The sequence below is a fragment of the Natator depressus genome, chromosome 27 (genome assembly GCF_965152275.1).
Source record: "Natator depressus isolate rNatDep1 chromosome 27, rNatDep2.hap1, whole genome shotgun sequence".
Taxonomy (NCBI): Eukaryota; Metazoa; Chordata; order Testudines; family Cheloniidae; genus Natator; species Natator depressus.
The window spans coordinates 2,915,079-2,987,167 of NC_134260.1; the positions used below are offsets into that span (position 1 = coordinate 2,915,079).

Consider the following 72,089-nt stretch of genomic DNA (forward strand, 5'->3'; position numbering starts at 1 on the left):
ATTCCACTCCTCTGGAGTTATAACCAGTGGCATCCAGTGACCAGACAGCCTTTCTAATGCGAATTATTGTTTTAGAACCACAGCATTTCAGAGAAAAAGATCTTAAATCAATAAACAGACAATATGCATGTCTAGCTTACCAGGTGTCGGTCCACCTTGCACATGGACATCCAGATAGGACTCAGATTCCTACAGACACCCCAAGGCATCTAGAGCTAGGTAGGCAGTCTGTTCCCTTAACTCACAAACCAGTTCACTCCCTCTGCTTGAGTGTTTGTCTTTAAATTCTGCTCAATCTTTAACTTAAACCCCTGCCCCCAAACTTTCCCCCACCCCGTAAGACCAAGTCACTTGTCAACTGTTTATACCCCTTTGATCTGTTAGCTCCCAACACCGGTAACACTACTTCATTGGAGATAAGATGTAGGATCCTTGACACTAATAGCTTTCCCACTGGTTTTCAAGTGTTTGCTGGGGATGTTCTTATCTGGGGGTATTGTCTTTCTCCTGGCAACAGCCCTTGTTGAATTAAAGCAGTTTAGGGTTATAATAAACATTCCACTAACCCAATATAGTTATAGTTTCTCAATAACTAGGTCACATACAACATTCATAAAATTAATCCACACTAAACATTTATGTTGCCACAGCACAATATTAGAACATAACCGTAAGTTGTGGTAACTGATTGTTAAACAGTGGAGACATCAGGCACCGATATGTTTACTGTCAAGGCAGCTGACTGAGGTTGACCTTGGAGTGAGCACAACTGTAGATGTTAAACAGGGCTGTGCCTTTCTACACTGAGTGCTAACACTGAGCCCTGGCCTACACTATGAGTTTAGGTTGAATTTAGCAGGTTAGATTGATTTAACCCTGCACCCATCCACACAACGAAGCCATTTTTGTCAACTTAAAGGGTTCTTAAAATCTATTTCTGTACTCCTCCCCAACGAGGGGATTAGCACTGAAATCAACATCGCCGGGTTGAATTTGGGGTAGCGTGGATGCAATTCAACGGTATTGGCCTCTGGGAGCTATCCCAGAGTGCTCCATTGTGACCGCTCTGGACAGCACTTTCAACTCAGATGCACTAGCCAGGTACACTGGAAAAGCACTGGGAACTTTTGAATTTCATTTCCTGTTTGGCCAGCGAGGCGAGCTCATCAGCACAGGAGACCATGCAGTTCCAGAATCGCAAAAGAGTTCCAGCATGGACCAAATGGGAGGTACTAGATCTGATTGCTCTATGGGGAGACAAATCAGTGCTATCAGAACTCCGTTCCAAAAGACGAAATGCCAATATATTTGAAAAAATCTCCAAGGACATGAAGGACAGAGGCTGTAACAGGGACCCACAGCAGTGCCACGTGAAAATTAAGGAGCTCAGGCAAGCCTGCCAAAAAACCAAAGAGGCAAACGGCCGCTCCGGGTCAGAGCCCGAGACATGCCGCTTCTATGATGAGCTGCACGCAATTCTAGGGGGTGCCCCTACCACTACCCCACCCCTGTTCGTGGACACCTGCAAGGGCGGGGGGAGTCTCATGCAACAGGGAGGAGGAGGAGAGCACAGTACACAACAGGCAAGCGGAGAAACTGTTCTCCCCGACAGCCAGGAACTGTTTATCACTCTGGAGCCAATACCCTCCCAACCCAGGCTCACGGACCATGAAGCCGGAGAAGGCACCTCTGGTGAGTGTACCTTTGTAAATATAATACATGGTTTAAAAGCAAGCATGTTTAATGATTAATTTGCCCTGAAGACTTGGGATGCATTCACGGCCAGTACAGCTACTGGAAAAGTCTGTTAACGTGTCTGGGGATGGAGCAGAAATCCTCTAGGGACATTATTAAGGGGACATTCAGAGGTGGCTGTTCCTGCTGAGCTGTTTCCCTGCAGCTGAAAAGAAATCATCCCTGCTTTTAGCCACGCGGTGGGGTGGGGGCGGGGGGGGCATTCAAGCTGAGCTGTTCACAGTTGGCTGGCAGGGATCTTCCCCGATACTAGTCAGGCGATGGGAGGAGGGGTGAAGTGATCATCCCGAGGAGTGGGGGGGTTAGTTGGATTTGTGCTGCATGTTAACCCGAAAACAGCAGCCCCTCCTGTTAAATGGCCATCCCAACAGATGCTTGGTATGGGAAAGGAGGGCGCTGCTGTTTGAAACCATTCCCACACGTAATGAAGACTGAAGAAGCCGAAAGACTGTGGCTTACTATGGCTGCCTGCAAACCGAATTCTGTTGCCCGGCCCTGCGTGTGTGATCTCTCACACCAAACGGGCAGGCCCTCAATATAAGAGGCAAAATGCAACCTTGTACCGAAAGCACATGTGCTATGTAATGTTAACAGCTTGGTTCACTGTGAAAGTCTACCCATTGTTCTCTAAAATGTGTCTTTTTAAATACTACTCTCCCCTTTTTTTCCTCCCGCAGCTGCAAATGTTTCAACGCTCCCCCTATCATCTCCATCCCCGAGGCTAGCGCAGATAAGAAGGTGAAAAAACCCACACTTGAGATGAAATGTTTTATGAGCTCATGCAGTCCTCCTGCACTGAAAGAGCTCAGCAGAATGCATGGAGGCAAACAATGGCAGAGTCCAGGAAAGCAGAAAATGAACGCAAGGAGAGGAGGAACGAGCAAGATGAGAGGTTGCGAGAGCAAGAGGAGAGGTGGTGGCATGCAATGCTGAGGCTACTGGGGGATCAAACCGATATGCTCTGGCGTCTGGTGGAGCTGCAGGAAAGGCAGCAGGAGCACAGACCACCGCTGAAGCCCCTGTGTAACCACCCGCCCTCCTCCCCAAGTTCCATAGCTTCCTCACCCAGATGCCCAAGCAACAGAAGGCTGGCATTCAATAAGTTTTGAAGTGCAGTGTGGCCTTGTCCCTCCCTCCTCCCCTCATCCACCACCCCACTTGGTGCTTCCCTCCTCCCCCACCCCTCCCAGGCTACCTTGGCAGTTATCCCTCTATTTGTGTGATGAATTAATAAAGAATGCATGATTTTGAAACTATAATGACTTTATTGCCTCTGCAAGTGGTGATTGACTTACAAGGAAGTAGAGTGAACCAAGGGCGCGGGTTTTCAACAAGGAGAAACAAACAGAACTGTCACGCTGTCGCCTGGCCAGTCATGAAACTGGTTTTCAAAGTTTCTCTGATGCACAGTGCACCTTGCTGTGCTCTTCTAATTGCCCTGGTGTCTGGCTGCGCATAATCAGTGGCTAGGCAATTTGCCTCAACCTCCCACCCTGCCATAAACATCTCCCCCTTACTCTCACAGATATTGTGCAGCACAAAGCAAGCAGCAATAACAATGGGAATATTGGCTTTGCTGAGGTCTAACCAAGTCAGTAAACTGTGTCAGTGTGCTTTTAAATATCCAAATGCACATTCTACCACCATTCTGCACTTCCTCAGCCTATAGTTGAACAGCTCCTTACTACTGTCCAGGGTGCCTGTGCATGGCTTCATGAGCGAGGCCATTAAGGGATAAGCTGGGTCCCCAAAGGACAACTATAGGCATTTCAACATTCCCAACGGTTATTTTCTTGTCTGGGAAGTAAATCCCTTCCTGAAGCTGTTCAAACAGACTAGAGTTCCTGAAGATGCGAGCATAATGTACCTTTCCCGGCCATCCCATGTTGAGGTTAGTGAAATGTCCCTTGTGATCCACCAGTGCTTGCAGCACCATTGAAAAGTACCCCTTGCGGTTTACATACTGGCTGCCAAGGTGCTCCGGTGCCACGATAGGGATATGTGTTCTGTCTATCGCCCCACCACAGTTAGGGAATCCCATTGCAGCAAAGCCATCCACAATGACCTGCACAGTTCCCAGAGTCACTACCCTGGATAGCAGCAGCTCAGTGATTGCGTTGGCTACTTGGATCACAGCAGCCCACACAGTAGATCTACCCACTCCAAATTGATTCCCGACTGACCGGTAGAAGTCTGGCATTGCAAGCTTCCACAGGGCTATCACCACTCGCTTGTGAACTGTGAGGGCTGCTCTCATCCTGGTATTCTTGAGCTTTAGGGCAGGGGAAAGCGAGTCACAGAGTTCCAAGAAAGTGCCCTTACGCATGCGAAAGTTTCGCAGCCACTGGGAATCATCCCAGACCTGCAACACTATGTGGTCCCACCAGTCTATGCTTGTTTCCCAGGCCCAGAATCGGCATTCCACGGCATAAGCCTGCCCCTATTGCCACCAGGATGTCCAAATTGCCGGGGCCCATACATTGAGAGAAGTCTGTGCCCATGACCCTCATCATTCTCGTCACTGTGCTGCTGTCGCCTCCTCACCTGCTTTTGCAGATTCTGCACCTACTGCAGGATAATGCGCAAGGTGTTTACAATGCTCATAACTCCCGCGGTGATCTGAGTGGGCTCCATGCTTGCTGTGGTATGGCGTCTGCAGGAGAGCAGGGTTGCAGTGGAAGCGGTGGCTGATGACACTTAGCACCGTGCATATTTCCCGAGGAAGAACACACGTACCCAGGAGCCCATGACAGACAACATGGAGAAATTCACTATTGAGACAACAGCAGCAGAGCAGAGTTGCAGCAGAAGCGCTAGATGACAACGATTAGCAGTCCTACTGCACCGTCTGCTGAAAGCAGTATGACGCCCGCACGGAAAAAAGGCGCAAAATGATTGTCTGCCGTTGCTTTCATGAAGGGAGGGGCAACTGACGACATGTACCCAAAACCACCCGCGACAATGTTTTTGCCCCATCAGGCATTGGGAGCTTATCCCAGAATTCCAATGGGCGGTGGAGACTGCGGGAACTGTGGGATAGCTACCCACAGTGCACTGTTCCATAAGTCGATGCTGGCCACAGTAGTGAGGGTGCACTCTGCTGACTTAATGCACTTAGTGTGGACATATGCAATCGACTGTATAAAAATCGATTTCTAAAAATTGACTTCTATAATATCGACCTAATTTCATAGTGTAGACATACCCTGAGTTTCAATACGCAGAAGAATTGAAAGAACATTCTGCAAGGGACAGGCAGACAACAGGATAGCATGCTGCTTTCCTGGAGAAAAAGACCCAGGACTTCACTCTAAGATTGGGTAGCCTGCTGAAGTTGACAGGCAAGGATCCACTGGTGATGGTTCATATGACACTGCATCACAGGATCTCTCACAGACAGAAGATAATTTCAGGGAATAGAGAAGCTTGCTGAAGAAGAATGTCCAAGCAAACTTCTGAGTTTCTTCCTGTCCAAAGGAAGACAGAAAAGAAGGCAGAAGATTCTGGAAGTAAAATGCTGGCTAAGTAAGTAGTGTAGAGGGGAGGGTTTGGGTTTCGTGGAACATTAGCCCACCTTATATGGCGAGAGGGGGCTGAATAGTTTGGATGACCTCCACCTCAGTAGAAGGGGGACCAATCTTCTCCTGGACAGGCTGGCTAGAGTAGTAAACTAATAGCAAAAGGGAAGGATAAAATGAGGGAAGATATATGAGTATGCAGCAAAAAAATTGAAATGTTGAGAACAAAATCAAGGAACCAAAGGACATAAAAAAGAAATTCTTGAATTGCCTATACACCAGTGCTAGGAGCATGGGTAGGGTTACCAGACATGACCTCTTTTTTGGTAGTCTGCTCTCCGTCTGGGTGGATTTTTAAAATAGGAGTTAAAGTCTAGGGGTTTTGCAGAGCTGACAGTGCAGCTCAGAGAGGGCCCGACTGGTCTACTTTCCAATTGGTCCCACCCCTGCATCCACAGCAGATTGGTCCATTCCCGCACAGCCCCGGTTCCCAGCCCTGGGAGGGGGTCTCACAGGAGGCGCTGACTGATGGCTGGTGCTGGGTCCTGGGTTTGCACCAGTTGCCCAGCCACCATGACAGGGAGCGACACTGCCCCCTTACTACCTCCAGTGAGTACCCCTGCTGCAGGTACCCCTTCTATTACACACACACAGAGATGTTATATAGTCATTATGGTTAGGAAGGGCTGCATTGCCAGTGCCAGCACTGCTCATCTCCTCCACCTGTGCCTGTATCTAGACAGACAACCTTAGAATCACAGAATATCAGGGTTGAAAGGAACCTCAGGAGGTCATCTAGTCCAACCCCCTGCTCAAAGCAGGACCAATCCCCAATTAAATCATCCCAGCCAGGGCTTTGTCAAGCCTGACCTTAAAAATATCTAAAGGAGATTCCACCACCTCCCTAGGTAACGCATTCCAGTGTTTCACCACCCTCCTAGTGAAAAAGTTTTTCCTAATATCCAACCTAAACCTCCCCCACTGCAACTTGAGACCATTACTCCTTGTTCTGTCACCAGCTACCACTGAGAACAGTCTAGATCCATCCTCTTTGGAACCCCCTTTCAGGTAGTTGAAAGCAGCTATCAAATCCCCGCTCATTCTTCTCTTCTGCAGACTAAACAATCCCAGTTCCCTCAGCCTCTCCTCATAAGTCATGTGTTCCAGTCCCCTAATCATTTTTGTTGCCCTCCGCTGGACTCTTTCCAATTTTTCTACATCCTTACCATGGATGCCTCTACCCAGATCCCGGTGTGGATTTGCGGAGACTGTGGCCTGCATATTCCACTCACAGAAAGCCAGGCTGGGGGGACCATTCAGTGTGAAAGGTGCCTGCTAGTAGAATCTCTCAGGAAGCAGGTGGGAGAACTACAGGAGGAAGTGGCTAGGCTGAGGAGCATCTGTGCCCAGAAGGAATTCCTCGAGAGTATTCATATGAAGACATCCAAGACTGAGGAAGCTATCCAGCTACAGAGGACAGAGGTAGTCACAAAGCCACTCTGTCACACTACCAGGGAAGGAGGATATGACTGTCACAGGGAGGACACTGGCTGCTAGTTACTTCTGGCAACGAGCAGTGCTCCACCCCTACTCCCACCATGGTGATGGAAAACCGTTATGTTGCCCTAGCAACGAGCTAGGAGGATTCACTTCCAAAGGTGGAAGAGGAAAAGCCATGTACCCCCAAGGCTAGGAAGATCGCAACCACCACTCCCAGGAGGAAACGTAGGGTAGTGGTGTTTGGTGACTCTCTTCTGAAGGGGACAGAGGCACCCATCTGTTGCCTGGACATGCCATGGGCCCATATGCGAGACGTTATGGAGGGATTGTTGAGGATCATCTGCCCTTTATTACCCTATGCTACTCATCCATGTGGGCACTAATTATACTACGAGGCATGACCCTCAGCAGATAAAAAGGGACTACAGAGCTCTGGGAGTAAGGGTGAATCAATGACACCTAAAGCCCCGGTCCTCAAAAGGTATTCACGGAGTAACCAGCCTCCTTTACACACCTAAATTCACCAGCTAGGCACCACTGACATTTTCAAAACTGACACTCACCTGCTACCCTTAACCACACAGACTCTAGGATGTCTACACTACAGCTGGGCAAGTGTCTCCCAGCCCGGGTAGACAGACTCACTCTAGCTCAACTCAAGCTAAGTGTGCTAGAAATATCAGTGTGAACATTGAGGCTCAGGCTAGCCACCTGATCTCAGACCCGAGGGGTTGGGAGCTTAGATCTACCTAAAGCTGTGGGTCCGAGCTCGGGTGGCTAGCCTGAGCCTCCATCAGAGCAACAATGTCCATCTTGCTATTTTTAGTGTGCTAGCACCAGCTGAGGTACCTCACGTCTGTCCATCCAGGCTGGGTACCATGCTCTCAGCTTCAGTGTACACATACTCCTAGGTTTCCACCAGATGGCAGTCAGAAAGCCACCTAAGCCCTGACACCCCCCTCCCCTCACAGCTAACAAGCAGTGCAAAGCCCCAGAGGTCCTGAAGTGGGATTTTCAAACTAGGTTGAAGAATGCCTATCTCACCAGTGGTCCCCGATCCTGTAGGTGTGCACCTCTCATACCTGATGTGTCAGACCCTGCAGCAGGAAGGCTGGATGCAGACTACTCACATGTGGATGGTGTTGTGCAGAGGCCTGAAGTCTAAGTTGGCTAAGGTAATCAAAGTCCAGCTCAGAGTGTTACATGAAAAAGGAGATAGAAAAAGGAGACAGAAAAACCATTAGTCCAACAAAAAAAGTCTACTTATACCACCAACGGATTATGTTGAGATCAAGGCAAGAATGGAATCAGAAAATAGACCAACATCAGAAATGCAGAAATTAGGCCTGATTGGTAGACAAAATAATGAGGGGATGGGCTATTCCTTAAGAGAGACTTAGAACATAGGGAGGATCAAAACACTAGGCTGGACTGAAAGAAGCAAGCTTTACCATCATGGCTGACACCCCCAGCATCTCCTGGGACCCCAGGATCCATTACACCCTTGGACCTTCACCGTCCTGATCCAGAGAAATCTCCTGACTAGACCACAGCAGGAAGAGGGGACTGATGACACCTCTACCAGTGTTAGCTAACTCCCCAACACCTTGAATGTGAGATTTTAGTTCCTGGTCCTATCCCCTCCCCCACATGTCATTTTCCTCCCCACCTTATTTCTCCTCTTTTCTCATCTCTGTTTACTTTCTGTTTAAGAGTCTGGCTCTGCAAGACTGTCCTTCACACTAGAACTGTGAGCCAGTAACCAGAAAGGCTCGTCTAAACAGCCTGATGCTGTTCCAAGTTTCCCAGGTCTCAGAGTGGCTAATGAGACCATATGCTGTGCCTAAGTTTCTTTAACAGTGAGGTTGCAAGTAACAGTCAGCTCCACAGGCAGAAGCTGTGTTTTCTTTCTTTGCTGTTCTTTTCCTTTCCGCTTTTGTCTTGTCTTCAAAGAAATGGGACGGGACTTTATCAACAGCTCCAAACCCCAGCTGAGGATCATACATGTAGGGAGGCACCTGTCTGTCCTGTCAGCCAGGTGCACAAGATCAGCCACTTAGGCATCTAAGCCCCTCTCCTTGCCATTTCACTCCTGGCTACCTTAAGCCATCTCCCTGCTCTGCTTGCTGGTTTCTAAGGATTCCTTCCTTAGGCATCTAACTCTCCTCATACAGTGCATGGAGAACCTGGGCACCTAGCTCAGGGCAGAGGATTCTTCAGTGGCAGGCCACCTAGGATTAGGTATTGCAACACTGAGCAGAGCAATGACCAAGTATCTTTGAGGAACTAGGCCTTAGTCTTCCCCTCAGCTGTCTGAGCCCACTCCACCAGGACTCACCACATCCTGGAATGAAAATACGCCTTCCATCAAACTGCAGGGCAGCTACAAGAGTGTGCTTCAACCTCAACGCTTTTTCTTGTTACAGACTCAATAGCCAGAAAGACATTGCCTTTGTATGGCAGATCTTATGCAGCAGCAACATTCAGGGTTTGTTCAGCATCCACCCTATAGCTCCCTCTTTTGTACACTAATTGTGGAATTCCCAGCATCTAAACTGAGTTAAGGTAAGCAGGAGAAAAGGAATCTTATTTCTTGCTTAATTTTACCTTGCCCCAAAGAGTCTGTGTCTATGCTAATGAATTCTCCCCCCACCCCCTAAAAACAAAACAAAAACAAAACAAAAAAAACCCAACAACCCACCAGTAGCACTACCAGAATTTCAGATGGATCTGTTGGATTCCTCAAGTAGGCAACCTGTGCCAGCTTCTGCCTTTTATTAACCATAGTTAATGTGCAAACCAATTAAAAAACCGTTATGATCCATTGCAAAAATGTTTAGTTCTCTATGGTATATTTAATCTGATTACAATGCTGGCATTCTTTTACCGTCAACATCCCTTTCAACGAAATTCAGTAATCTCATTTCCTGATGAGAATATAAAATTATCCTTCATTATATCAACATGCACATAAAGAGTCTAATTTGCTAAAACATATTCAAATATGCACATGCAGAGTAAAACAACACTTTTCAACTAAAGCTACTTTATTTCTTACCAGACTAAATTCAGTACAATATTTGTTTTCATAACATCCAACATGTCTTACGTCAAACTTAACCAGTCTTTGTGCAGTGACTACTGTGGTATGATGTTGTATTTTATTTTGCTGCCCCTATGCAATTAATTTTGGCAGTACTGTAAGTCATATCAATGATCAAAATAGTTCTAGTACAGTCTATCCTGCGTTCTCAATCAGTTTCTCTCTCACGTCATCCAAAGACAATTTATGTGGTGTGATTACACTTTTTGCATACGAGGATTTCTAAAACTAAGAAGAACACCGATATTTAAAATATCGGTGTATCTAGCCAAGGATAGCTCAATAAATTTAATCCACACATTATAGTTTAACTCCATGCTAGAATTGTTAAAACCCAAGATCTCCTGAGCCACATAATATCAACATTTCATATTAATGAATAAATTATTCACATTCAATACAAAGATATTAAGAGATAAGAAACACAGAAAAAGCCAAGCATTCAATAGCTTTCAAAAATACAGAAGCAAACTAATAAATTTAACAAAATATATGCTAACCAATCTCAAACCAAACTAGCTAAAGAGTAACTTTAAAAAAAAAAAAAAAACATTTCAGAACCTCGTGATACCCTCTTTAAAACTATTAAGCCAAGGGTATAAGAACAATACTCATTATTTCAGCTACTTTGCAGCTTTTTAAGATTCAGATTGTGTAAATGTAATGTTTTGATTACACTTAAATATTTTAAAACAGAGATATAATTTTTTTTAAAGAATATGCACAAATGATTTGAACAAGTTTTACCTTCACTACATTGCATGGTTTCACAATGGCAGTTTTATAATATCACTAATTTAGGAGAATCTGGTGCATTTCCTTTCATAAATTTAGATTCTAAAATTTCAAATTCATAAATATGTCAATATTTTAAATATTTAATTTTTACATTAATACTGGGTATGTTTAGCATTGCTTTCCTCCTGTTTCCAGGTATTAGTTTGATAAGGAAAACCTTTTTACATCACAATCAAAACTTGTCTGTTACTAGACTGCAGCCTATGGTGGGTTACAGTCACTGAGATTCATTATTTGAAAACATGTTTACTAAGGCAAACCTAAATGAAACTTATCACTTAGAAGAATTTCACACTGGTGCTTACCTGCACTGCAGAGTGGCAGTTAAAAATAATCATATTACTTAAAGGAACAAATCTGACTAGATAATGTATTGCTGAAGCTGCTAGTATAACCTGTTAGTTCAGTGGGTTTGTCTCCAATTAGTTAGAAATTGGACCTTTTTTTTTTTTTTTGGGGGGAGAAGCTGAACTTGCTTCATTCAGGTATTAACTTTAAATTTGGAAGAAAATCAATTAATTTCTCAAGCTTTAAGAGTTCGTTTAAAATAGTCACAGTATACTGTGTCTTGCCAAACCCACACTGCAAATTTTACTCTTGCATGGGTTAACATTTAATTAGTGTTTGTTTGTTTCACCTCTCTGGTTCAAGAGGTTGCTGCTGTTCATATTTTCACATGCTTTATCTTCAGACTGTACCATCTCCTGAAAAGCTTTCTCCACATCTACTTGTCCAGCTATAGTGGTAGTTTTTGGCAAGGTCATCTGAAGTGCACACCAAAGGGTAGTACGTGCTTTGCGTGTTGCTACACTCATCTCTTTAATTGCCAAAGCGAGAGCAAAAACATCTGTGGGGAAGAAAAAGGTATTACACGTCCACTAAATATGGTTAATATTAGACACCATGAGAAATTTTTTTCACTGAGATTAGATGAACTCCTGAAGAACACTCAGAACCCTGTATTACTGCCCTATGAGGATGGGTTGAAACTCCCTTTTGAGTCTATCAATATAGCGCCTTAAATCAGGAAGTGGGAGTGGCACAAATGATTTTAGGCACTTAGACCCAGATCCCCAAAGGCACTTTGGCACCTAACTCCTGATGCCTAAATACCTTTGAAACTGGGCCTCTGGTACTAGAGTGATAAGTTCAATATAGAAACCTCTTGCTTAGCTGCATGAAATTGCTACTTATATCTACCTCCTGCTGACCTCTTATAAATTGATTACATTTACCTACTGTTCAAAAAATTTTACTCTACATTCCTAGCTAAAAGGAATCCGTTTAAACCATTGAAAAAAATTCTGCCATATTTCCTGAGTCAAAAATTCAAATCAAAGTCTCTCAATAAAAAATAAAATAATTCCATAATAGGAATAATAATAATTATTATTAATATAATAATTATAGGAATTATGAATATAATAATTATTAATAATAGGAATAATAATAATAATTCCATAATAGGAAGTAGTGCTTTATGATAGATTTAGGCTTATTCTGCTACAACAGGAGACTGTAGAAGGACATTTATACCTCTGTCATCTTGGCATCTCGGAGCTCCTTGCCTTTGCCGATTTGAAGCATTTACAATTTCATCCTTCCTACGTGACTGCACTATATGAATTACCTCCAGATGTTTATCAAGAGCAGTGGAGATATTAGCATGAAGGGGAGAACTGCGAAGACGTTCCATTTTTCCAAGTAAAGTCACGACCTAATGAACATTTTATATCTGTTATAGATCATGTTGTCTTCATCTAGACTTAAGTGAAAATTAAACTGAAGTAGAAGAGAGATGAATATCATCCTGCTACAAAATGGTATGCTCTCGAAATAGGTAAAATCCTTACCTGTAATTTTATCTTCTCCAAACAAGAAGCCAAACAGTGCTTGGTTTGGGGATAGTAAAAAAAACAATACTCATGGGCTTTTCTGCCAAGATTTTCAAAATTAACTAGTGATTTTGGGTGCCTCAATGTTTGTGTACTCAACTTGGAATACCTTTAAAAAGGGAGTGATTTTCAGACAGTGTCTCAATCAGGCACCCAAAATTACCAGTCATTTTTGAAAATCTTAGTCTTTGCCTTCATTCCACACTTTGGAGCGGACACAAGGTTGGATTTCCCCCCACCCCTCAAGCTGAATGCCAGCTCCTCCTGTTAAGCACACTTGTGGCCCTACAGCTTCCCTGAGAACTTACTGCTCTAGCTGAGAAGACATACTTTAAGACTAAGAACCATGTTAGTAAAGCGTCAAGGCTGAAATTTGTTTAAAAACAATTGAAATGCTTTGCTAAATGCAATGGTTGAGATTTTCAGGTCAGTGTGGACTATTTAGCAATTCTTCTTCCATTAGTAATTGAAGAGATAAGCGTTCTAAAACCATACAGTTTTTGAAAATCTCAAATATTTTCTCTCCGAGGTCCACCTTTGAAATGTGGAACAAAGCTGGAAAAATCCCTCAGCTGTGGAAGAAGCTCCTTACCACACTTCGGTTTATAGAGTTTTACAAAACTATCAATTATGTGTTTTCCTATCACCAATGAGCAAGACTGAGTGTAAATAGCATTCTCCTTTTAAAAAAATATAAATAAAATAAAATTAAAATAAAAAAAGCCAGTACCCTTCCTTTATTATTTCAATTTTGGTAGCATCTATTATATGTTAAGTGTTTTCCAAATACAGGAGTTATGGTCCCTACCCCAAGAAAGCTCAATCTAAAAAAAGACAACACCACATAATGGTAAGGGAGTGGGGGAAGCATACATCTTAATTTAAAAAACAAAAACAAACAAAAACCTACAGAAACCATCGCCAGCAGTCCCTTCCAGCCAGTCACTATCAATTCTCTGCATTTTATTTTTAAAATTATAAACTGCTTGCCCTCAATTCTCAGCTATGTTCAATCCAGAGGCATCAGAACAGCGAGGGCCAGGGGGCCATGGTCCCCCCACTTTTTACTGGCCATAAGGACGAGCCATGGGGGGGAGGAGGTGGGATCTTTGGGGAAGGGGCAGTGTGAGGGCTCAGGGAGAAGGTGCAGGGCCTCGAAGCAGCACAAGGGCAGGGCCTCGGGGGGAAAAGGACGGTGCTGGGGGGTGGGGCTACAGTTGGGCACTGGTGGCCCCCCATTGTTAGGAAGCTTCCGATGCCCCTGCTTCAATCCATCCACTCACCAGCCACAGAACACCTGCCTATCCATTCAGCATCTATTATTCTTATTCAATTCAATGATTTTTCAGCCCCCCAACTCTCTAAAAAATGTTCTTATCCCTTATTCCATCACAACCACTATATTTTTAATCATTGTGTACACATATATAAAACCTGTAAGCATCAAGCAGTGTGTTATTTTAAGTATTTGAGCTTATTTTCTAATGACTTTTTGCAGTTCAAAACAAGAAGCGATCCTACTAAACGAAACATAAGCAACCCAACCAGACTGTAGGATGGCTGACTTCTACTTATTGATCCTGGTGTTCTAGCAAAATCCTAAACTGGGCGTTTACATGCGGTCCACCTATGTTTCTCCTCTACTTAATTCCCTTCATATCCCAAATTGTTGGGCAGTTGGGCTGTAAATCGGTCTATAAATGGATACATCATGTTCCACCCCACTGGAAACTACAGTGTTATGTCAGGTGAATTGAGTTGTACTACTCTAAAACATTCTGGGGTATGAAACTGTAAAATGGTGATAGTACATTTTAAAATCAGTTTTACTTCTTGAAATGAAGAAAAGGAGATCATTTGACTATGACAGTATCTATTCCATTAACATTTTCTAATAATCCCATTACATAACAGCAGTAAAAATAGTAAACAATACTAAGTTTCATTAGCAGAATAAAGTATGAAAGAGACAGTACCATTCCAGTAGGATTCAGATTTAAATTGGAATGCTGTGTGCTACATTGGCTGTCTTTGGAAAAGGATATAGTACAGGACAATGATACCACCCTGAAGAATCACAGAATATCAGAGTTGGGAGGGACCTCAGGAGGTCATCTAGTCCAAACCCCTACTCAAAGCACGACCAATCGCCAACTAAACCATCCCAGCCAGGATAATCTAAATTATGCTAGATATTAAAAGATTTGGACTTTTTTGTAATGATGCATCTAAAGTGACCTAACATTACGAAAGGGATTCATACAGGTGACAGAACTTACAGTGGTAAACGGGTGGTGGGAGAGTCAAAAACTAGGACATAACATACCTGTGAGGCAGGTAGATGTAATGTAAGGAACTGAGGCAGAACACCTTCACACAAAGGGTAAAATAAAATCAGTTGCTAGGGACAGTGGGAACCATTCCACAGTAATAATTCAAAGGGATAGGAGAACAGACGTGCTGCTGCTTCTTAAGTTTATATATTTACGAGTTTTGTAGTTTATTTCAAGATATCCTAACTTTACTTAATTGTAAAGAATACATGTTTCATGAGGATTTCCACTTATGACAAGTATATAAGTAATCTAACATAATTTTATGCCATTACTACTAGTCAACTCACTCTGGCTTGTTCACGTAGCTGATCCACAATTAAGCGATCAACTCTTGATGGATTTGATGTCAACCTTGGAATTGGAGTGTTGTTAGTACTGGAAACCTTTTTCCCTGGGTAGTTCTTGGCAAGAGCAGATTCAGTCTGAGAAAAAATATGACTTAGTTGTCTTGTGATGTTAATGAAGTGTGTTGTCTAATTATTCTTGTAGGGAACAATAAAACTCTCTTCCCCCCAGGAAGCTTTTTTCCTAAAAATTCTTAAAAAAAAACAACAAAAAAGTAGGTGCTGAAATGGATATAGTTGGAGAAATCATGTGGCTTGAAAATTGCTAGTTTGGGCTCGCACAGTCTGCTCAATAAGCAGACACTTAACACCGGATCACTAGCACCCAAAGTGGATTTGGCAATCCTCTGTCATTTAAAGGGAATAAGCTACCCATTCACTTCAAAGGAGCTTTTAGAATGACTGTATTTAAACTAACTATTTAGGGCTAGCTCCACAAAGAGGACTCAGGATTGCAATCTCTAACATTTAGGTGCCCTGTTGCCTCGAGGAATCCACAGCTCTGAGTCAGACACCCGGACTCCCTGAATGATGCGTGGGGAGTTATATCCCTAAGAATGGGATTCACAGAAGCCAGCAAGCTGATTGGAGAGCTGCCTAAACTAGCCAGCAGGAAATGCCAAGGAGAGGGGTGGGGTCTAAGCCCTGCCCCTCAAGGGAGTTAGGTACGTAACTCTAGGGTAGTTACCTAATTATCTCTCGAGTTTGCTTTCTCCCAAAAAGAGTGAGGAAGAGAAGGGGATTGTTGTCATGCCCCCTCTTATAATCTAGTAGTTAGGGCACTCCTCCAGAATGTTGGAAACCCAGGTTCAAGTCCCCACTCTGTTTAATTCCAAAATTTGAACTTGAACCCAGGTCTTCCACCGCCTAAGTGAGAGTGCCCTGACCACCAAACTATAGGATATTCTGAGCCCTCTCAATCTCTCAAGTATTTTATACAATGAGAAACAGCTTTAAATATTCATAGGAGCAGGGACTGAAATCTGGGTCTCCCAGGTGACCGCCCTGAACACTGGGCTGTAGTCATTCTCTATCCCAATATTTAAGTGCCAGGGGGACTTTACTGGCAGAAACGTAGGCACCTACAGAGTTAGGCAGCAGCTGAGCTGGGTTTTGAGGATTTAAATTTTGGACTTAGATGTCAAAATCCCTTTGTGGATCTAGCCCTCACTGTAAAATCTGTATCCTCAAACTATGAGCACTGGACACTAGTTTTGCCAACAGTATGCATCGCAGTATCAAGAACCCATTTTCATAACTGCACTTCCTTTTGATAAAATGGATAGGGCTGATTCATGCATATTTTAATATTGATTAAATTAATTTCCAGACAAAATAACTACTTCAAGATAGAGCTATGGTTAGAGTACATATCAGTAATTTCAGATAAAATACATTACAGGGGTGTTGCAATGATCCCCAAATCAAGTGTTGTTAACAAAGAAATTCAAGAAGTAAGGTTAAACTTGTAAGAAACCTAAACTTAAGGTACAAAAGTGCAGAATTAGAGCACTTTCTTAACTCTTCCTTGTAGAGGCACCATGCAATAACTGTAGGATTAAGGCATGTTAATGTTTGTGGTCCCAGATTAAATTAATGGTGTCACAATAGGACAGAATAAAGATTACTGGGTGCCCTAACTGCATTTCCTGTTTGGATTTTTTCAAGTTTAAACTTTACCTCACATTTCCTGGGTTAACAATAGTTGGTTTTTGGATAACACCATCCCTGCAATGTACTTTATGTTGAATTAATTGTATGTATTTCAACCTTAATTCCATTTTAACAGTTTTTGTCTGGAATTTCCTTATTTTTTATTTCAAAATTTCATATATGAATATTAAAACAAAACACTCAGGGAGGACATTACCATGTGATTTTAATGATTTGAAAATATGAAATTTTTCAAACCAAGTTTTTTTTTGTTTTTTTTTTTAAAACTTTTAATGACCAGATTCACCAATATACTGTGGCCATTTTATGCCACTCTGGAGCAGCACAAAGCAGCCACAGCATACTGGCCAGATAAGCTAGGTTTACAATTGCTTTGTTTCACCAATGCAGCCTGAGCGTATACACCCCAATTTACCGCTTCTGCCTGTTCTCCAAATTCCCACCCCTCCCCGGAGCCTCTCTACACTGCTCTGCAGACACACAAAAACTTAGTTTCCCTCTTCCTCCTGCACTTTCAGCATTCCCTTACCACACATGCACAGACACACTGCTCCCTTTGTCTGTCTGTCTCTCTCTCACACACACACAAAACCACTAGTTCCTCCTCCCTCCTGCTCTTTAGCAAATCTGGTGCAACAATGAGATTTTGAAAATAAGTGTTTGGGATTAATGGTAATTTTTATCAATATTTTTCGTAAGTTCTTTTCTTTCAAGAGACTGGAGTTTCCTCACAAAAAACTCAGGAAGAACTGCTCTTTCAACATGGCCAGAGGCCCATTGTTTCCCATTAGCTAAACTTCCCTAATGGAAGATGGCAGCTCCCTATGGTGTCAGATGGTGAAGAGGAACAAGTTTAATTGAGAGGTTTCAGAGGGGTAGCCATGTTAGTCTGTATCAGCAAAAACAATGAGGAGTCCTTGTGGCACCTTAGAGACTAACAAATTTATTAGGCATAAACTTTTGTGGGCTAAAACCCTGTCTGAATAGTAACATTCAAAAACCAGTAGGAGAGCACTTCAATCTCCCTGGATACTCAACAACAGACTTAAAAGTGGCCATTCTTCAACAAAAAAACTTCAAAAACAGACTTCAACGAGAAACTGTAGAACTGGAATTAATTTGCAAACCTGACACCATCAAATTATGCCTGAATAAAGACTTGGAGTGGCTGGGTCACTACAAAAAGTAATTTTCCTCTGCTGATACTCACTCCTTCTTGTCAACTGTTGGGAATGGGCCACTTCCACCTTGACTGAACTGGCCTTGTTAGCACTGACCCCCGACTTGGTAAGGCAACTCCCATCCTTTTTATGTGCTGTAATACACACACACACCTGCCTACTGTATTTTTCACTCCATGCATCTGAAAAAGTGGGTTTAGCCGACGAAACCTTATCACACAAGTTTAACTGTTTTTTCTAGAGACAGCCTGTGGCTTTAATCCCACTGAGAACAACCGAAATGGCAGCCATTATGGGTATGTCTACACAGCGTTTTGGAGCACGCAAGAGTGAGCCTCCTAGCTCATGTCGGCAGGTTCAGGCTACAGGGGCTTGCATTAGCGCTCTAAAAACAGCTGTGCAGACAGCACTTTTAAGTTATGGCTCAGGCTGGAGCTCTGGCTCTGAAGCCCAGCCCCCTGCCTAGGCTGGACTTCAGAGCCCGAGCTCCAGCCTGAGCCATAACTTAAAAGTGCTGTCTGCACAGCTAAATGCTGTGTAAACATACCTTAGAAAGAAGGCAGATTTTTCTGGAATTCTCTGTAGAAGAACGTTATTCTTCAGCCTTTGTTAAAGGGCAAAATTTTATTTATGAAAAATGACAAAAAAAAGTTACTTCTAATCCTAAATAAGTCCTCAAATACAGCCTATGCCCAAGATTCCAGTGAGTTTAACTGTAAGAGAAGTTTGAAAAGTCTGCTATTCCATTATAAAGATTGTTAGGGAATTAAAAAAAAAGTCTGACACCAGTTGTTAAATTTCTTAAAGGATCCATTTTAAAATTAACTCCTAACCCAATTAATGGAAATACTTGTCAATTCTCTGGAAATTCATTGTACACTCAAAACAGTAAGATATATATGAAAAATATAATATAAGAGAAGTTGAACCCTGATTTAAGTGCAAAACTCAATTCAAGCTTAACTGTGGAGCTGCAGCCAACATACATAATCACAGATATCAAAATTTCACTTCTTATTTCCTGTTTTCAGGAAAAAGCTAAATTTACAGGAAAAGCTAATTTTCTCCCTAAATCCCCATTTTAGGACTTCATCACTTTCAAACCTTAACACATTAACTGTCTAGATTTAAACTTGCTATCTACAGAAGACAGAGATAGTCATGTCACAGTTATTATTACCTTTTTTCTTTCCTTTTCCAACGCTCTCCATTGTTCATAACATTCTTCCAGTCTAATATGAAGTTCACTGGCAGGCCCACTACGAGTTTTAATTGGTCTTTGAAAGCCAAATGTTGGTACAAAACCAGAGAAAGAACCATCACCATACATCATATCATTAAAATAAGGATATAAATGACTTAAATCATCATAAGAAAACAAATCATAGGAATCCATCAGTGGAACAACTGAATGGCCAAATGGATGTGTGGATCGCAATGGAAAGCCATTTGAACCAAGTTGTTGAAAGTTATGATTGTGTCTTAAATCGCCCATCATATAATTGTTTGAAAAGCAGGAAGCCTGTGTGCGATTTACACGGCTATTGACAATATTACTATCTCCACTTCCCTGTCTGTGGCTATTAAAGTGACCATGAGACTCCAACAGATCCTGGTATGCGTTCTGTGGCAATCCATCTAAATGTTTTTGTCCTTCCTCAGGATCATAATGTCCACTTTGTGGCTTAGCTTGGAAGTTGTGTTTGTTCAAATTTTCAGTGATCCCATATTGTTGAGCTGAATAGTTCTCACAGAATCCGTTTGACTGCTTAATTTTTTTATCAGTAATTGATTCAAAGAGACTCTCTTCTCCAACCTTAGTTAGTCCTTCCATACGATTAGCAGGCTGAATTCGTTCTGCAGTGTTATAACCAAAATCAAAACTAGAAAACGCTGAAGGATTTTCTTGGCAGAATTTCTGAAACAAGTTACTATTTAAAGTTAAATTTGAAGATGACAATTGAGAAAAATCATTAGAATTACTGGAACCTTTTGAAGTAGCAGACAGATGGTTACTCAACTTCATCAAGGTGCTTGGATTCTGGTACAGGACAGAAGTATTGTTTTTAGTTTGAATATTCATCCAAGTTGGCCTTGCACTAGTGCCTGCTGAAGTGGTTGCTGAGTTTGATAATAAAGTCAGTGATTTAAAATATTCAGAATTCTGGGGATCAGATTTGGGAAAGAGCTGTTTTTCCGTGGCATTTGCAAAATCACTAGTCCCTGGACAAGCTGCATGAGATTTTAGTCCATACTCAGATTTTAACCCGAAGTCAGTGGTAAATGAAGGTTCATTTGCAAATTGCTTTTCTGACAAGAGTCCTGAAGTTTTAGAAAATGTAAAGTTCTGCTGATCTGGAATTGTATCTTCAATTTTTTTCTGAATTGCTGGCTTAACTTGAAATAGTTTAGTGTAGGTATCTGTATCCACAGCTGGTGCTTCAGGTATTCCATTTGTTAATTTTTTACTATCTTGGACACTGAAGTTTGTACTCTTATTATGCTTTGCTTTACTGGGATGAGAATATTCTGGGTATCTACAATAATCTGCAGTTTCACTGTATCTGTTAATTTGTGGAAGAAACATTTCTGCCCGCTTTTGATGCAACTGTACTTCAGGTCCTTTGGAACACACTTTATCTCTTCCATACGAATAAGTATCTGCTCCTGATTCTTTTATTACTTCTGAAAAACCAGTTTGTGGTATAAAAGAGTTTTTGATATATGAATAGCTTTGTAATGGAGGTGTTTTAGCATTCTCATTGGTCTGCATGTTGTAACAGCTGCCATGATCATTCCTAGAAGGGTACAACCATTGCTCTTCAAGGTCCATGCTAGTAAACCCATGATAAAGTTCATCTATTTTCTGTTGTGATGCGAGATTGCCACTGTGCAAGCACGGTTTTTCAGCAGCAGATACGGATTCACCACTATAAAAAACCTGTTGAGAGATGGCTGCAACTACAGGCCTTTTTGATTCTGACAACAGGTCATGGTGGTCCGCAAATCTGGTTGTGTTCACAGGCCATACTGACTTTAAATTTGAGGAGCAGGTCCTAGAAGAAGTAAACATCATGTATTTACAATTCTGTCCTCTGTATTCCTCCCAAGGAGCAGGGGAAAGAGATAGAAGATCTCTCTTCTTCCCTTAGATCCCACCATTTCCCCCATATTTTATACATTCTATATCCCAATATACTATCATAACCACTATCATTCTTTTATCATCTACTCAACATTCCCTTTAAAGTGAAGGGCTGCTTCCAACGGGTGCACAATTCCCTCAAAGTGCTAGGCTGTGTCAATGCAGCAATATATACATATATCACACTGGAGAAAGATTTACCATCTGACACTGTTCAAACGGAAATATAGTACTAACAGATCCTGATACTCCATGACCATTGTATTTATTTTAACTTGCAAAACACCACCCAAACCACCACAATACCCCCAAATCCATCTCTCAGTACTCAGAACATAAGGCTTCTCTGTACCATCTTGATTATATCTTCAGGAGTGCTTGTACTTTACATTACCTCGCTATGTCCTATAGGCAAATCAAACCACTGAGCATAAATGAAGGAATCTGAATGTGCCAGCACACTAACTTTGGCTGCTTATGTGGAGTAACACATATAGAAAAAAAATGAAGACTTGAGGCGCAAGTGGTGTTCTCGTCCATCCTCCCCGTGGAAGGAAAAGGCCAGGGTAGGGACCGTCGAATCGTGGAAGTCAACAAATGGCTACGCAGGTGAGAGAAGGCTTTGGATTCTTTGACCATGGGATGGTGTTCCATGAAGGAGGAGTGCTGGGCAGAGACGGGCTCCACCTAACGAAGAGAGGGAAGAGCATCTTTGCGAGCAGGCTGGCTAACCTAGTGAGGAGGGCTTTAAACTAGGTTCACCAGGGGAAGGAGACCAAAGCCCTGAGGTAAGTGGGCAAGCGGGATACCGGGAGGAAGCACAGGCAGGAACGTCTGGGAGGGGAGGGCTCCCACCTCATACTGAGAACGAGGGGCTATCAGCAGGTTCTCTCAAGTGCCTATAAACAAATGCACAAAGCCTTGGAAACAAGCAGGGAGAACTGGAGGTCCTAGTGATGTCAAGGAATTATGATGTGATTGGAATAACAGAGACTTGGTGGGATAACTCACATGACTGGAGTACTGTCATGGATGATTACAGACTGTTCAGGAAGGACAGGCAGGGCAGAAAAGGTGGGGGAGTAGCACTGTATGTAAGGGAGCAGTATGACTGCTCAGAGCTCCGGTATGAAACTGCAGAAAAACCTGAGTGTCTCTGGATTAAGTTTAGAAGTGTGAGCAGCAAGAGTGATGTAGTGGTGGGAGTCTGCTATAGACCACCGGACCAGGGGGATGAGGTGGATGAGGCTTTCTTCCGGCAACTCGCAGAAGCTACTAGATCGCATGCCCTGGTTCTCATGGACGACTTTAATCATCCTGATGTCTGCTGGGAGAGCAATACAGCAGTGCACAGACAATCCAGGAAGTTTTTGGAAAATGCAGAGGACAATTTCCTGGTGCAAGTGCTGGAGGAGCCAACTAGGGGGAGACCTTTTCTTGACCTGCTGCTCACAAACCGGGAAGAATTAGTAGGGGAAGCAAAAGTGGATGGGAATCTGGGAGGCAGTGACCATGAGTTGGTCGAGTTCAGGATCCTGACACAGGGAAGAAAGGTAAGCAGCAGAATACGGACCCTGGACTTCAGGAAAGCAGACTTCGACTCCCTCAGGGAACTGATGGGCAGGATCCCCTGGGGGAATAACATGAGGGGGAAAGGAGTCCAGGAGAGCTGGCTGTATTTCAAGAAATCCCTATTGACGTTACAGGAACAAACCATCCCGATGTGTCGAAAGAATAGTAAATATGGCAGGCGACCAGCTTGGCTTAACGGTGAAATCCTTGCAGATCTTAAACATAAAAAAGAAGCTTACAAGAAGTGGAAGATTGGACAAATGACCAGGGAAGAGTATAAAAATATTGCTCGGGCATGTAGGAATGAAATCAGGAGGGCCAAATCACACCTGGAGCTGCAGCTAGCAAGAGATGTCAAGAGTAACAAGAAGGGTTTCTTCAGGTATGTTGGCAACAAGAAGAAAGCCAAGGAAAGTGTGGGCCCCTTACTGAATGAGGGAGGCAACCTAGTGACAGAGGATGTGGAAAAAGCTAATGTACTCAATGCTTTTTTTGCCTCTGTCTTCACGAACAAAGTCAGCTCCCAGACTGCTGCGCTGGGCAACACAGCATGGGGAGTAGGTGGCCAGCCCTCTGTGGAGAAAGAAGTAGTTAGGGACTATTTAGAAAAGCTGGACATGCACAAGTCCATGGGGGCGGATGCGCTGCATCCGAGAGTGCTAAAGGAGCTGGCGGCTGTGATTGCAGAGCCATTGGCCATTATCTTTGAAAACTCATGGCGATCAGGGGAGGTTCCGGACGACTGGAAAAAGGCTAATGTAGTGCCAATCTTTAAAAAAGGGAAGGAGGAGGATCCTGGGAACTACAGGCCAGTCAGCCTCACCTCAGTCCCCAGAAAAATCATGGAGCAGGTCCTCAAGGAATCAATCCCGAAGCACTTACACGAGAGGAAAGTGATCAGGAACAGTCAGCATGGATTCACCAAGGGAAGGTCATGCCTGACTAATCTAATCACCTTCTATGATGAGATTACTGGTTCTGTGGATGAAGGGAAAGCAGTGGATGTATTGTTTCTTGACTTTAGCAAAGCTTTTGACACGGTCTCCCACAGTATTCTTGTCAGCAAGTTAAGGAAGTATGGGCTGGATGAATGGACTATAAGGTGGGTAGAAAGTTGGCTAGATTGTCGGGCTCAACGGGTAGTGATCAATGGCTCCATGTCTAGTTGGCAGCCGGTATCAAGTGGAGTGCTCCAAGGGTCGGTCCTGGGGCCGGTTTTGTTCAATATCTTCATAAATGATCTGGAGGATGGTGTGGATTGCACTCTCAGCAAATTTGCGGATGATACTAAACTAGGAGGAGTGGTAGATACGGTGGCAGGTAGGGATAGGATACAGAGGGACCTAGATAAATTGGAGGATTGGGCCAAAAGAAATCTGATGAGGTTCAATAAGGATAAGTGCAGGGTCCTGCACTTAGGACGGAAGAACCCAATGCACCGCTACAGACGAGGAACCGAATGGCTAGGCAGCAGTTCTGCGGAAAAGGACCTAGGGGTGACAGTGGACGAGAAGCTGGATATGAGTCAACAGTGTGCCCTTGTTGCCAAGAAGGCCAATGGCATTTTGGGATGTATAAGTAGGGGCATAGCGAGCAGATCGAGGGACGTGATCGTTTCCCTCTATTCGACATTGGTGAGGCCTCATCTGGAGTACTGTGTCCAGTTTTGGGCCCCACACTCCAAGAAGGATGTGGATAAATTGGAGAGAGTCCAGCGAAGGGCAACAAAAATGATTAGGGGATTGGAACACATGACTTATGAGGAGAGGCTGAGGGAACTGGGATTGTTTAGTCTGCGGAAGAGAAGAATGAGGGGGGATTTGATTGCTGCTTTCAACTACATGAGAGGTGGTTCCAAAGAGGATGGTTCTAGACTATTCTCAATGGTAGAAGAGGACAGGACAAGGACTAATGGTCTCAAGTTGCAATGGGGGAGGTTTAGGTTGGATATTAACAAAAACTTTTTCACTAGGAGGGTGGTGAAACACTGGAATGTGTTACCTAGGGAGGTGGTAGAATCTCCTTCCTTAGAAGTTTTTAAGGTCAGGCTTGACAAAGCCCTGGCTGGGATGATTTAATTGGGGATTGGTCCTGCTTTGAGCAGGGGGTTGGACTAGATGACCTCCTGAGGTCCCTTCCAACCCTGATATTCTATGATTCTAAGTCTACTTATTACTTTACAGATTAAAGACTAGAATTACACCTAAAACTCATTAAACCATGTAGGAAGACCACAAAATTGACACTGAAAAAAGAGCTCCATTTCCAATTGTACTTTATGTAAATTCTTCTTTACTTGGAGGTCTTTCAATCAAGGGTGAATCTCATTCTAAGATATGCTTAGGTTTAACCAAACATCATTGGGCTAGATGCAGGAATCACTGGGTTAAATTCTTTGGCCTCTGTTATACAGATCAGAAAGGAAGTGCAGTGGTTCAGATGCTAGTCTAGGACTCTGGAGATCTGTGTTCAATTTCCTGCTCCACCACAGATGTCCTGTGTGCCCTTTGGCAAGTCATTTAATCTCACTGAGTCTCAGTTCACCCATCTGTAACATGGGAATAATATCTCCTTCACAGCATTGTTGCAAGGATAAATACTTTAAAGATTGTGAGGCGCTCAGATAGGGGCCTCAGACAGACTAGATCATCATAATGGTCTCTTCTTCTAACCTTATTCTATCAATGAAGCATTAATTGGAAAGCTAGGTAATAACCAAATTCTGCATAGGTAGTACTAAAAGGAATATTTTATGCTCTACAGTTTGCAGGTAGGATTTTTCTCCATCTTCTCAAATATTAATGAAAAATAATTTATTGAAAAAAAAAATATTATACCTGCTTGTTTTGAGCATTTCATTTAACTGAAAAAAATTATAAAATTCTAACCTGGAATTTAAATAAATTCTGGTGCAGAAAATGAGCACAAGGCTGTAGGATTCAATGGGATAAGTTTATAATATTTGCATAAGCCATTTCCAGAATGCCACGAAAAGGAATTGGTATTTACAGCACTTGCTACAAAGCAAGTGAAAAAATCTAAAAGGAGTATTTGAATAGCTGGTCAAAAACGCGTATCGCTTTTAGTAAGGTCACCCATCTTTTAGTAGGGTTTGAAATAGGTTGTAGAAGTTGCAAGCTTCCCCCCAGAACCAGTAGATGCAGAAACGGCTATTGAAACAAACAAGGAAAAAAGGAAAGAAAATGCTTCTGCAAAGGGGGGGGAGGAAGGGGGGGAGAGAGGGAGAAAGATTAGTAGTCCATGTACAGCAATATACTAACCCCTCAGCAAAATACGGCTGTGATTTATCTTGTTCTTCCAAGATGTTAGATACAAGTCCATATAAGTCTGTTTCACTACCATAATCATTTCTTTCCATTTGAATCCTGAAAAAAATCATATACATTAGGATAATTACCTCCTTTGAATTCGCTCTTTAAAAGGCTCAGTGAAAATCTCAAATATGGCCACTAGATACTACTCATTTTACAGTCTTTATGTTTCTTTATTCTAAAATTGGTGTGTAAACAAAATGAATCTATGTTGTGTAGAGCAAAAATAGGGTGTACTGACACAGGGTCTGCTCCCGAAACTTGTGAACACCTTCAACTCATAAAGACTTCAATGGAACTGAGTTTACTCAACACTTTACAATAACACTTACAACGCTGGGCTCAGCGTGCAAAAACAAACTGTCTTTACACAAAAAACCCCCCAAACTAACAGGTCTATCAATGTCCGTCTTTGTTGTATGTGTAATTGCCAATACAGTGTCTCACAGCCCGGATCTAGGTGTTCAGGCACCCCATGCACTGTATTGTATTAATTTAGGTACGTAAAGGAAAGGCTCCTCAGAAGCCAGCAAACTAAGCAGGGAGACACGTAAGATAGTCAGGAGTGAAATGCTAAGGAGAGGGACAGGGAGCGAAGAGGGGCTTAGGCACTGATCTAGTGCGCATAGCTGATAAGCCAAAGGTTGATGCCTCAATCCACTTGAGATCCTCAGCTATGAACAGTCTTCTGGATTTAGGTAGCTAAGCAAGTTCAGCTGCTTAAGTAGTCCATGCCCTAGCAGTTGTGGGTGGAGCCCTCCTTCGGGGAGGGTAGCTCCCGACTCTGCCCCCTCCCCCCATCCCTGCTGCAGCCGGAGCCCCATGACACCCCTCTTTGGCCAGAGGAGCCCCGGGCCAGCTGGAGCCCTGAGCCCGCCTACCCCCTACAGCCAGAGGAGCCCCCTGCCTCCCAGCCACACCGTGCCTCCCCAGACCCCAAACCACCTTATGGGAAAAGCTCTTCTTTCGTCTCTCTTCCGGAAGAAGAACCTGAGTGTTTGATATGCACTATGCAGGTTCCAGGGTGGCTGAGGAGGTGGTATGCTTCCAGGGTTCATCAATAATCTCCCTAGAGTCCAAGGAGATTACTTATGAACCCAGGACACTGAACAGCAGATACTGCCTCCTCAGCTTCCCCGGAACCTGCATGGAGCATAATAAGCAGCAAAAACTTCCCCCATCCAACCTGCAACCGGCATCCTGCCCTGGCCTATTATACCCACCGCCTATGCTAGCAGTTGAAACATCATCTCTCCCTTCACCTCCTGCTCACACCTGATACCACTTACACTTGCCCTATGCGTCCTCCAGCTGTCTTTTGTGCAGGTACCGTGCTGCTCACCCACCTAATGGCGACCTGCCCTCTTGCTATGTCTGACAGGTATCAGATCTTAGAACTATTCAAAGTAGAGCCCTGCAACCTGATGGCACTGCAGATAGGCACCTGGTGGGATGTTCAAAAGCATCTAAGCAGGTCAGGTGCTAATTCCCTTTAAAATCAAGGGAGTCAGACACCTAACATGCTTAGTTGCTTTTGAATGACCCACTAGTGCCTATCAGCATCTTTAGGCACCTAAGACCTTTGAAAAGCAATACAGGCCAATTCACTTGTGGGTGAATATCAAAGTGTTAAGTGTATTAGTATGTATTCAAACTAATTCACTTGAATCAAAAGAGATGCTAATGTTTTGTATTCACTTATCTGTAACCGGTTGTCTGCCATTACATTACATTTACATTGCATACACCCTGTAATTACATTTACATTTTGTATACCCCTATAATTATATAACCCTAGATTAAAGTGAATGTTAGTATGAGAATGTATTCAGCTGTTCAATTCATGAAAACTAGTGAAATACTCCATTGTTTGCTATTACAAACAATTGCATTTGTGTATAACGCTGTAACCAAACTATTCAAAGAAATCTTGTAAAATGCTAATGAAGCACTGTAACTGGAAATGCTAATTATAAAGCAAGTGGCCATTGTGTGAGTAAAAACACTTATCAGATTGTTGTCTGGAGAAGAAGCTATAAGTACCGATTCAAAAGAAGATCCTCCATTTCTGGACTGTTTGGATTCTACGAGGGCAGAATAACTTAACATGAAGGTGGAGATCCCCAGAGTTATTTTGGGTAGCCCTGAAAAGATTTTGGGGAAACTGGCAGATTACTACATCTATGCTATCATTTTGGATTTACAAACTTTGACTCACCTGTTACTAAATTACTAAATTTTATCTGCTTTAACTTCTCAATAACTCATTCTTTTTTCTTAGCTAATAAACCTATAGTTAGTTTACTATAGAATTGGCTGCCAGTGTAAGATCTAGAGTATCAATTGATCTGGGGGTGACTGGTCCTTTGGGACTGGGAGAAGCCTGATGTGGTGTGATTTTTGGTTTATGTGACCATAGGCGCCAACTTCTCCTGGCGCCGGTGGGTGCTCATGCCCCCCCACCCCGACTCCACCCCAGCCCTGCCCCCATTCCAATCCCTTCCCCAAAGTCCCTGCCCCTACTGGACTCCTTCCCCAGCCCCACCTCTTCTCCCCTCCCTCCCACAGCTTGTTATGCTGCAAAATGATGTGATGGCCCGCTCAGGGGAGGAGGCGGAGGTGAGCTGGGGCGGGGAGCTTGGCTGCCGGTAGATGCAGAGCACCCACCAATTTTTTCCCATGGGTACTCCGCGGAGTCAGCACCTATGTATGTGACCATTATCACTAAATTCAGTTTGTCTGGATGACAGGAAAGGCTGGAGAGTCTAAGGGGACTGTCGGTGACTCTATGGTAAGACTAGTCTAGTGATCCAGTTCACATTTGTTACTATCTTGGTGAAATCTAATAGAATATACCACCAGTTTGGGGTGTCTGCTCTTGTTTTCTGAAAGTCTGCCCTAAGATAGGCACTCACAGTGGTGAGCCACTCAAGACAGCATGACAAGGTCCCTTTGAAAGTTTTACCCTAAATCAAACAAAAAAAATATTCCCTTTAAGAAGTAGATGCTCATTCTGCCAGGATGACTTATTAAAATAACATACCTGTTTTTTACACTAATCTGAGAAACAGCAGATTGTTTAATATCATCTCCATACGTAGACCATGGTGCATATAAGAGAGAAGAGTCAACAGAAGTTGAATATTCTGATGATGTAGAAAGTGAAGAACTGTATGTTTGATGTAGGTCTACACTGTCTTCATTCTATATTTTAAATGCAATAAAATAACGGATTAATATAATATAAACTTGTAATTTATTTCACTGTACAATGCTGTAACTGGGTTCATGCTGGGGGGGGGCGCAAGGGTGAGGTTGTGAACAGTTCAATTAGTTTAAAAACTGACACTAACAACAGAAAATTATTCTAGAACAATTAAATGACATTGACCGTAGCTCAGGACATTTTCACACAGCAGAGTGAAATTCACTCTTTGCCAGCCCAAAGACTATGTACTACCTTCTATCAGTCTTATTATTATTGGGATTCAATAGATAAGTTCTTTACCTGTTTTGCTAATAAATTGTTAAACCCGAGAATTTTACAGGTATAACTAATTCCACATTGTGCTGGACAATGGAAACAGACTGTGTTACACTCTCGTTCCTAGTCAGTTTCAGTTTAATGGTTCTCCTACAACAGCAGGATGCTTCAATGTTCTGGTTGTAAACACTGCAGACAAGTGTTTACATTTAAAAAAAACAACAACACACATTTTCACAGAATTTTCTTAATATATGAAAACACAAACATTTTGTAAAATTTATTTTGATAAACACACTACTTTTGGGGCCCAAAATACCTGCACATTCCTTTACACTACATATGTTTATAGGCACTACACTAGCTGATCTCACACCTTATCCAATGGCTGAAAGTTGAAGCTAGACAAATTCAGACTGGAAAAAGGCATAAATTTTTAACAGGGAGTATTGAGATTCTGTACCAATTTACCAAGGGGTGTGACAGGTTCTTCATCACTGAATTTTAAAATCAAGATTAGATGTTTTTCTAAAAGATATACTCGAGGAATTATTTTGGAAAAGTTCTATGGCCCATGTTATGCAGGAAATAAGACTACAATGATTACAATGGTCCCTTCTGGCCTTGGAATCTATGACTTAAATCTTGAACCTAAGACTCTTTTAGACAAAATTCTTAAGGGGGGCATGGAACTAACTGAAAGACAAAAGACAGCTGGTGTAAATATTTCCAAAGAATGCAGAGAACTATCTAGAAAAGAAATAGAACTTCTATTTGAAAAGATTAAGCTACAATAAATCCCCCAACTTTGAAATCACCTGTTTTTCCAACCACACTATCTTGCTTCACAGCTAAATAAAGAGTAACTTATAATGTCTACCTCAAGTTCCTCTCTTCCACCACTGTTGGAACCACAATCTGGTTCCCCTAGGTCTGGATTTTATCCTCTCTCATTCACCAAAACTGCCCTCATCAATGTTTCTATCTTTTTCTGGTCAAATATCAAGGGCTATACTCTAACTTCACCCTTCTTGACTTGCTTACTGCTTTTGATCACACCTTCCTCCTTGAGCTCTTTGTTTCCTTTTTTGACTGTCCTCTCTTGTTCTCCTACTTCTCAAATTGTTTCTTTGGTAGGTCCTCCAACACCTAAATCACTCTTTGTGACGCTCTCAGTCTTTGGCACCCCAGCCTCTTTTCCCTTTACACTTACTATCTAGGTGAAATCAGTACTCAAAAATAACGAGCCATCCTTGTGGCACCTTAGAGACAAAAAAATTTATTTTGTCATAAGCTTTCATGGGTTAGAACCCACTTCATCAGATGCATGGGGTGAAAATACAGGAGCAGATATAAATACATGAAAGGATGGGGGTTGCTTAACCAAGTGTGAGGTCAGTCTAAGAAGATAAATCAATTAACAGCAGGATACCAAGGGAGGAAAAATAACTTTTGAAGTGGTAAGAGAGTGGCCCATTACAGACAGTTGACAAGAAGGTGTGAGTAACAGTAGGGAGAAATTAGTATTGGGGAAATTAAGTTTAGGTTTTGTAATGACCCAACCACTCCCAGTCTCTATTCAGACCTAATCTGATGGTATCCAGTTTGCAAATTAATTTCAGTTCTCCAGCTTCATGCTGGAGTCTGTTTTTGAAGTTTTTTTGTTGAAGAATGGCTACTTTTAGGTCTGTTATTGAGTGACCAGAGAGACTGAAGTGTTCTCCTACTGGTTTTTGAATGTTATGATTCCTGATGTCAGATGTGTCCATTTATTCTTAATTGATTTATCTTGTTAGACTGACCTCACACTTGGTAAAGCAACCCCCATCCTTCCATGTATTTATACCTGCTCCTGTATTTTCACTCCATGCATCTGATGAAGTGGGTTCTAACTCACAAAAGCTTATGCCCAAATAAATTTGTTAGTCTCTAAGGTGTCACAAGGACTCCTCATTATTTTTGCTGATACAGATTAACACGGCTACCACTCTGAAGTCAGTACTCAAAGTTTCAACTACCATCTTTAAGATGATGGCTCAAAGATCTGCCTTCACACTCCTGGCCTGTTTCCCTTCAACCAATCCTGCATCTTAACATATCTGACATCTCCTTCTGCATGTCTTGCTGTTAACTTAAACTTAATATGGCTAAGCTGAAATCCTGATTCTTCCTCCAACATCTTTTTCACTCATAACATTCTCTGTCACTATTAACACTGCCCACCTTACCCATCTGTCAGCTTTCCACACAAACATATCTGGGCCTTCTTCCACACTGCGCAGTACATATGGAACACTCAATCTGAGCTACTTGTATGTCCATTGCACCCTCCTCTTGATTTTTTCTCAAGACCCACTTTGGCTATGATGTATATGAGGAAGCAGCCAACTAATGACAGATAAAGAGGCAGGATAGGGATAATTTATCATTCTCTATTCATCATATTTTTTAAAAATACAAACATATCAATTGTATATATGGCTATATTTCTTCCTCCACCCTTGTATATCACTTGTTTTCTTAGAAATAGAGACTATAGGCTAAATCCACAAATACTTAGGCATTGCAATCCCTATCCCCTAGGCACCTTGGCTCTCCATACAACACATAGGGAGAGTTAGGAGCCTAAGGAAGAAATCCCAGAAGACAGTAAGTTTAACAGAAAGCCACCTAAACTAGCCAGCAGTGAAATGCAAAAGAAAGGCTGGGGCTAGGCCCCCCCCTCAGATATCAGGGACTTAACTGCCATTGATTGGGACCTCTAGGCATCTGACTGACAGGCTAGAGTGAGACACCAATTTCCACTCAGGATTCTCAACTATGAACCCTCTTCTAGAGTTACGATACCTAAGCCAGCTCAGCCCACACCCTAGTAGACAAAACCCAGACATTTATCATGAAAAACAAGAGAACTACTCTCTCATAGCAGATAGCATGGAAATTAGGGCAGTTATGTGGGAGAGCTGGGTTCAAGTCCCTACTCTGCCTGATTTGGAGCAGGAACTTGTATCCAGGTCATCCACATCTAAGATGAGCGCCCTAACCAGTATCCAAATCAGTCTCACACAGGTGCAATCAATGAATTATTTATACAAAGTGGAGCAGCTCAAAGTAGACTGAGACAGACCTATTCCAAAAAACCCATTAGGTTGGTGGCTAGGGCACTCACTTATGGTATGGAAGACCTGGGTTCAACTCCCTCCTCCAAATCTGGCAGAGCAGGGTCTTACAAAAATGTCTCCCACAGCCTCAGTAAGTGCTCTAAACACAAGGCATGGGGGATATACCACAAATTCCTAAGCTGACTGCCTTTGGTAACAAGTCTTATGCATGCCCTGAGAACACGTATGGGATCACGGCCCATTGACAGGGTAGGTGGGGAATACCTAGTTTGAGAATCCCACTTTAGGGCTGCTGGGGATTCAGCAAGGGCTCCGTGCAGTTTGTTAGCTACAGAGCTGCATCAGAATTTAAGTGGCTGTGAGCTTGCCTATAGGTGGTAACTTACACTGCAAGGTAAGCCCAAGGCTAGTGGGACTCAAGCCATCTGACCCATGTTAGGGAACCCTAACCTTGAGTGTCTAAATTGTATTTTAATCCAATGTTAAGACTTTTGTAATCCATGTTCAAACCTAGGGCTCTGGCGATCACATTGCAGCACACAGGCCAGAGTAACCATATCCCAGAGTCCCTAGTGCCCACTCCCCCTGAAATGTGACAACTCTATCCCTAGGACCATGGTGCACTGTGGGAAAACTTTACTATCCCTCTTCTCCCCCAGCCATGTTATCAGGAAGCAGCTTGCTTTGCAAAAGGCTTAATCAGTTCACTCTTCATTGCAAGCTCAGGAGGCTGACTGTGTGCTTGCAGATCAGTGATCAAAAAAGAATGGGTTGCACTGACCTGAGCTGCTGTCATTTGCAAAGGTGGGGGTCAGAGGGTGGTTTCCATTTGCAACAGTGTGGAGGGTAGACTGTTGGGATAGAGAGAACTAAGGAAGATGTCCCATGGAAATATGGGATACTTCTAGCTGACTCCCAGGTTCTGAGTCAAGCAGGGCTGCATCTACCATGCAAAGCAATAGGGCTCAGACCCTGGGTCCCAGCTTAACTTGAGCTTGGGCCCTCCAGCTCTGGGCTAGTGTAACTGCAGTGTAGAAACAGGAGGGTTAGGCTAGAGCTTGGGGTTATGTTGCAGTTCAGACATACCATGGGACTTTAGGTAAATATGGGGTTAGGCAGCAGCTCAGTGGTTCTGAGAACGTTGGATTTAAGTGCTTAAAGAGGCAGTAGGGTACCTAAGTACCTCTGTGGATCTAGCCCTATATTTTCATAATGCAATGGGGAGCTGCTCTTGACTGGGGTCATTGGGTACTACTGCTATATAAATAAGTAATAATAAACCAAGCTTCTTTTAAATCATCACAAATTATAGGCCTAATATATCAGACAACAGAAAAAGAGTTAATAGGGAGCTCATGTGTGTTATTCTAAAGTACAGTTCTCAAACTGAAGTATCTTTTGGGGGGGGGAATTCTCTCTGTTTTATATATTTTTGACAATTAAGGGAAAGGTAGCGGATTACATCCCTTTCTTTTTGGCAGGGAAAGAAGGGGAATAGAAGAATGAATATAAACTGAAAATAGCTGTCATCTTCCATTGTTGCCACCATAAAGAAAAAACTCCTTCACTTGAGTACCACCCTTTCAAATAAAGAGTTAGTATGAAGCACACACTCAGACAAAACTAAACTGTTTATACTCTGCTGTCCATGCAACTGTATTTAACAATAGTTGCGGGTGTTTCTTAGTGAAAACAAATGCCTGTAAAATGTAAATTTATTTAGAAATAAGTAGCTGAACCTGTAATTTGTAGCAATCATAGAACGAGCTGGAGCCTGTCATGATAACACTATTGAATACATCAGTTAGCCTTCCGCTGGTTTCTGCGCTGCTCCAGCAGCGATTGGTGCCTCTGAATGCAACTTTAGGCTATGTATAAAAAGAATGGGGTAGAAAGACACAATTACACATTAACCTAAGTAAAGATTTTAATTTTACTCTGATGTCAAACTGTTTAACTCTTTTCAGAGAAACAGCCGTGTTAGTCTGTATACACAAAAAGAAAAGGAGTACTTGTGGCACCTTAGAGACTAGTTAGTCTCTAAGGTGCCACAAGTACTCCTTTTCTTTTTGTTTAACTCTTCTAAATTTGCCTGCAGATTCTGTCCAGGTGGCTTTCAGCAAATTGTTCACCTGAGAAGAAGAATAAAACCCTTTTATATACTAATGGTCCAAATTAATCCTTCCCTTAATTTAATAGGCTAGACCCTTGACTAAGCATGAAGACTGCATAGAGGGATTGAGGGAGGGGGCCATTACAAAACTGGCTTCTGCACTCCCCGACTCATGGGCCACCTGCATGCCAGGCTGTTCACCCACCATACTTTTGAACACCTTGAAAGCTCTAAATTATGCCACCTGCCAAAAACCCCCAGGAGCCTTTTGGGGTTGACTTGGCTGAAGTGGGACCTGGAGATTGCCAGGTATAAGGAAGCCAGACACTACCCTTTCAACACCAACAAGAGGGTGGCATAGGCACCACTACACCATCTCTATGCTGCCAGAAGATCCCCTAGTCTGAGTGATCCTCCCACTGCCAGTTATATAGCAGCCTAGACTTTTTAAGACCTGAGCACTCCCAGTCTGACCATAAATCATAGCGAGAGCGGTGCGTGGGGACCTCTTTGGAAAATCAGGCCCAGAGCAACCCTAAGTCACTTTGTGTCAGCAGCAGGTGGCTGCATGTGGGGCAGCAGCTCTCCCACAGCTCATTGCCAGGGCTGGGAGCAGGGGAGAGGCTTGCAGACGTGGGACGATGGCATCTCCTGACCAGCAGCTTGGGCCCCCCCGGGCTGGAGAACAGTTGGGGCAGGCAAGGGGCTTAGCTACCCAAGCCCACCAAAGGGACCTGGATACCACCGGCCAACTTGTCTTTGAGAGGGTCGCTATGACGGACATCTCACCGCCTCGCCAGGGGGCACGGACCCACTTCGGGCTCCACCCCTCCAGCCCCACATGCCTACACCTAGCACCCGCCCCGCTCCCGTGGGCTCAGCTCCCCCCATACCCCGCCCTACCCCATCCATTCCCTGACTCCTTCCTCCCGGCCCCCTTTTCCCCTCACCTCCATGGGCGGCCGGCCGGCGAAGGGTCGGACCCCCGACTACAATGGCACCTAGGGCACGCGGGGGCGGCTGAGCGGCGGGATCCCCCCCATGCCCGGAGCCGCCGACGCTCTCCTCTGCCGGGCTGAGGAAGACGCTGAGCGGCCGTTACCCCTCACACCAAAGCGCGGGAGGGGCCAGTCTCGAGCGCGGACTACACCAGAGGATTGGTCACCCCCACCTAGCCAATGACAAACCGCCTGACTCCCTCGAGGCGCTAACGCCTCGTGATGCCCTATCCCACGAGGGCATTGACCTCCCCAAAGCCAATAGGAGATTCACTTGGAGCCCCGCGACGGCCGCCACTTAACCAATGAGGAATCGCCTCGCACGCCGCTCCCACCAACACGCGCATCACGAGCCGACTCATTCCCCCTACTCTATCCCAGTTGATCTCGTGACCTCCACTCTCTGATTGGCTACCTTCCAGCCAATGGGAAATCGTCAAATGATTTGTTTACCAGGAGATTAGTTAGGGACGGTTACAGCCGCTGCAGCCCCTTCCCGCTCAAAAACAGGGTAGATGCTCATTGGATCTGGGAACAGAAGGGTTTAGAAACCCAACAACGTGATTGGCTAAAGGGTCAGGAGGGGGAAGCAGAGGTCACCTTTGCCTAGGGCTTTTCTACATTGCAATTTGTGCACAGTCGGCACAAAGACACTGCCCCGCCCCCACATCATAGAATCTCAGATCTGGAAGGGACCTCAGGAGGTCATCTAGTCCAACCCCCTGCTCAAAGCAGGACCAATCCCTAGTTTGAGCCCCAAATCCCCAAATGGCCCCCTCAAGGATTGAACTCACAACCCTGGGTTTAGCAGGCCAATGCTCAAACCACTGAGCTATCCCTCCCCCCCTCCTGACCCTGCACAATAGTCTCTACCTTGCCCCCGCCCACCACTGCCCCCTCACACCAGGCCCTGCCCTGCCCCCGCCACTGACCCCCCACAACAGTCTCTACCCTGCCCCCGCCCCCGCCCACCACTGCCCCCTCACACCAGGCACTGCCCTGCCCCCGTCACTGACCCTGCACACCAGGCACTGTCCTACCGCCACCCATCAGTGACCCCACAAACCAGGCACTGCCCTGCCCCTGTCAGTAACCTAGGGTTGCCAACGGAGTCTCCAGGAATTAAAGCTCAATCTTTAATTAAAGATTATGTCATATGATGAAACCTCCAGGAATAGTACAACTGAAACTGGCAACCTTACAGTGACCCCACACACTGGGGTACTGCCCTGTCCCCCACCCCCATCAGTGACCCTACACACCAGGCACTGCCCTGCCTGCTGCTCCCTCAGTGATCCCACATGCCAAGGCAGTTCTCTGCCCACGACCCCGTCAGTGACCCCACACACCAGGGCACTCCCCTACTCACCAGCCCTACATGAGGGCAGTGCCCTACCCCCCATACCAAAGTGACCCACACACACCAGGGCACTGGACTGCACTTCTAAAGGGGATAGCAGCTTCTGCAAAGGGTTCAGAGAAAGGGCTACACTCCCTCCACCTCACCCCCAAGTAGCCAACTGCACCGTTCCAAAGGAAAGCAGAAGGGTACCCATTCTCTTTCCACTGACCAGAGAGTGGCCCCAGTGGTCCTGGTGTTGTTCCATCGATGCCTTCCTTAGTTGTGGCCCATTGTGGTGGCCACCTACTGAGACTAAGCCTACGGCTGCCCCATCTCCCATGTATTCAGTTGCCATTTTTTCTGAGGTGTTTGGAAGTAGGCTGGCTTCAAAAGAACGGGGCCGGGGGGGGAGCCTGGGGGCGTGGCAGTGGGAACACCAGTGAAGAGGATACGCCTGGGACCCAGTTTTCCAAACATCATTGTCTTTATTGGACCTAGTGTTGCCAACTCTTGCTATTATATTGCAAGTCTTGCCATTTGGGGCATTTTTAAAAAAACCCACTTCCTGGAGTCAGGTGATTATATGAGACTCTCGGTTTTCATTAAATCCCCCTAAATACTCAGAAACCAGAAGGCAAATAAGAAGCATCTAACATTTATTATTATTATTATTTTTAATCTTATAATTTTTAAGATAGTCTCATGATTCTTTGGAATTTGAGTCATGATTTTTGAACACTTGAGCTTGGCAATAGTGCACATCCAGATTCTTATGGCCTATCTGCCCATATAAGCATGCAAATATTAGACCTGGGTGGTATGCCAAGATGTCCATGTTTGAAAGGAGACTCTTTGAAACAAAATGGAAGATTTAGAAACATTTTCGATGTATTGTGCTTGTGTGGGACTTTTCATGTCAATTTTACTTTGAGTTCCTAGCATAGCAATCAATTTTCTTGTACTCACTGACATTTTCCATCATATGTTCCACTGGGCCACTAGTTTTCAGATTGCGTTTAAGATAGTATTTGACAACACTGTAGGGTGAATTAATAGATTCATAGTTTTTAAGGCCAGAAAGGACCACTATGATAATCTAGTCTGACCACCTGCATAACATAGGTGAGAGAATTGCACCAAGTGATTCTTGCATCAAGTCAATAACTTTTGATTAAGCAAAGACATATCTGTTAGAGAGAGATATCCACTCTACAAGACAGGTTTTCCAGACCTCAGATCATTCTTGTAACTCTGAATGCCTTTTCAATTTTTTAACATCCTTTTTGAAGTTTGGATGTCAGAACTGGACACAATATCCAGAAATGGTCTTATTAATGCCATATAAAGAGGCAACATCATCTACCTCCCCACTCCTTCCTGAAAGTCCTCTGCTTATACATCCAAGAGAGGCTGCAGCATCACACTGGGAGCTTCTCTATGCCCCTTAAGTACATTTCAATGTCACTGCATTCCAAAACACAGCTCTATGCATCCGATGAAGTGAGCTGTAGCTCACGAAAGCTCATGCTCAAATAAACTGGTTAGTCTCTAAGGTGCCACAAGTACTCCTTTTCTTTTTTCTTTTTACGAATACAGACTAACACGGCTGTTACTCTGAAACCTGTCATTTTATAAGTGTGACATATATTCTTTGTTCCTAGGAGGACAGAAATATCATTAATGCCAGTCAATATGGTTTTATGAAAAAAAGGTCTGATTTCATTCTTTGATGGGATTACAAATTTGGTTGATAAAGATGACTGAGCAGGGAGTATTATATATGTATAAAGTGCCTAGCAGCATGAGGCCCAGATTTCTTAACAGGGATTCTATGTGCCACTGCAGTATAATGATAATTGTGATTGCTCCGATGACACTACTGCTCAGGAGCAGATGTTATTAGTACAAGGTTGCCTCTTCTGGTCTTGATCTTTTGAATAAACCTAGAAAGTATTTGTTGGTCATGGGAGAAAGGTTCATACTGCTGTCGTCTGCAACTTTGAAGGCATCTACTGTTCCACCAGAGTTTGAAATGACTGAAGAAGGCTGCTTTTGTTTGAAAGTTGAACAAAGGACAAGTTGGGGACTCTGCAAATGCGCAGCTCTAGTGATGCTGCTAGACCGTCACTAGCAACTACTGCCACTTGAGCTAAAGGAGCAACTCCATTAACCACCAGCAGCAGTAGATTGTTATCCTCTAGTAGTCCAGCTACTAGAGGGGAGCATGACACATGCATCCGATGAAGTGAGCTGTAGCTCACGAAAGCTTATGCTCAAATAAATTTGTTAGTCTCTCAGATGCCGCAAGTCCTCCTTTTCTTTTTGCGGATACAGACTAACACGGCTGCTACTCTGAAACCTAATGCTACTGTGGATTAAAAGAACTCATTTCCATTAGAGACCTCCCTGCAGCAGAGCAAGGGTCTTGGAGATGTAGCAAGTCAGTAACACACTTCCTGCCTTAGTGATGGAGAGTGAAACATGTCAGGTATATCTGAGCAGCGGCCACATCCCAGAGAGCAAGGCACACACTGGTGAGACCTCATCTGGAACACTCTGTGCAGCTCTGGTCTCCCATGTTTAAGAAAGATGAATTCAGACTGGAACAGGTGCAGAGAAGGTCTACTAGAATGATCTGAGGAATGGGAAATCTACCTTATGAGAGGAGACTCAAAGAGCTTGGCTTGTTTAGCCTAACCAAAAGGAGGCTGAAGGAAGATATGATTGCTCTCTATAAACACATCAGAGGGATAAATACCAGGAAGGTAGAGGAGTTATTTAAGTTAGGCACCAATACTGACACAAGAACAAATGGCTTTAAACTGGCCATTAACAAGTTTAGTCTTGAAATTAGATGAAGGTTACTAACCATCAGAGGACTGAAGTTCTGGAACAGCCTTCCAAGGAGAGTAATGGGGGCAAAAAACCTAACTGGCTTCAAGATTGAGCTTGGTAAATTTATGGAGGGGATGATATGATAAGACTGCTGACAATGGCATGTGGCTGATCTGTGACTGCTAGCAGCAAATATCCCCAACAGCCAGTGATACGACACTAGATGGGGAGGGCTTTGAGTTACTATAGAGAATTCTTTCCCAGGTGTCTGGCTTGTGGGTCTTGCCCACATGCTCAGAATTTAACTGATCTCCATATTTGGGGTCAGGAAGGAATTTTCCCCTGGGTCTTATTGGCAGAGAAACTGGGGGTTTTTTTTGCCTTCTCTGCAGCAACCAGGTCACTTGCTGGTTTAAACTAGTGTCAATGGTGGATTCTCTGTCACTTGAAGATTTTAAAGCATGATTTGAGGACTTCAGTAACTCAGCCAGAGGTTATGGGTCTATTGCAAGAATGGGTGGGTGAGGTTCTGTGGCCTGCAGGAGGGCAGACTAGATGATCACGATGGTCCATTCTGGCCTTGAGTCTATGAGTCTACTTCCTGGGGGGCAGAGAAGGATCAAGATGCCAGTGACATTTGATGCAGCCATTATGGACAGTTTTTCCCACTGGGTGGCACCAACAGCATACAAGTGGGGACTTAGGCGCTGTGACGAAGTGGGACTGTTCTTAATGTTTCCTCTGAATACTGTAGGGATGCCTCAGTTTCCCCTGTGCATTACTTAAGTCTCTAGGCGGTGGGATAAGGGGGTGTAATTGTTGCAGAGCAAAGGGCCAGTGTACATAAATGGCTGACACTCTGTCTCCTGGCAACTGATGGCCTGGGCCCTTCCCCCCTGCAAGGTGAGAGCTAAAGGGTTGGAGAACAAAGGAATCAGGTGACCTCCTGGCCCAGGAAAGGGACAAAGCCCAGAGAAGGCGGGGCCGGAGGGTGAGTCAGTTTGGGGCTGGCTGGGGACGAGGAGTGAAGTGCAGACGTGGTTGTCTGGCTCACTGCCCCCCAAAATGGACCCAGCTGAGGGGGTCCTGTTCTCTGTACCTACAAGCTCTGTTTTAGACCATGTTCCTGTCGTCTAATAAAACTTCTGTTTTACTGGCTGGCTAAGAGTCACCTCTGACTGTGAAGTTGGGGTGCAGGACCCCCTGGCTTCCCCAGGAGCCCGCCTGGGTGGACTCGCTGTGGGAAGCGCAGGGAGGGGCAGAGGAGGCTGAATGCTCCGAGGTCAGACCCAGGAAGGTGGCAGCTGTGTGAGCTTTTTGCCCTGCAGACAGTCTGCTCACAGAGAGGAGACTTCCTCAGAGTCCTGGACTGGCTTCGTAGGGAGCACTTCCAGAGCATCGCCTGGGGACTCCGTGACAGGTGCCTCAATGCTGAGTGCTGCAACGCCGAACTTGTAGGTGCCCTGACAACTAGGGGAATCCACAGCCCTGAGTTAGGCACCAGGCTCCCCGTGTGCTGCATGGGGAAAGTTAGGCACCTAAGAACGGGATTCACAAAATCCAGCAGGCTGAGCAGGAGTGCCTGAACTAGCCAATAGGAAATGCCAAGGAGAGTGCCTAGCGCTGCTTGGGAATCTCAGCCATGAGTCTTCTCTTGGAGTTTGGCACCTAAATCTCTTTATGAATCTACCTCCAAGCCTGGGGAAGCAAAATCTAATGAGATAGGGAGGGATGGCTAATACCCTCCCTGTGCCAGGAAGCCCGCCAGTGGTGAGCTGGAGCTGGTTCACACCGGTTCGCGCGAACCGGTTGTTAAATTTTGAAGCCGGTTTAGAACCGGTTGTTAAAGGGGCGAGACGGACAGGATGTGGCCTGTGGGACCATCCTGTCCATCCTGCCTGAGCTCTCGGCTGGGGAGGCTCCCATGTGAATTTTTACTGACCCGGCGGCACTCCGAGCCTTCGGCAGCACTTCGGCAGCAGGTCCTTCACTCGCTCCGGGTCTTTGGCGGCATTTTGGCGGCGGGTCCTTCACTCGCTCTGGGTCTTCGGCGGCATTTCAGCGGCGGGTTCTTCAGTGCCGCCGAAGACCCGGAGGGACTGAAGGACTTGCCGCTGAAGTGCCGCCGAAGACCTGGAGCAAGTGAAGGAACCGGTTCTTGAGCTTCTGGCAGCTCATCACTGAAGACCCCTCTCCTGTCCGAATGTGCTAGGCCCTCTTGACCCCCATGTTGGAAGGGGCTGGGCGGGGTCCTTTGTGTATTGATTGGGAGGGATCTGCTGCCTTAGGCAAATGGGGCAATCTCTGCCCCTCCTGGCCAGCACGGAGCAGTTGGCAGATCTCTTCGCCAGGTAGTTAACTAGTGACCATGTGTGTGGGGGTGACTGTGTGTGCTATATAAAAAGACCCTGCACTACCTCATCCTGCAACAGGGCCCCCCCCCCATGCCTCGGCTCACCCTAGTGTCACTGTAGCATCCTGGGCCATTCCTCTTGGATTTCTTCTGACTCGGATTAGTGCAAAATCAGGTAGCGCCTTCTCGTGTCCTTTCGCCAGGCTCAGTGCTGTACCCTCAGCACATATTGGTAGATTTCATTCACGCTGCCCAGATGTCTGTCTAGCCATGGAGCCATCTAGTTAACCCTAAAGTTCCCTTCTCTTTAAGGGAGCTGGAAATCATAGAATCATAGAACCATAGAATATCAGGGTTGGAAGGGACTTCAGGAGGTCATCTAGTCCAACCCCCTGCTCAAAGCAGGACCGATCCCCGACTAAATCATCCCAGCCAGGGCTTTGTCAAGCCTGACCTTAAAAACTTCTAGGGAAGGAGATTCCACCACCTCCCTAGGTAACGCATTCCAGTGTTTCACCACCCTCCTAGTGAAAAAGTTTTTCCTAATATCCAACCTAAATCTCCCCCACTGCAACTTGAGACCATTACTCCTTGTTCTGTCATCTGCTACCACTGAGAACAGTCTAGAGCCATCCTCTTTGGAACCCCCTTTCAGGTAGTTGAAAGCAGCTATCAAATCCCCCCTCATTCTTCTCTTCTGCAGACTAAACAATCCCAGCTCCCTCAGCCTCTCTTCATAAGTCATGTGCTCTAGACCCCTAATCATTTTTGTTGCCCTTCGCTGGACTCTCTCCAATTTATCCACATCCTTCTTGTAGTGTGGGGCCCAAAACTGGACACAGTACTCCAGATGAGGCCTCACCAATGTCGAATAGAGGGGAACGATCACGTCCCTCGATCTGCTGGCAATGCCCCTACTTATACATCCCAAAATGCCATTGGCCTTCTTGGCAACAAGGGCACACTGTTGACTCATATCCAGCTTCTCGTCCACTGTAACCCCTAGGTGCTTTTCTGCAGAACTGCTGCCGAGCCATTCGGTCCCTAGTCTGTAGCGGTGCATTGGATTCTTCCGTCCTAAGTGCAGGACTCTGCACTTGGCCTTGTTGAACCTCACCAGATTTCTTTTGGCCCAATCCTCCAATTTGTCTAGGTCCCTCTGTATCCTACCCCTACCCTCCAGCGTATCTACCACTCCTCCCAGTTTAGTGTCATCTGCAAACTTGCTGAGGGTGCAATCCACACCATCCTCCAGATCATTTATGAAGATATTGAACAAAACTGGCCCGAGGACCGACCCCTGGGGCACTCCACTTGATACCGGCTGCCAACTAGACATGGAGCCATTGATCACTACCCGTTGAGCCCGACAATCTAGCCAGCTTTCTACCCACCTTATAGTGCATTCATCCAGCCCATACTTCTTTAACTTGCTGGCAAGAATACTGTGGGAGACCATGTCCAAAGCTTTGCTAAAGTCAAGGAACAACACGTCCACTGCTTTCCCTTCATCCACAGAGTCAGTTATCTCGTCATAGCAGGCAATTAGATTAGTCAGGCATGACTTGTCCTTGGTGAATCCATGCTGACTGTTCCTGATCACTTTCCTCTCCTCTAAGTGCTTCAGAATTGATTCCTTGAGGACCTGCTCCATGATTTTTCCAGGGACTGAGGTGAGGCTGATTGGCCTGTAGTTCCCAGGATCCTTCTTCTTCCCAAATCAAACCCAAATCAAGCCCAAACCCCCACACTGCAAGCTTTCCGCCCCTTCCGCATCTATCATCAGTTATTGATTTATTCCCAAGAAACCAAGGAGGCAGGATTGAGTGCAGAACAAAATAACAGTTTATTAAAGAACCCCAACAACTATACCCAAACAACAAGCAGGGAAAACCACTCGGGTGTTAACAATACAAACAGGCTTTAAGCCAAGGCCCCCAAACCATACACCACCAGAGGTGGGTAAGATAAAGTAAAAGGGTTAACACATCACCATTCTTCTCGTTGTTTACATTGGACACTGGACACACGGGAACCAAGGACACCACCAGGACCACAGGACATCAAGGGACAGGAACCATGAACACAAACACCAGGATATTCAGGACACCAGGACAGAAACAGGTAAGCAATCTTCTGTCTTCTTTCTTCTCAACTTGCCAAGTCATCACAGCAGGGAATAGATGTTAGCACTTGGCTGCCTCTATGACGGACAGCACCCGTCACAGGACACTGCACACCTTTATAATCTCTAGTTGCCAGGCAGAATTCTCTAGGTCACCTGACCTTTGTAAAATCTTCTCAATTCTCTGGGAGGAGTAATGTACAGTTAGCATCACGTTATTACCTTTTTTTGCTAATTCCTGAAGGTGCCTTTCCAGACTCAGATGCTTAACTAGTTGTTTTAGAGCCTCTAGGTCTGCTCTACATTTACAGGTTCTATATGTTCATATAAGGCATACGACAAATAAATACTTTGCACATTAATTATCTGAGACACAAAATTAACGTCGCAACCGCTTACAGCCACCACAAAACAAATACACATAAGGGTTGTTTTCTACCTCATAAAATATATTGACAACAAACTTTGTACACCAGCTTCGGATACAGATGCAATGGCTGTTTGTCAATACAGTGACAGAATGCTTGTTGTAGCTGGGTTGAAGGTTATAATGGCATTTACCTTGGTCCGCATTTAGGCAAACGTGGGGAGCTTTATACACTTCATTAGTACAAGTGTAGCCCATATTTTGTTCCCATACACACATGCTTAAATCTATTACATTTGGTTCCATTTCTCTGCACCCATTTGGGAATATCTGTAGGTGTCATGGTAGAATTATTTACATTAATTCCCACTGGGATTAAAGCATAAACCCAATCCTCACTGGCATTGAGGACGGTTAGGACATGGGTAGTTAGCCACTTTATTTAACTCAGGGCCAAAAGAGAAATTAAGCAATTTCCACCACTCATGGTGGTTACTTTCAAATTGGCTAACGTTTCGTAACAGCATGTTCTTTATCTCTGTAGGGATATTACCCCTGAACCCTCCACTGAGGATCTCGCCTGCCACATTTAACAGCCAGGCCTGTGTCTGTATGCAGGTAAGTGCCCATGAGACATTATATTGCACAACTCCCAAGGCATTGATTATTTTCTTATGATCTTCTTCCGGCAAATGGTACCACTCTGGAAGGGTTTTTATGATTTCATATTCTAGCTCACTTATTTGATTTAAGAAAGCCATTAGAGGCTGGCTCAGTGAGGCCATATCATGCCCCACATGGCTGATTTTTCTGGCCATGTTGTCGGTATTAAGTGTGTTTACAACCCCAAGACCGGCTCCCACCCCTCCTAGTACCTTAGCAACTAGATTTCTTTTTATCTTATGCTTTTCAGGCAAAATGCTTTTTACCCAAGCATACCATCCCTTAACTTGCGATTGCACAAAGGGTTTACATTTTGTCTCAAAGCCTTGCACTAGTATCTGCAGGGACACCATAACCTGTTTTAAGGAGTACCTAGGATTGACAAGCAGTAATCTTTCAAAGTTTTTCTTAACAACCTCTAGGCCTGTGGGGCTAACATATGGCTCTGGTACAACTTTTATATTTATTTGCTGTTTGTCCCCATACAATCCCATGATGGTCCACAAACCTGCATTGTTTATATTTACACTAACATTTACAAAACCATTGCACTCTGTTATAAGCATTACATGACTTTTTAGAAAACAGAAACAATTAGCACTGGATGAAGCATTGTAATACAGCTTAAAGTTATAAAGTATGACTTAGATGGAAGCTGTGATCTCGCCATTACATTATTTACATTAAATTGTAGATTTATATACACTTTGACTTGTCTGTTTCCCACCTTTACTTGTGGTTCTATATTAGAAGAAATACAAGTACAATTTGGAGGGCTTTCTAACCATTATATATGGGACTTTGAGCAATACTCTAAATGCTTGTCCTCTATTATCCATTCACAATGGTTTTTAACCTTTTTAACCAAAACTAATTGCCCTGACCCTTTATAAGATGTCGTCGACTGGGACTCATTACTTGCTGCAGTGGCCATCACGCCCTGGCTGCCCTTCTCTTCCTCCACGCAAGCTTACAATTAGACTCTTCCTTGTAAATATAGATAACAATTTTCAGAGTAACAGCCGTGTTAGTCTGTATTCGCAAAAAGAAAAGGAGTACTTGTGGCACCTTAGAGACTAACCAATTTATTTGAGCATGAGCTTTCGTGAGCTACAGCTCACTTCATCGGATGCAGCTTATGCTCAAATAAATTGGTTAGTCTCTAAGGCACCACAAGTACTCCATAGATAACAATGGGGCCTGTAACCCCTAACAATGCAGAGTCATATCCATGTCAAACATATACAACAGACTGGTATTACTTGTACTATATATATCTTTTTTTGCGTCACAAAAATGGTGTTCCTCATTTTTAACAAGTAACACATTCCCCATGTGTATGCATACTAGTAACCGTATGAGGCGATTGAGGCTTGATACAACCTATGACATAAACAAAGACAACAGCTGGTGACATGGTTACCTTGACACTCATGTCATAAAACTTTTCCATTCTTTGAGTTGAGATGAGTGGAATCATTTTAAGCTCCTACCCCTTTTCCCTTTCAACTCAACCTGGTAAACATTAGGGCTCGCTTTACTGATGATGGTAACTGGGCCCACCCATTTCAGACTCAAAACATGCCATTTATTGGAATAAAATTGGTACATCACTTTATCCCTGATATTCCACTCAATAATTTTTAAACTTTGTCCTACCGTTTATCCATGTATCTGATATTTGCTTTTAGCTGCCGGGTAACTTGTTTTTGCATCTCTCTAATGTTGGTCAGGAGCTTTTTCATAAATTCGTCCATTAAGACCCGTGGCTGGTAGTTATCAGGAGGCACTCCCCACAACCACCAGTGCTCTGGGGTTCGCATAGTACGTCCAGTAAACACCTCATGGGGTGTGAACCCATGTGCTGATATTGCTGATCTGATGGCCATCAACACTAGTGGGAGCATCTGATCCCAATCCTTGCGGTGTTACTTACTATTTTGTGCAAGGTGGTTTTGATCGTCCTGTTAGTACGCTCCACAAGACCACTACTTTAGGGATGCCCCACGATATGAAACCGTTGCTGGATGTCAAAAGCTTGGCAAACACTCTTCATCACTTCTCCCACGAAATGAGGCCCTTGATCGGAGTCAATGACCTCAGGTAAGCCAAACTCCACAAAGGTCTGTTCTAGAACACTCTGGCTGTGGTTAATGCCGTGTAGTTATGGGTGGGGTAGGCTTCTATCCACTTTGAAAATGCATCTACCGCCAACAGGTAGTACTTATTTCCTCTGCTAGTGCACGGAAGCAGTGATATAGTTCACCTGTAATATAATCCATGGTTCCACTATTTTTTGGTGGAGCATTGGCCCGTTTACTATTTTGTGGTCAGAGTTGTTCTCAGTGCACATTAAGCAGTTCCTGATATGTATGTCCACGTCTTTGGACATCTCTGGCCACCATCCCACTCATGACAACCTGTTCAAGGTTTTGTCAGTACAGAAGTGGCCTTCACTGTACTTGAGACCGACTAACTCTCGCCTTAGAGAAGTAGGTAGGACCAATACCGGTGTCACATCTGCCTGATCCTTTTTACAGGCCAAGATTAATCCATCATAGTTTTTGAAAACATTGTAATTTCTCCATTCCCCTTTCTGCAGCAATGTCTGAACTTATTTGTCCTCCTTCTGTAGTTCAATAATGTCCAATTGGCTGTCAACCTCATTATCTCGTGGCTGTACTTTGAATGCCTTTGAGTTGGATTTGATCCATAAATATTTCTCACCCAATAGGGCTGCCTGCTTTGCCAATCCATCAGCTTGGTTCTTAAGTTTAGACACCTCCGCTTGGTCCTTACGATGGACTTTGACTTTGCATAAATACGTGTCTTCTGGTTGTGCGGAGGCAAGCTTCCATGTGTGCAGTAGATATTTTGAATACGCAATTCATTTTCTGATGGTTGATGTCACTGGCCTCTGGGTCCAGATGGGCATTGATTCTGTGAGGGCCCTTACTACCAGTCTGAATCCTAACAGATACACAGGCTGCTCTTCGGATCTGCTTCATACAACACTGCTAGCATCGTTACTACTTGTTGTCAGATGTTTGGCTGCATGTGTGTTCTTTCAGTGTGCTGTCTCAGCTCTGTGCAGATAGTGGAGACAGCAGACCTCAGTCGGACTGCACAATAAATCCACTGACTCGGTTTGTAGGGAAGGCACCCCGCCAGGTTTATTGTCGACAAAGCACAGTAATAGCACCTGACAGACTCTACAAGGATACTAAGACATGTATGCCTGTGACAATGGACACAGCTCAGTGAATGGCAGGACTTTCCATTCCCACCTCGTCTGGCCAAAGACGCTCCAGATTCCATTTTATACACCAATACAAACAAGTTAAATATTTGCCCCTCTGACGTGATTAGTTACTGCTCATTACCTTGTACATGTTGGTTTGATCAAAACATCTCTATTCATCACACTGTCATTTTGACTGCATCTTCAGGAGGGGTCAGTGTGTTCCCATTTCCTTTGGGGGGGATGTTCTGGTACCATCCTTCTGAAATGTGTTTGTGTGTGTGTCCTGTGCCGAGCCTTTCTTAGGAATGTGTATGTTTTTGCAATACCAGCCCTGTTCTTGCCAGGTTCTGTGAGCTTGCAAGCAGGCAAAGCCTGACTTCTGCTCACTTTGCTGCTTTGCTTTATATCTGCAAAGCTTGACCACTACGTTAGTTCAGGCCTTAGGCCTCACACCAGGCAAGGCCTTATGTTTCAGGCTATCTTTCTACTACATTCCTCCACTTTTTGTATTTTTACAGAGAGGATGTTTACCCATTGACCCAGAAAAGCATAATGCATGGACTGAAGATGACCCAATGGACTAAATACTGTTATGTGGTCACCTTACTTTGCCATCCATACATTCATGCCCAATCTGTCCCTTAGTCTGTATATTCCCTCATACGACTAATAGATTTTATTTTCCAATGGTGTCTAGTCCCTAATGGTGGGCCTGGGAATGTTAGGCCCGGGACTTTGATGACATTTAACATCTTTTTAAAATTGTGCATATATTGGGCAAGATATCATATGATAATATCCTTAATGAAGTCCCTTCTCCATGGTACAGACTGATACATTAATGAGCAACAAGTCCACACAATTGGATGGCATACACTCCAGAGTTTGGAAAGAACTTTAAGAATGAAGAGGCTAAGCTGTTAATAATAATATGCAATCTCTCATTAAAATGAGCTACTATGCCAGAGGATTGGAGGGTAGCAAGTATTCTACCTCTGTTTAAAGAAGACAGTGGGGCTGATCCAGGAAAATACAGAGTCTTACTTTGCACTTGGTAAATTGGTTGAAATGATAATTAAAATAAAACACCTAGAGGATCATAATATGACAGGATCTAACCAGCATGGCTTCTGCAAAGGAAAATCACATCTCACTAATCTTTCAGAATTCTATTAGTGTGTGTAGTGAGAAGCCATGGCCTCCCGCCCTGTTAGAAGGGGAAAGACCTGAAATCAACCCCTGGTGGACAGAACCAGGCCACTTGTGGCTGCCCCACCGGAAGCAGAGGGGTGGGACAGGAGGCTGGACTATAAAAGGCCAGCTTCCTAGCTCAGTAGGGGGAGAGCTTCCAGAGGAGCAGGATGTCTCTTCCTTGCTGCTGGAGCCTGGAGCTGAAGGACGTGGCTGCTTGTCTGTCCAGAGGAGTTACCTGAATTGCTGGAGACCAGCAATGCTGACGAACTGCTGAGGCTGTCATTGGCTGTTTACCCAGGGGAGACCGAAGATGACCCCGGAACCCAGGTGCCCCAAACTGGGGAGGGTAGGAAGGAGCCCAGGGACACTGAATAGGGTTTGGCTGTGGAATTATTGTGACCTGGCTAGCGTGTTGTGGGTGGATCCCTGCTGACCTAGTGGTGAACTACCCTGCCACTAATAGGGCCCAGGGCTGGGAGTGGGAGGGCCTGCATCTCCCTACCCCAGGCACCTGGCCACCTCCCCACTGATAGGCCAGGAGGCCTGAATTGGTCTGGTACCTGCTGATGCTGGGGCGCCAGGCGCATTCGCTGTCGCTTCCAGTTGGGAGCTAATTCCCCACCCTGAATTGCTGGGCTGAATTGCACAGACTCAGCCGGAGCTATAAACTGTGAATTGCCCTGATTGAGGGACTGGGGTGGAAAGACTGACTAAGGCCTGGGCTGATTGTCAGCCAGGCCTGCTCACTGCCCTGATTGAGGGATTGAGCAGAGGGACTAACTGCTGCTTGGATTAATCACCAGGAGGGCTCACTAGCGGTGAGCTGCGCCCTGCTTAAGAAACAGCGAGGAGGTGTGGCCTCCTGCCCTGTCAGAAGGGGAGAGACGCGCCCCTCCTTACAGTGTGTCAATAAATAGTTGATAAAGGGGAACCAGATGACCAATTTATGTAGACTTTAAAAACATTTTTTACGAAGCCCCTTACTAGGGCCTTCTAAGGCCTCTAAGTTGTCCTGTAGAGAATGGCAAAGTGCTTTCCTGGACCAAAAATTAGGTAAGAAACAGAAAACAAAAAGGAGGAATAAAAGGTCAATTTCTTCATGGCCAAGCCTGAAAGCCAGGAACCAAAATGGTCCATACTATGATAGTAGTTGTCTAATATATGTATGAATAATCTGGAAAAGAAGGTAAGCAGTGACGGTGTAAAATGTGCAGATAAAACAAAGTTATTTAGATTTGTCAAGACTGAAGAAGGCTGTGAGGAACTTCAGAGGGACCTAACCAAGCTGGGTGAATGTGCCGCCTGGTGGCAGATAACATTAAATTTTGACAAATGCAAATAAATACACACAGAATAATATGAACTACTCAGTTCCACCGCTGAGTTCTAGATTAACTGTAGATGGACATTAACTCAGAATGGACAGCTCAATGAAGATGTTTCTCAATATGCAGGAGAGGTCAATGTAGGCTGTACTGCCAGGCTATGGCAAGCAAAGTGCAGCCTAGGGCTGTCAATCAAAGTGCCCGTTATGTGACCTTTTTGGGTCTGCACATGCAGAGTGGACTCCTGGTCTGAAGTACGCAGGTCTCAGAATCTTGCTTATGGTTATAATTCATGTGAGAGGCACCAGTTTACCAAACAACAGCTTGTAATTGGTTAACTTGTTTACCCAGCAACAGCTCAGGCTCTGTGTTACTTGGTTACTTTGTTTATCTACAGAGTATTATACCTGTTACCAGTTCTCTGGAGCTATCTCCTGGTCAGTTACCCCGTCATGACACTGCTTGATCAGCAGAGCTCCAGTGGCTGTAGCCTCGCATCATTAATAAAGAAGTTGTTAAATGTTTACGTGAGTTCCAAGAGTGAGCTCCCCTGCGGACCAGAAGACTAGTGGATGGAACACGGGGGGGATTACTACCACCCAGAGGAAGGGCAGGGCAGTAGCAAGCTGGACACCCCCCACGCCCACCAGTCAAGAACACAAACAAATGTTAGGATGCACCAGGAATAGGTTGGAGAATAACTGGAAAATGCTATAATGCCTTTATGTAAATCAGTAGCATGGCACTCACCTGGAATCCTTGGTCATCTCTGGTCACTCTCTTTCAAAAATGGTATTGCAGAAACAGAGGAGATTCAGAGAAGCACAATGAGAATAATATATGGAAAATCATATGAAGAGGTATTGAAATCATTGGAAAGGAAATGAAGAAGAGACCTGATAAAAGTACAAAATTGAGTGATCCAGAGAAAATAGACCAGGAATTTCTATTCAGCCTTCTCATAATAGATGAAGAAGGGGACATTCAATGAATTTTTTAAAAAATGGCAAATTTAAAACTGAACAAAGAAAAGACTATTTCACACAAACCACAGTTATCCTGTGGAACTCATGACCACAAAAAATCATTGAGGCCAAGAATATGCAGGATTCAAAAACGGGCCTGGACATCTATGGGTGTGACAGGAATATTTGGTTATAATCATAAAGATGACAGAACAAAACTTTTGGAAGGGATCAAGGCCCTCATTTTCCAGGGCATCTCTAACAATGGGGGTGTTTCAGGAGGAAACTTCTCTGGGGGCAGGTTAGTCCATCATTGCTTATTGCAGGGTTCATTTCACCTTCCTGTGAAGCTGTTCATCCTGGCCACTGTTGGAAACAGAATCCTGGACTCAAAAGCTCACCGATCTGAGACAGTGTGGCAACCTCTAAATTCTTGTAGGATCTGCATGGAATGGTGTCACCCTGGTGGCCAAAGTGATGCCACTAGGCAAGGCAGCCACTCGGGAAGAAGGCTGGACTTGTGATTAGGGCATCTGTTACCCCTCATGTTCATTTGTATAGTATGGTAGTGAGTTTAAACCCAGTCTAGGTGATGACAGTGTAAACAGAGGGTATGGCACTGAGAGCCCCCTCTCTCCAGAGCAGGCCCAGCATAGGCAGCAGCAGGGCAAGCATCCCCTGCTCATCCCCCTGCAGTGTATCTTAATCCTGCTGTGACAGGTTGGGTCACAGAGACCCCCTTGGGACTGCCACCTAATGTGGCTGAGACTACCTCTGAGCCTGTTTTCCCTGGAAGCTTGGGACTTCAGTGCCCTGCCTTGTTGTGCCAGACACGCTAGCCTGCTACAAACACAGACCCAGGTCTGAGCCACGTCCCCCACAAGCTGCAGGCTTAACTGAAAACAGCTTAAGAAGTGCTTCCTGTCTACAGCACCCAGATATTCAGTTCCCAATGGGATCCAAATCCCAAATAAATCCGTTTTACTCTGTATAAAGCTTATACAGGGTAAACTCATAAATTGTCTGCCCTCTATAACACCGATAGAGAGAGATGCACAGCTGTTTGCTCCCCCAGGTATTAATACTTGCTCTGGATTAATTAATAAGCAAAAAGTGATTTTATTAACTATAAAAAGTAGGATTTAAGTGGTTCCAAGTAATAACGGACAGAACAAAGTAAATTACCAAGCAAAATAAAACAAAAACATGCAAGTCTAAGCCTAATACAGTAGGAAACTAAATGCAGGTAAATCTCACCCTCAGAGATGTTCCAATAAGCTTCTTTCACAGACTAGACTCCTTCCTAGTCTGAGCCCAATACTTTCCCCTGGCATAGACGCCAACTTTTCCCGGTGCTGGTGGGTGCTTGCGTCCCCCTGTCCCACCCCAGCCCTGTCCCCATTCCAACCCCTTCCCCAAAGTCCCTGCTCCAACTCCTCCCTCTCCCTGCCCCTTTTGGACTTCTTCCCCAAATCCCCGGCCCCGCCTCTTCCCTGCCTCCTCCCCGGAGCATGCTGCATTCCTGCTCCTCCCCCCTCCCTCCCACAGCTTATTACACTGTGAAACAGCTTTTTCACGGCTGCAAGCGCTGGGAGGAGAAGCAGGGACAGTACGCTCAGGGGAGGAGGCGGAGGTGATCTGGGGTGGGGGAGCTGCCAGTGGGTGCCAAGCACCCACCAATTTTTCTTCGTGGGTGCTCCAACCCCAGGGCACCCATGGAGTCGGTGCCTATGTCCCCTGGTACAGTCCTTGTTTCAGCTCAGGTGGTACTTAGGGGATTTCTCATGACTGCAGCCCCCTTTGTTCTGTTCCATCACCTTGTATACCTTTGGCATGAGGTGGGAATCCTTTGTCCTGCTCTGGGTTCCCACCCCTCCTTCTAAATGGAAAAACACCAGGTTTAAAATGGATTCCAGTACCAGGTGACATGGTCACATGTCCTGTGAAACCCCAAACCTTCATTCTTCCCAGCCTGACTCACAGGAAGGCTTGCAAGTAAACTGAGCCATCTACAGTCAATTGTCCTGGTTAATGGGAGCCATCAAGATTCCAAACAACCATTAATGGCCCACACTTTGCATAATTACAATAGGACCTCAGAATTATATTTCATATTTCTAGTTTCAGATACAAGAGTGATACATTTATACAAATAGGATGACCACATTCAGTAGATTATAAGCTTTGTAATAATACTTTACAGGAGATCTTTTGCATGAAGCATATTCCAGTGACATTATATTCACACTTATTTAATTACTTTAAATGACTGCTTCTTGGAGCAGCTGGCACAGGAACCCACAAGGGGAGAGGCAACTCTTGATCTAGTCCTGAATGGAGCGCAAGATCTGGTCCAAGAGGTAACTATAACAGGACCACTTGGAAATAGTGACCATAATATAATAACATGTAACATTCCTGTGGTGGGAAGAACACCTCAACAGCCCAACACTGTGGCATTTAATTTCAGAAAGGGGAACTATGCAAAAATGAGGAGGTTAGTTAAACAGAAATTAAAAGGTACAGTGACTAGAGTGAAATCCCTGCAAGCTGCATGGACAGTTTTCAAAGACACCATAATAGAGGCTCAACTTAAATGTATACCCCAAATTAAAAAACACAATAAAAACTAAAAAAGAGCCTCTGTGGCTTAACAACCATGTAAAAGAAGCAGTGAGAGATAAAAAGGCATCTTTTAAAAAGTGGAAGTCAAATCCTAGTGAGGTAAATAGAAAGGAACATAAACACTGCCAAATTAAATGTAAAAGTGTAATAAGAAAAGCCAAAAAGGAGTTTGAGGAACAGCTAGCCAAAAACTCAAAAGGTAATAACAAAATGTTTTTTAAATACATCAGAAGCAGGAAGCCAGCTAAACAACCAGTGGGGGTCCTGGATGATCGAGATACAAAAGGAGCACTTAAAGACGGTCAAGTCATCGCAGAGAAACTAAATGAATTCTTTGCTTCAGTCTTCACGGCTGAGGATGTTAGGGAGATTCCCAAACCTGAGCCATCTTTTGTAGGTGATAAATCTGAGGAATTGTCACAGATTGAAGTGTCACTAGAGGAGGTTTTGGAATTAATTGAGAACCTTAACAGTAACAAGTCACCAGGACCAGATGGCATTCACCCAAGAGTTCTGAAAGAACTCAAATGTGAAATTGCGGAACTATTAACGATAGTTAATAACTCCAACGAGAGACTGCTGAATTGGAATTAATTTGCAAACTGGACACCATTAACTTAGGCTTGAATAAAGACCGGGAGTGGATGGGTCATTACACAAAGTAAAACTATTTCCCCATGTTTGTTTTTCCCCCCTACTGTTCCTCACACGTTCTTGTCAACTGCTGGAAATGGCCCATCTTGATTATCACTACAAAAGGTTTTTTTTCTCTCCTGCTGGTAATAGCTCACCTTAACTGATCACTCTTGTTATAGTGTGCATGGTAACACCCATTGTTTCATGTTCTCTGTGTATATAAAATTGTCCTACTGTATTTTCACTGCATGCATCTGATGAAGTGGGCTGTAGCCCATGAAAGCTTATGCTCAAATAAATTTTAGTCTCTAAGGTGCCACAAGTACTCCTGTTCTTTCTGCAGATACAGACTAACACAGCGGCTACTCTGAAACCTGTAACTATGGTTTGTAACCTGTCCTTTAAATCAGCTACTGTACCCAATGACTGGAAGATAGCTAATGTAATGCCAATATTTAAGAAGGGCTCTAGAGGTGATCCTGGCAATTACAGATCGGTAAGTCTAATGTCCGTACCGGGCAAATTAGTTGAAACAACAGTAAAGAATAAAATTGTCAGACACATAGAAGAGCATAAACTGTTGTGCAAAAGTCAACATGGTTTCTGTAAAGGGAGATCATGTCTTACTAATCTATTAGAGTTCTTTGAGGGGGTCAACAAACATGTGGACAAGGGGGATCCAGTGGACATAGTGTACTTAGATTTCCAGAAAGCCTTTGACAAGGTCCCTCACCAAAGGCTCTTGTAAATTAAGTTGTCATGGGATAAGAGGGAAGATCCTTTCATGGATTGAGAACTGGTTAAAAGACAGGGAACAAAGGGTAGGAATAAATGGTAAATTTTCAGAATGGAGAGGGGTAACTAGTGGTGTTTCCCCAAGGGTAAGTCCTAGGACCAATCCTATTCAACTTATTCATAAATAATCTGGAGAAAGGGGTAAACAGTGAGGTGGCAAAGTTTGTAGATGATACTAAACTGCTCAAGATAGTTAAGACCAAAGCAGACTGTGAAGAACTTCAAAAAGAGCTCACAAAACTAAGTGATTGGGCAACAAAATGACAAATGAAATTTAATGTGATGTGACAGGGTCGGGCCAGATGGCTATAGGAGAGTAATAGAAGGCAGATATATTAGCCCCAGGTTAAGTAGGTCCCTTTTCCCTGGGTAAGATAACAGGGAAGGTTCCAGATCAGGAACCTTATGGAGACAATTAAGACAGACAGGCTGATTAGAACACCTGCAGGCAATCAAGAAGCTGCTAAGATCAATTGAGGCAGGCTAATCAGGGCACCTGGGTTTAAAAAAGGAGCTCACTTCAGTTTGTGGTGCACGTGTAAGGAGCTGGGAGCAAGAGACGCTAGGAGCTGAGAGTGAGAACGCAGACTGTTGGAGGACTGAGGAGTACAAGCATTGTCAGACACAAGGAGGAAGATCCTATGGTGAAGATAAAGAAGGTGTTGGGAAGAGGCCAAGGGGAAGTAGCCCAGGGAGTTGTAGCTGTCACACAGCTGTTCCAGGAGACACTCTAGACAGCTGCATTCCACAGGGCCCTGGGCTGGAACCCGGAGTAGAGGGCGGGCCCGGGTTCCCCCCAAATCCTCCCAACTCCTGGTCAGACACAGGAGGAGTTGACCTGGACTGTGGATTCATGAAAACGGCCAAACTGAGGGCTGCCGTGAAGCTCCAAGGTGAGCAAACCCGTCAATAAGCACAAGACCCCCCAAGGTAGAAGAGGAACTTTGTCACAGTGGATAAATGTAAAGTAATGCACATTGGAAAAAATAACCCCAACTATATATACAATATGATGGGGGCTAATTTAGCTACAGCTAATCAGGAGAAAGATCTTGGAGTCATCGTGGATAGTTCTCTGAAGACATTCACGCAGTGTGCAGCGGCAGTCCAAAAAGCAAACAGAATGTTGGGAGTCATCAAGAAAGGGATAGAGAATAAGACTGAGAATATCTTATTGCCCTTATATAAATCCATGGTACGCCCACATCTTGAATACTGCATACAGATGTGGTCCCCTCATCGCAAAAAAGATATACTGGCATTAGAAAAGGTTCAGAAAAGGGCAACTAAAATGATTAGGGGTTTGGAACAGGTCCCATACGAGGAGAGATTAAAGAGGCCAGGACTTTTCAGCTTGGAAAAGAGGAGACTAAGGGGGGATAGGATAGAGGTCTATAAAATCATGAGTGGTGTGGAGAAAGTGAATAAGGAAAAGTTATTTACTTGCTCCCATAATATAAGAACTAGGAGCCACCATGAAATTAATGGGCAGCAGGTTTAAAACAAAAGGAAGTTCTTCTTCACTCAGCGCACAGTCAACCTGTGGAACTCCTTGCCTGAGGAGGTTGTGAAGGCTAGGACTATAACAGGGCTTAAAAGAGAACTGGATAAGGTTCACTCCCTCTGGGGCACCTGGCATTGGCCTCTGTCAGTAGACAGGATACTGGGCTGGATGGACCTTTGGTCTGACCCAGTATGGCCGTTCTTATGTTCTTATTAGCATATTTTCATCAAATCATATGGAGTGCAATGTCACACCTGCCCTGGAGGGGCTCCCATTGCGACAAGAGGGAGCTCAGTCTCTGGAGCCCACTCGTGCCTTGGGCTCTCTACTGAGCCTGGCTAGCAGGGGGCGATGGTGTTTGAGTGCTCAGAACTGCACCCCCCCTGCACAAAGACTGATCAGCACTCTGTCATGGCTGGCAGCAATTTGTGACTGACTTGGACCGGTTTATTTCTAAGGCAGGCAGTTGTTTAAAATGGGTTTCTGTGGCATCTCGAGAGGCAGGGTTTGTATTTGGTTCCTATGCCTTGAATGGGTTCTTGACAGCAAACAGAAACACAATGGGCTGTAGCTCTGTACAGTGTAATCCCGAGCTGCTCCAGGGCTAGCCCTGGTTGGGCCAAGTAGGATTCAGAACCCCGCTCCAAACAATCACTGGCTGTCCCCTTCCTCCCACAAACACCCCTGGTCCCAGAGCTGGATGCTTGCCTCCTCCAGACATTTGATGCCATTTGGGATCAGTCACTGGCCTGCAGGGCCAGCCTTAGGGGAAAATGGCTCCCTGGGCAAACTTGTATTTTGGCGCCCCTGTGGGTGCGGCACTCCCGTCATTGCACCGCCCCTCTTGCACCCCTAATCCCTGCACTGTGCCCCCTTTGCCTCAACCCCTGCACCTCCCCCCTGCGCCCCTAACCCCTGCACCCTCTCCTGTGCCCATGTGGGAAAACTGACCTGGATGTACAGAGTAGCTGGCATTGCTGCTCACTCCCTGCCTTGAATGAACACTGCTTCTCTGGGCGGAGGGCCCCCCAGCTCTAATCCTCCAGTTAGCCCCACCATGATTTGGGCTGACCTCTCCCGCTCTGGGTCCAGTGACAGAGTGTGGCTCTCCATGCTGATGCTGCTGTAAGTCAGACTCTTTCAGGCCCCATACTTGGGTGACAGGAGGCTCCAGAGCCAGCTGTGCAGTGGGCAGGGTGCACAGCTGGTGCTCAGGGGGTGTTTGCTTGCAAAGGAGCCCCCGGGACAAAGGCAGAGACTTGGCTGGGTGTCAGATACTGTAGCGTTTCCCATTCCCATTGCAGCCAGGGAAGTGCTCCACCCACGCTGGCTTGGAAACCTGAGGCCAGTAGAGCTAGGCACTGTGCCTCTCCCTAAGGTGTCTGTCCCATTGGGCAGAGGCAGGGCTGCTAACCTGACCAGTTCATGCTGAATTAGCCTCCCACAAACGGCTCCATGCTCTAGTGATGTTGGGGTGTGTGTGTGGAGACCAGGGAAAGGGTGTCTTGGAGTGACAGCAGAGCTACCCGCCTGGGGCAAGGAGGGAACCAAAGAGACAGCGATCCCCCAGTGAGAGGGAGTGGGAAGAAGGGGTTAAGCTCTCCCTCTCCCCCCCCCCCGCCCATGAAAGGATGAACACAGAACAGGTGTTTAGGAGATCACAGGTCACCATAGCCTGAGAGAGATCAGGGGCCACAAGAACGCCAAGAGGTTCACAGATAGGCAAGGAGGTGGAGGATGCCTTGTTGGCCGTACTTCACAGAGGCTTCACATATGACTTAAGACCCACCCTGCATGGCCATTAGGAAAGTGCTAGATAACAATTTAAACATTATATATGAGCTAGTGAGGGGAAATTACTGTATTTTTGCACCATTAGAATATCCTGTATGACTATACTGATCTAAGTGAATAGGGGGCTGTGGGAAGAGCAAATAGGCAAGCAACACAATAGATCTAGATAAAGACACCCCCCCCCAGCAGACACTTGAAAGACAATGGTGTAAGCCAGGGGTTCTCAAACTTCTTTGCACCACAACCCCCTTGTGACAATAAAAATTGCTACATGACCCCAGGAGGGTAGAGCGAAGCCTGAGCCCGCCTGAGCCCTGCCACCCCAGGCAGGGAGGCCAGGGCCAAAGCCAGAGCCCCACCACTTTGGGCGGGAAGGCAAAGCTGAATCCCAAGGGCTTCAGCCCCAGGCATGGGGCCTGTAACCTGAGCCCCTGCGTCAGGGCTGAAGCGCTTGGGTTTTGGCCCTGGGCAGTGGGTCTTGGGCTTCGGTCCTGGGCCCTAGCAAGGCTAATGCCAGCCCTTGGTGACCCTGTTAAAATGGGCTCACGACCCACTTTGGGGTCCCAACCCAGTTTGAGAACAGCTGGTGAAAGCTGTTAGCTTCAAGGAGTTTGTCTCCGAAGAAGATGCAAGCTTGTTTTGCCAGGCTGGAAACTAGGAGATAAACACCAAGCAGTTAAAAAGAAGCTGTCAGAAGCTGTCAAGGGAGACAGGCTGAGACAGAGAGAGACTCTGCGGAGGGACGCTAAAGGAATTGTACCGCCTCAGAGCCAGGGCTTGGGAAGCCTTAGGGGAAAAGCTGGATATCCAGAATGTCTGGTTTGCTGTTTTTAAGCTGTTTTCTCTGAAATGCTTTTGTTCTAAATAAATGATTGTTTGCTGGAAGGAGGCTGTTTGGTCACTGGTTTTAACTCTCATTGCCCAAGAGGGACCAGAACTGCAGGGTCTGAGCCTAAATCAGATCTGGTGAGGTGATCACAGCTAGGACCTGGGGAAGTGCCCCTCAGGGCCCATCTGTGAGCCAGAGAATCACATCATTCCTCCCCAAGCCAGGTGACGGCCCCAGGCCTGACAGGTGGGAGGGCATGCACTCGACAAGGCCAGGAGCGTTCATAGGTGCAGTTCACCCAGGAACTGGGACAGGTAGCAACCAAATCAAAATCTGTTACCCCTAAAGAAATGTTTCCCCCTCTCATGGATATGTTTTGGTGATGTTAATGGCAGATGCTGCCCACGCTGAGCCAGAGATAAATGGTATGACGTTATGCCCCATATTCTTTATAGAAATATACTTATGATATGAATATGGCATAACTAAGATGTTTTATGCAAAATGGGTCATGTGAGATATCATTGGAAAGGTTCTGATTTACTGAATGTGATTATCTAATTTGTATGCAGGTATCATTTCTGTATCTGAAGTTAGGAATATTGACTATGTAACAATTACAACTGTGTGTGTACTTGGGGAACACCCACCAGAGAGTAGGCAATCAGCCTGGATGGGCCATTAGGAAGAACAATAAGACTAATCTCCTGTTTTCCTGAGAAGCTTCCTGGGTTGCTGCTTTGACACTGCAGAATCATGTGATTATGACAGCTGGTACTAGACCCCCGTCTTGGGCTTCCAGTGTTTTTCCATTAAAAGAGGGGTCTGGGGGTCAGACTGGGAAACAAAAGGTTTCTGCCATATGTAAATGCTATTTAAGGCTGTGGAGTGAATTAATCGAGGCTCTTTTCCACTGCCTCCCCACCCAAGAAGGAAGACTTCTGAAAACATCTGACGAAACAAAGGATCTAAACTCGGGGCAGGGGGCTGAGTCCAGGTGAGACAGTTCAGTCTGTAAAAAAGATTTAAGCTGCAAGCAGTCCAGTTTACCTTCAAGAAATTCTGCAACCTGCTTGAAACAACATTTAGGGTAAAAATTATTATTTGTAGCCAGTATTCCTTGTGTATTAAGATTAGTTTGCGTGTTTTGTTTTATTTCATAGAATCATAGAATCATAGAATATCAGGGTTGGAAGGGACCCCAGAAGGTCATCTAGTCCAACCCCCTGCTCAAAGCAGGACCAATTCCCAGTTAAATCATCCCAGCCAGGGCTTTGTCAAGCCTGACCTTAAAAACCTCTAAGGAAGGAGATTCTACCACCTCCCTAGGTAACGCATTCCAGTGTTTCACCACCCTCTTAGTGAAAAAGTTTTTCCTAATATCCAATCTAAACCTCCCCCATTGCAACTTGAGATCATTACTCCTCGTTCTGTCATCTGCTACCATTGAGAACAGTCTAGAGCCATCCTCTTTGGAACCCCCTTTCAGGTAGTTGAAAGCAGCTATCAAATCCCCCCTCATTCTTCTCTTCTGCAGACTAAACAATCCCAGCTCCCTCAGCCTCTCTTCATAAGTCATGTGCTCTAGACCCCTAATCATTTTTGTTGCCCTTCGCTGGACTCTCTCCAATTTATCCACATCCTTCTTGTAGTGGGGGGCCCAAAACTGGACACAGTACTCCAGATGAGGCCTCACCAGTGTCGAATAGAGGGGAACGATCACATCCCTCGATCTGCTGGCTATGCCCCTACTTATACATCCCAAAATGCCATTGGCCTTCTTGGCAACAAGGGCACACTGTTGACTCATATCCAGCTTCTCGTCCACTGTCACCCCTAGGTCCTTTTCCGCAGAACTGCTGCCTAGCCATTCGGTCCCTAGTCTGTAGCGGTGCATTGGATTCTTCCATCCTAAGTGCAGGACCCTGCACTTATCCTTATTGAACCTCATCAGATTTCTTTTGGCCCAATCCTCCAATTTGTCTAGGTCCTTCTGTATCCTATCCCTCCCCTCCAGCGTATCTACCACTCCTCCCAGTTTAGTATCATCTGCAAATTTGCTGAGAGTGCAATCCACACCATCCTCCAGATCATTTATGAAGATATTGAACAAAACCGGCCCCAAGACCGACCCCGGGGGCACTCCACTTGACACCGGCTGCCAACTAGACATGGAGCCATTGATCACTACCCGTTGAGCCCGTTGCTCAGTAATCTGCCTTGTTCTGTTGGCTATCTCTTATAAACACTTAAAATTTACCTTTTATAGTTAATAAACTTGTTCTTTGTTTATTGCAAAACTCAGTTTGTGCACTTCATAACTGCGGTGGAGGGGAAGCTGTGCATATCTTCCTCCACATTGAGAGAGGAGGCAAATTTCATGAGCTTACAATTGTCAGGGTTCCCGCCCCCCTCACTCTGAACTCTGGGTTGCAGATGTGGGGACCCACATGAAAGACCCCCTAAGCTTATATCTACCAGTTTAGGTTAAAACTTCCCCGAGGCACAAATTCCTTTCCTTGTCCTTGAAGGGTATGGCTGCCACCACCAAGTGATTTACACAAAAATTCAGGGAAGGGTCACTTGGAATCCCTATCCCCCCAAAATATCCCCCCAAGCCACTTCACCCCCTTTCCTGGGGAGGCTTGAGAATAATATACCAATGAATTACCTTAGCACAGACCAGACCCTTTGTCTTCAGGACACTAAAATCAATCAGGTTCTTAAAAGAAGGACTTTATTATAAAGAAAAAAGTAGAAGAATTACACCTGCAAAATCAGGATTGAAAATAACTTTACAGGGTAATAAAAAGATTTAAAACACAGAGGATTCCCCTCTGGGCTCAGCTTCACAGTTACAAAAACAGGAATAGAACTACCTTTGTAGCATAGGAAAATTCACAAGCTAAAACAAAAGATAACCTAACGCATTTCCTTGCCCTACTTACAATTTCTATGGTGTTAGATGGATTATTCCAGGTATATTTTCAGGAGATGTTGTACCTGCTTGGCTTCTCCCTCCATCGGAGAGGGGACAACAACAAAACAGCCCAACAAACAAATCCTCCCCCTCCCAGATTTGAAAGTATCTTCTTTCCTCATTGGTCCTTCGGGTCAGGTGCTAACTAGGTTATTTGAACTGTTTAACCCCTTACAGGTAAGGCGATTCAGTACAGCTGCCAAGGAGGGATTTTATGCTACTCTTCCCTCTATATTTATGAAAATTCTATATACATTTTTATACAGTGCAAGACCATATAATTTTGGGTTTACACTCAAATTGAAATTACTGGCAGGCCAGTGCTACAAGCTCTTCTGCTGCTAAGATTCTGTCCTCCACTTCTGCTCGCTCAGGTGTCGTGAGGCAGTATGGCTTCCCCGAATCCTTCACAGCAGCCTCTCTTTACCATACTGTCTATTTTCCAACAGATCAGCAGGGGCATCAGGATCTTATTGTTTAACAGCTCCCGTGGCCCGACTGTGGTCCAATCAGCACCCAGCTGTGGCCCATGTGACATCTTCCGGGCCACACAGCTAGTATGTATAGTGTGTGGATATGGCCCACAACACCGAGAGAGCTGCGTAGGAGGCCCACAGTGGTAAATAGGTTGAGAGCGACTGGGTTAGAGAGATCACAGTGAGCTCTGATAGGTCCCATTTGTGCATTTTGGGGAGTGATCTGGAAGAGCAGAGAGTAAAACAACATTAGCACAATACACTGAGGGTGTTAAGTGGGGAGGGGAGTAAGAGGACAAGGATTCAATATAAAAGGAGCCAGAGAGGTTAGAAACATGTTTAGAAAACAATGGTGGGAGACTCATGGAAAAATGCAACATGGGGAAATGCATATGGGGAAAATAATCTGAAAGATTCACCGAGGGGACACCTTAGAAACAGCAGGTAAATGTTTGGGCAGCAAATCAGACATATGTTTGTAGGACAGTCAAAAATGCAATGGGATTTGGTTTATGCCAAGTTATTGGCGATGGAATTTACCAACTACAATGGCAGAGGATGAGAGGAAGCATCTGCTAAAAATCAAACATTTCCAGATCACCAGGCCCAGCAACTTACCCCATGAACCTTAAAGGAACCAGGTGAGGAGCTCTCTGAAACCAGTAATGCTAATATTTAATTCATTTGCGGAAATTCGAAAGGGTGGGAGAACTGTCAACATAGTTCCAATATTTAAAAAGGGCGAAAGGGGTTAGCCAGGGGAGCCAGAGCAGTTAGCCTGACACCAATCCCAGGTAAAATAATGGAATGGCTAATTCAGGACTTCATTAACAAAGAATTAGAGGCTAAAAATGTACTCCATGCAGTAAGCATGGTTTCATAGAAGCAAGGGCTTGTCAGAGAAACCTGTTGCTTTTTTGGGTTTTTTTTAAAGGATTATAGATCTGTTTGATAAAGGTAACTGTATTGATATAGTTTCCTTGGATTTCTCTAAGACATTTGACTTTGTACCAGAACACATTTTGATTAAAAAAATCTTACATGACATGGAATTAACAGGACACCCATTAGATGGATTAAAAACTGGTTTTCAGATAGATCTCAAAATGTAGCGGTCAATGAGGAGATACATGAATAAGTGGGGTTGTTTTCAGTGGAGTCCCCCAGGGACCAGTTTTTAGTCCAATGCTAGCTACTATTGTTATCAATGGTCTAGACAATTGTCACGGAGTGTGGGGGAGTCCAGGCCCTGCACCCCTCTTCCTGGGATTCACTGAGACTCTCAGCCAGCCAGTAAAACAGAAGGTTTATTGGACAACAGGAACACAGTCCAAAACAGAGCTTGTGGGTACACCCAGGACTCCCCAGTCAAGTCCTTCTGGGGGAGCAGGGAGCTTAGCCCCCAGCCCTGGGGTTCCCTGTGTTCCTCCACCCAGCCCCAAACTGAAAACTAACCCCCCCGCAGCAGGCTCTCTCCTGCAGCCTGTCTTCACATTCCTGGGCAGAGGTGTCACCTCCCCCTCCCCCTCCTGGCTCCGGTGACAGGCTCTCAGGTCTCCCATCCCCAGGGCACATTCCCAGGTCAACACTCCCCCCTCCCTGCTGCGTCACATCGTCACATCTCTCCCCCCTTCGAGACTGAACTGAGCGGGGTCACTGTGACCAGTGACCTGGGGAAGTTCGGGGCCCCCTCTCCGGGACAGCGCATCCGCTATCAGGTTGGCACTTCCCTTCACGTGGACCACGTCCATGTCGTAATCCTGCAGGAGCAGGCTCCACCTCAGGAGTTTGGCATTGGCTCCTTTCATCTGGTGCAGCCAGGTCAGGGGAGAGTGGTCGGTGTACACAGTGAAGTGTCGCCCAAAGAGATAGGGCTCTAGTTTCTTGAGGGCCCACACCATGGCCAGGCACTCCTTCTCGATGGCCGCGTAGAGCTGCTCCCGGGGTAGCAACTTCTTGCTCAGGTACACGATGGGGTGTCTCTCCCCCTTTTCATCCTCCTGCATTAACACCGCCCCCAGTCCCGTGTCTGAGGCGTCAGTGAACACCACAAAGGGCTTGTCAAAGTCTGGGTTTGCCAGAAATGGGCCACTGACCAGAGCCTCCTTCAGCGCCTGGAAAGCCTCCTGGCACTGCTCGGTCCAGACCACCTTGTCTGGCTTCCCCTTCTTGCATAGCTCAGTGATGGGGGTGGCTATGGCGCTAAAGTGGGGCACAACTCTTCGGTAGTATCCTGCCATCCTAATAAAGGCTTGGACCTGCTTTTTGGTGTGGGGAGCGGGCCAGTCTCTGATCACCTCCACCTTGGCCGGTTCCGGCTTTAGGCGGCCGCTCCCCACCCGATGGCCCAGGTAAGATACTTCAGCCATCCCCACCTTGCACTTCTCCGCTTTTACAGTCAGCCCAGCCCCCTGGAGTCGGTCCAGCACTTGTCTAAGCTGGGACACATGGTCCTCCCAGGTCTGGCTAAAGACACAGATGTCGTCAATATACGCCACGGCAAAACTCTCCCTCCCCCTCAGTAGCTGGTCCACCAGGCGCTGGAAGGTGGCCGGCGCTCCCTTGAGGCAGAAAGGCAGGGTCAGGAACTCGATGAGCCCCAGAGCAGTGATAAAGGCCGATTTCAGCCAGGCATCTGCATCCAACGGCACTTGCCAGTAGCCCTTTGTAAGGTCCATGGTGATAAGGTATCGAGCTCCTCCCAGCTTGTCTAGGAGCTCATCAGGCCTGAGCATGGGGTAGGCATCAGATACAGTGATGGCATTGAGCTTCCGATAGTCCACACAGAACCAGACCAACGCATCCTTTTTGGGGACCAGCACCACCGGCGAGGCCCAAGGGCTGGCAGATGGCTGGATCACCCCCAAAGCCAGCATGTCCCGGACCTCTCTTTCCAGGTCCTGAGCAGTTTTCCCTGTGACTCGGAAAGGGGAGCATCTTATTGGCAGGTGCGACCCTGTCTGCACCCGGTGGACAGTCAGATTAGTGCGTCCAGGCTGGTTGGAAAACAGCTGTCGATACTGATGCAGCACCCCCCTGACCTCAGCTAGCTGGGCAGGGGTTAGCTGATCCAAGAGGGGAACTGTTTCCAGGGGGGAACCAGCTCTGGTCCCAGGGAATAGATCTACTAACGGGTCATCTCCCTGCTCTTCCCACTGTCCACACACGGCCAACACCACATTCCCCCTGGCATAATATGGCTTCATCATATTCACATGGTACACCCGGCGGTGGTGGGCCCGGTTCGACAGCTCCACCACATAGTTTACCTCATGGAGCTGCTTGACAACCTTGAAAGGGCCCTCCCAGGCGGCCTGTAGTTTGTTCTTTCTCACGGGGATGAGAACCATCACCTGATCCCCGGTGGCGTAGGCACGGGCCCGCGCCGTGCGGTCATACCAGACCTTCCGCTTCTTCTGTCCTCTGGCCAGATTCTCCCAGGCCAGACCCATGAGTTCAGCCAGTCTCTCTCGGAAGATCAGGACATACTCCACCACTGACTCTCCATCGGGAGTGGCCTTCCCCTCCCATTCATCTCTCATCAGGTCCAGGGGCCCCTTACCCTCCTTCCATATAACAGTTCGAAAGGCAAAAATCTGGTAGACTCCTGGGGCACCTCCCTGTACGCGAACAGCAGGTGAGGTAAGTACTTGTCCCAATCCCGCGGGTGCTGGTTCATAAAGGTTTTCAGCATCATCTTTAACGTCCCATTGAACCTCTCCACCAACCCATTGGACTGGGGGTGATAAGCTGAGGCCCAGTCGTGCCGGACCCCACATTTCTCCCACAAGCACCGGAGCAGGGCCGACACGAAGTTGGAGCCTTCGTCTGTCAAGACTTCCCTGGGGAACCCCACTCGGCTGAAAATGGTCAGGAGCGCATCTGCCACGGTGTCGGCTTCAATGGAAGCTAAGGGCACTGCCTCGGGGTAGCGGGTGGCAAAATCTACCACCACCAGAATGTATTTTTTCCCCGACCGGGTCGTCTTGCTGAGAGGCCCCACGATGTCCATGGCCACCTTCTGGAAAGGTTCCTCTATGATGGGCAAAGGTCTCAAAGCCGCTTTCCCCTTGTCCCGGGCCTTCCCCACCCTCTGACAGGGGTCACAGGATCGGCAATACTGCCGGACCGTGGTAAAGACCCCGGGCCAGTAAAAGTTCTGTAGCAACCTCTGCCGGGTGCGCCGGATTCCCTGGTGCCCTGCGAGGGGGATGTCATGGGCCAGGGACAGGAGCTTGCGGCGATACTTCTGGGGCACCACCAGCTGCCTCCTGATCCCACAGGACTCCCCTTCCCCTGGGGGAGCCCATTCTCGGTACAGGAACTCCTTCTCCCACAGGAACCTCTCCTGGCAGCCTCTCCTCATGGTCCGTCCCACACTGAGGTCGGCCAGGTCCCTGAGCTTCTGCAAGGAGGGATCTTTCCTCAAATCGGCCTGGAACTCAGCGGCTGGGGAAGGGATAGGGCCCGGTTCCCCTCAGTGGCCAGGTCTGAGGCCTCAGCCTCTCTGAGCCGTGCCCCTCGGCGCTCCCTCCCCACCAGAGTAGGGTCTCGCGCCTCCGGTGTGGTACCCTCCCCAAGGTCAGGGTGCAGTGCCCCTCGCCGGCTCTGGCTACGGGTTACAACCAGGGCGCTCTGGGGGTTGCTTGGCCAGTCCTCTAGGTCTCCCCCCATCAAAACTTCGGTGGGCAAATGGTGGTGTACCCCCACATCCTTGGGGCCCTCCTTGGCCCCCCATTTCAGGTGTACCCTTGCCACGGGCACCTTAAATGGGGTCCCGTCCACCCCTGTCAGGGTCAGGTAGGTGTTGGGCACCACCCGATCTGGGGCCACCACCTAGGGCCGGGCCAGCGTCACCTCCGCGTCCATATCCCAGTATCCATTGACCTTCCTCCCATCCACCTCCAGGGGAACAAGGCACTCTCTCCGGAGGGACAGCCCCGCACCCACCCTGTAAACCGAGCACCCGGAGTCTAGAGCCTCCAGCCCTCTGGCGGAGCTGGCCTGGGGTACTCTTCCCTCCGGAGCAGGTGGTAAGCTGGCAGCCCCCCTTGCCTGGGTCGTCTGCCCCTCGTCCAGCTGAGTCCCTACCCAGTTAACCCTGGGTAGGTTGGGTCTGCTCAGTTTGTCCCTGAGCCCGGGGCACTGGGTCTGTACGTGGCCTCTCTGGCCACAGTGATAGCAGCTCAGGTCACGTTGGTCCCCTCGAGTGGGTCGGAGGGTCCCGACACCAGGCGTTCCCCTTGGGAGGGGGTTCTCCCTATTTCCCTGCTGGGAGGCCCCATGGTGACTCTCTCTCTGCATCGGGGGGGGGCCTGTTCTTTTGGGACTCCTCCTTGCTACCCCCTGACCGACTGTTCACAAACTCGTCAGCCAGCTGCCCTGCGTGCTGGGGGTTCTCTAGCTTTTTGTCCACCAACCACAGCCTCAGGTCGGAAGGGCACTGTTCATACAGCTGCTCCAGTACGATTAGGTCAAGCAGGTCCTCTTTAGCTTGGGCCCCAGCTGTCCACTTGCGGGCATATCCCTGCATCTGGTTGACCAGTTGTAGGTAGGTGACCTCAGGCGTTTTACGTTGACTCCAGAACCTTCTCCGGTACATCTCGGGGGTCAGCCCAAACTCACGGAGCAGGGCCTGTTTGAACAGTTCGTAGTCCCCTGCCTCCGGCCCTGTCATCCGGCTGTACACCTCCACGGCTTTGGGGTCCAGTAAGGGGGTGAGGAACTGGAGCCTGTCTGCAGGGTCAACCCTGTGCATCTCGCAGGCATTCTCAAAGGCCGTCAGGAAGTTATCTATGTCCTCCCCCTCCTTCCGCTGGGCCAGGAAGCACTTATCAAAGCTCCTTGCAGTCTTGGGTCCCCCGGCACTCACCGCAGCCGGGGCCCCACTGCTCCTCAGCCTGGCCAGCTCCAGTTCATGCTGTCTTTGTTTCTCCTTCTCCTCCTGCTCATGTTGACGTTGTTTCTCCTCATGTTGACGTTGTTTTTCATGATCCTCCAGCTCCCTCATTTTCATCTCCCTCTCCCATTCCAGCCGCATTCGCTCCAGGGATGGGGAGCTCCGCCGGGAGGATCCCCTGCTGGCTGCTGGGGTCAGGATGCCCTCGGTATTTGCCGGGCTTCCCCCAACCCCTCCCCCAGGCATAGGTAGGAAGGGTCTCGGGATGTCCTCGGCAGCAGTCTGACCCCTCCCAGCCCGGTCAGGCCCCGGGGCCCACGCTGCGTCCACCGGGCGGCTTCCCTCCGGGACAGGGATCGGGTCATCCAAGCGATCCCTCTCCTCCAACTGGGCAATCAGCTGTTCCTTGGTGGACCTCCCAATGCGCAGCCCCCTCTGCCTGCACAGCTCCACCAGGTCGCTCTTAAGGCGTTTAGCGTACGTCTCCCTGCTGGCCACTCGCAGGCCGGGCAGCTTTCCACGGTTTCCAGGAAAAGCCCCTAGTGTGCCAGTCCTTCTTGAGGTCACCACCTCTTTGCCAGGGTCGAGCTGCAGACTCCTCCGCCCCTGGGACCGCTCGCTGCGATCCCCCGGGGGACCCTGTTACTGCAAAAGTCCTTCTCTCTGGTCACACACTCCCAGGGGTTAACCGCCCCCTGAAACCGTCTCTCTCTGAATCTTCAGCATGCCTGGTCCCCGTCAATCCCCCTTCGTTTTACTGCTCCCCAGTCACTTACTGCAGGAAGCACCGTCCACGGGGTGCAGTAGATCCCACCGCTGCCACCAGTTGTCACGGAGTGTGTTGGAGTCCAGGCCCTGCACCCCTCTTCCTGGGATTCACTGAGACTCTCAGCCAGCCAGTAAAACAGAAGGTTTACTGGACAACAGGAACACAGTCCAAAACAGAGCTTGTGGGTACACCCAGGACCCCTCAGTCAAGTCCTTCTGGGGGAGCAGGGAGCTTAGACCCCAGCCTTGGGGTTCCCTGCATTCCTCCACCCAGCCCCAAACTGAAACTAAACCCCCCCAGCCGGCTCTCTCCTGCAGCCTCTGTTCACATTCCTGAGCAGAGGTGTTACTTCCCCCGCCCCCTCCTGGCTCAGGTGACAGGCTCTCAGGTCTCCCATTCCCAGGGCACATTCCCAGGTCAACACTCCCCCCTCCCTGCTGCGTCACATCGTCACAACAATGATACCAAATTTTTGCTGGTAAAGTTTGCAGATGATACAGAGATTTGGGGTCAGTAAATCATGAGGACAGGATACTGCTAAAGTGATCTGAATCACCTGATAAAGTGGTAACAAAGCAACAAAATGTGTTTTAACACAGCCAATACAAGATAATAAATGTGGGAACCAAGAAAACAGGTTATACCTAACATGATGGGAAAAGGATTGAGAACTCATCGTAGATAAATCATCTCAGCAGGTGGTTTCAGTGCAGTGCTGCAGTAAAAAGGGCTCTTGAGCCCACTGAGAAGTGTCCAGCTCTGGTGTCCCCTCTTCAAGAATTCAGAAATATTGGAGAGAGTTCAAAGGAGCCCCACAAAAATGGTCCAGGGGCTAGAAAATGAGCCTTATGATGTGACATTTATGCACATAAGAATGGCCACACTGGGTCAGACCAAAGGTCCATCAAGCCCAGTATCCTGTCTGCCGACAGTGGCCAATGGCAGGTTCCCCAAAGGGAATGGACAGACAGGTTATCATCAAGTGATCCATGCCCTGTCACCCAATCCCAGCTTCTGGCAAACAGAGGCTAGGGACACCATTCCTGCCCATCCTGGCTAATAGCCATTGATGGACCTATCCTCCATGAATTTATCTAGCTCTCTTTTGAACTCCGTTATAGTACTGGCTTTCACAACACCCTCTGGCAAGGAGTTCCAGAGGTTGACAGTGCGTTGCATGAAAAAATACTTTCTTGTGTTTGTTTTAAACCTGCTGCCTATTAATTTCATTTGGTGGCCCCTTGCTCTTGTATTATGAGAGAGTAAATAACACTTCGTTTTTTACTTTCTCTATACCACTCACGATTTTATAGACCTCTATCATATCCCCCCTTAGTCGCCTCTTTTCCAAGATGAAAAGTCCCAGTCTTATTAATCTCTCCTCATACAGAAGCCATTCTATACCCCTAATCATTTTCGTTGCCCTTTTCTGAACCTTTTCCAATTCCAATATATCTTTTTTGAGATGGGGCGACCACATCTGAACGCAGTATTCAAGG

The 72,089-nt window shown here is 45.9% G+C and overlaps 1 protein-coding gene across 1 annotated transcript; it reads right to left on the minus strand.

Moving 5' to 3' along the window:
- Positions 1 to 11,039: 11,039 nt before the first annotated feature.
- Positions 11,040 to 34,555, minus strand: MEIOC (meiosis specific with coiled-coil domain). The gene is made up of 7 exons (XM_074940719.1): positions 34,499 to 34,555; positions 29,197 to 29,357; positions 26,103 to 26,207; positions 19,285 to 21,160; positions 15,193 to 15,327; positions 12,211 to 12,391; positions 11,040 to 11,521 (listed from the first exon to the last, which is right to left on the minus strand). The coding sequence occupies exons 1-7, from the start codon at positions 34,538 to 34,540 to the stop codon at positions 11,292 to 11,294; spliced, it is 2,730 nt and encodes a 909-aa protein (XP_074796820.1). The 5' UTR covers positions 34,541 to 34,555; the 3' UTR covers positions 11,040 to 11,291.
- Positions 34,556 to 72,089: the final 37,534 nt, after the last annotated feature.

Coding starts and splice junctions, on each gene's coding strand:
- MEIOC (XM_074940719.1), bottom strand. CDS start 34,540: ATGACAGGCTCCAGCTCGTTCTATGATTGCTACAAATTACAG. Junction 21,161..26,102: donor CAGCCGTATTTTGCTGAGGG/GTTAGTATATTG, acceptor TACTTCTTCTAG/GACCTGCTCCTCAAATTTAA. Junction 15,328..19,284: donor TGGAAAAGGAAAGAAAAAAG/GTAATAATAACT, acceptor ATTTTTTCTCAG/ACTGAATCTGCTCTTGCCAA.